The following is a 72089-nucleotide window of genomic DNA, read 5'->3' as shown; positions in this document are numbered from 1 at the left end:
TCATCATTGTGAAAATAATAATAATCCAGGAATAATGAAGAAAGTCACGAAGATGTCCCTGTGACTCAGGAGCAGGAGACAGAGCCATGTCTTCAGAGAGCACCGCTTTCTCTCGTTAGGTTTAAATCCTACTATGTAGAACAAATGAAATTAAATGTCTCATCTTTGCTCCCACTGAACCCCCGATAATTGTGCTCTCTGCTCGTCATCATGGCTCCAAACATGTCAGAGTCCATAGTTGTTCCTACTGCGGTCCAGTTATAGCACATAATCCGATCATTGACCCAGAACCACAAACCCAGGGTGCGGGAGTAGCGCAGGCCCAGCCAGACGTAAGGCGTCGAAGCGTAGTTTGCTAAGGAGATGACGCTGGTCTTTACTTCAGCGCTGGTGATGGAAACCAGGTCAGTGTGATTCACTCTGCAGTAAGTTAAGGCGTCCTTCCAGGTCTTGTTCTCTTTGATCAGGATCATACCTGCCATTAACAGACACTGAAGTTAAACTCAAGTGTTTTAAAAAGCAGTACTAACTAGCAGTAGTACTTCTTGCACAGTTTTGGCCTTTTAAAGGCATGTGGTCCTAAACTTTTGATCAGCTATAAAACAGCCTGTTTCAGTTCAAATGTTGTTTTCAATAAACTGCTCAAAAAGAAAAAGTTTTCTTTGACGCCTGTTTCTTCTTGTTGCATGTTGAAGCTCTGCTTAGAACTTTGTTATGATCCACCAACCCGTTCTCACTCCCAAAGCGTAACATTTTACGCTAGGTGACAAATCGTCACCATATTACGTTTTCGGCTACCCACCACGTTCCTAAATGACGACCTCGGAAAAAGAGGAAATATGAGAACCGTCTGGACTGAACCTACACATGTTCGCTCTTTTTCTTCAAATCGCTTAGAAACACGCTATTTAACATCATTAAAGTCCTGGTTAAGGTCAGGAATAAGGTTATGGTCAGGGCTAGGGATAAGGTTAGGTTTAGGGCTGGAATACAGGGCTGGAACGTCTACTACCGCGGGAGCGTCATTGCACTGGATTCCAGCCATAACCCGCCGCGTACCATAAGAACGCCGAAGGTCTCCTTTCGCGTTCCTCAGGAACGCCGCGGGACGTGACAAAACGTCGACATGTTACGCCTCGGGAGTGAGAACGCTCTGGATCCACACATAGAAAATATGACTTTTTAACATTTTTCAAGTGGTCTTAAACTTTTGATCTGGACTGTATTAACAGGCATTTGCTTCAACACTAAAAGGGAAAATTCAATTTATTCACAATTTCGGTACCATAGAGTAGTGGTCCCTGGCCCCCGGGCCACGGACTTGTACTGGCCGGTCAGAGTTGAGGCTCGGGTGTGAAATTTATGGTTTTCAGGGTTTTAATAGTTTTTTAATCATTATTTTTTTATTGTTTTATCATTAACTAAATATCTCAGGGTCTTTTCTCCCGTGTTTTATGAATAAATCTTTGTTTTTTGGTAACGGTTGTTATTTTTATCTAAGACACTTTAAAGGCCGGTCTGTGAAAATATTGTCGGACATAAACCGGTAAGTGGCACAAAAAAGGTTGGGGACGGCTGCCATAGAGGAATGTTTGTATATTACCATTTACAGGCACTTTTTTTCATTGTAATTCATTAAATATGCTTCTTTACATCCTTAAATACACATTTCAGTAAAATTACAACCCAATTAGCCATTTCAAAAATTCTTACATTTAAACTTTTTAAATTAATCAGTGGTTAGTAGAGAACAATGCTGCATATTACAACATATTACTATCACAAGATAGACACTGAAGATTGGGACACATTCAGTGTCTGAATGTGTGTGTAAATGGGTGGATGACTGAATGTAGTGTAAAGGGCTTTGGGGTCGATAGTGACTAAGTAAAGCGCTATACAAATACAGGCCATTTACCATTTTACAATCACTTTTCTACCCCTTATTGCACTCCTGATTGCACAGTATTATACGCTTTTTTCCCAAAATTCCTATATGCCAGTTATAATGATAAAGTCTTATTGTTGATGATTGACAAAAGTGTGCAGAATAAAAGTCAATTTCTCAAAGGGACTCCTGCAATGAGACATTTGTTGACATAAAATGGTAAATGGCCTGTATTTATATAGCACTTTACTAGTCCCTAAGGACCCCAAAGCGCTTTACATATCCAGTCATCCACCCATTCACACAAAAGAACACATATAAATTTTATTCACATAAAAGAACTCACCTGCAGCTGAGGTTGGATTTGTTTGGCCTGACAGCGGGTCAGCAGATCCTGGATAAACGTGAATCCAACATTATTTTATGGGACTGGACCATAATTGTTGTAAAAAATAAAAAAACAACTTAAACAAAATAAATCAAAACTGTTTTCTACATGTTTCTACAGTCCCCTGTCAGTCACATGCCCCAAGAATGTTCATCACTTTTCTACCACTTATTGCACTCCAGATTGCACAGTATTATGCGCTTTTTCAAAAAAATCTTGTTTATGTCGGTTCTAATGATAAAGTCTTATAATTGATAATTGACAAAAGTGTGCAGAATAAAAGTCAATTTCTTAAAGGGACTCCTGCAATGAGACATTTGTTGACATAAAAGAACTCACCTGCATCTTTAGACGTCATTCGGGACGATTCAGTTTCAGGAGTGGATGTATGAGGGGTTGAAAGTATGACAGTTGTTGACTCTGAGGCTGAGGTTGGATTTGTTTGGCCTGACAGCGGGTCAGCAGATCCTGGATAAACGTGAATCCAACATTATTTTATGGGACTGGACCATGATTGTTGTAAAAAAACATCAAACGAAAACAATCAAAAGCTCTCTCTACAGTTTTCGATGTGCTAAGCAGTTGACAACCAAATTTATTTATCTATCAAGTCAGATAACATACACCAATTATTTAAACTGCAGGAATGCCTTAACATTTTTAGAACCTGGATGACGTTTAACTTTTTGCCTGTAAATTCAGATAAAGCTGAAGTTATTTTACTTGGACATAAAAGTCTTAGAAATGTGGTCTCTAACCACATATTTAAACTGGATGGCATTTCTGTGGACTCCAGCAACACTATGAGGAATGTAAGAGTCATTTTTGACCAGGATATGTCCTTCAGTGCACATACTAAACAAAATGTGGAACTGCTTTCTACCATCCATCTATCCATCCATCTATCATCCATCCATCCATCCATCCATCTTCTTCCGCTGATCAGGGGTAGGTCGCAAGGGGAAGCAGCCTAAGAAGAGAAGCCAAGTCCTCCCTTTCCTCAGCCACCCATCCAGCTTGTCTGGGGAAACGCCAAGGCGTTCCCAGGCTAGTCCAGAGATATAATCTCTCCAGCGTGTCCTGTGTCTGCCCCGCGGTCTCCTCCCGGTGGGACTGCCTGGAGCACCTCACCTAGGAGTCATCCTTGTCAGATGCCCGAACCACTAGGGCTGAACGATTATGGAAAATAATCTAATTGCGATTTTTTGCCCCAATATTGCGATTGCGATGCGATATGCGATTATTTTTTAAGGTCTTTGTCTTCTGTATTATTAAACAAAGACAAGCAATACATCATATAGTATGGCCAATACTATATTACATTAATTTTAAACTGTTCTTTCCTGGAAGACAGACCTCTGTTATGATGACATGAGGTGATGCATGAATTGATGACTGACATTTTTATTTAACTTCTTCAATCACAACAGTATATTTGAACATACACAATAGTTTATTTTTAGCTTACAAACATCTGAGCATAAAGTGCTGACAAGGAACCCTGGTGTAAACATTAAAATGAAAGTCAGTACAATGTGCAGATTGCAGAAATATACATAAAAAAAATCAGTGGCTTTACCACACTCAGTTTTTCGACATCTGTGAACTACTAGACAGTCATTCAATTAAAAAATAATATTAAATAAATAAAACTAATAAATAAAAAATACACACATCTTACTGATCTCTGCAGTCAGTAACATTACACATAAAGTGCAAACATAATAGCAATTGTATAAACACACACACAAACACGCCTTTAAAGTTTAAAGGCGTGAAATTGGACGGTCTAGTTCTGATTAGCGTCACCGCTGTCTCGGTGGAGTTTAATAAACTCGGCCGTCTGCTTCTTGCTATCTAAAATATAACCAGACACTGGTGTAAATTCTCGACTGTCTCATACTTCTGTTTAATAAGTTTTCTGTTTGACGTTTAGTCAGCTGTGTGAAAACCAAGGAGGAACCCACACGGGGGATTAATAAAGTTTTATTTTATCTAATCTAATAACTTTAATCTCAGCCAAACCGATTTACTCACGAACAAACAAAACACTGAAAAAAGCCCAACAATAACATTTTTAGGTTGTCTAAGTGACTTATATATCACGTTTAACCCGACCAGCGAAACTCCGCGGTGATCTGAAAATGATGTGCCGGGAGTTGTGCCGTTCTCGGCCGCATCAGTAACCCTCGAGCTCCCGGCTAGCTGTCGAGCTGGTGGGTAGCAGACGCCTCTGAAAACGTCGAAGCACTTTTGCAAATATGGGATATCTTGATAAACGAGCAGATATTTGATGTTTACACAACTACTTTCTCGCCTGAAAATATGTTAAAAGTTTATTTTGTGACCCAGAAAGATTAGTATGAGTAATTTTAAAACTTAGTAGCGGCCGCCATTGCTGGAAACTGGAGTTTGGCTGGGCCGCGCTATGAATTCTGGGATATGGTAGTAATTTGGACAGCCTTCGGCGCGTCGCTGTGACGTAATCGGTCTACAAATGCGGCCTCAGGAGGATGCAGCCCATGAATTTGGACATGTCCAGAGTATAATCGCAGCCTTTGCGGTTAGAAAATTGCACTTGATCATGTCGCGATATTATCGCAAATGCGATATATCGTTCAGCCCTACGAACCACCTCAACTGGCCCCTTTCGACATTGAGGAGCAGCGGCTCTAATCTCAGCCCCTCCCGGATGGCTGTACTTCCTACCACATCTCCAAGGGAGAGACCAGCCACCCCTTGGAGGAAGGTTGCTTGTATCCGCGATCTCGTTCATTTGGTCACTACTCACAGCTCGTGACCATAGGTGAGGGTAGGGACGTAGATCGAATGGCAAATTGAGAGCTTCGCCTTTAAACTCAGCTCTCTCTTTACCACGACGGATCGGTATAACGTCTGCATCATTGCAGCTGCAGAACCAATCTGTCTGTTGATATCCCGCTGCCTTCCCCAGTCACTTGGGAATAAGATACCTGAGATTGTTAAACTCCTCCACTTAGGGCAGGAACTAATCCCTGAACCAGGACAGAAACCGCATTGTTGTTCTTGTATCCGAGGTTTGACTAACAGACAGACTCTCCTTTCCAGCATCTTGGCATAGACTTTCCCGGGAGCCTGAAGAGTGTGATCCCCCTATAGCTGGAACACACCCTTCGATCCTCTTTCTTAAAGATGGGAACCACCACCCCATTCTGCCAATCCAAAGCTCCCGCCCCTGATCTCCACACAACATTGTAGAGGTGTGGCAACCAGAACAGGCCCCTAAAAATCCAAAGCCTTCAGGAACTCAGGGCAGACCTCATCCCCCCCGGAGGCTCTGCCACTAAGGAGTTGTTTAAAGACCTCCTTGACCTCGTCCCTGGAGATTTGTGGGTCATCCCCCTCGTCCCCAGACTCTGCTTCCTTCACGGAAGACGTGCCAGTGGGATTAAGGAGGTCCTTGAAGTATTCCTTCCACTGTCCGACAATTTACTCAGTCAAAGTAAGCCGTGCTCCACCCACACCATACACAGTGCAGGTAGAGCACCGCTTTCCCCTCCTGATTTCCCTGACGGTTTGCCAGAATCTCTTCGAGGTAGTGCGAAAGTCTTTTTCCATGGCCTTTAAAAGGGAGTTTTTCCTTCCCACTGTCGCCAAAGTGTTTGCTCGTAGGGGGTCATATGATTGTTGGGTTTTCTCAGTATGTATATTGTAGGGTCTACCCTACAATATAAAGCGCTCCGAGGCGATTGTTGTTGTGATTTGGCGTTGTATAAATAAAACTGAATGGAACTGAATTGATAACAAAACCAATCACCAACCTGCGTCCTAGCGCGTCCCTGTGCCACCTGCAACTATGGAGGATCTTATGTTCAAACATGGCGTTCGTTATTGCCAAACTGTGGTTTGCACAGAAGTCCAACAAGAAAACACTGCTCGGGTTCAGATCGGGGAGGCCGTTCCTCCCAATCACGACCCTCAAGGTCTCACTGCCGTTGCCCACATGAGCATTGGAGTCTCCCAGAAAGACAACAGAGTCCCCAGGCAGAGCATCGTCCAGCACCCTACACCAGGGACTCCAAGAAGGCTGGGTACTCTGAACCACCACTCGGCGCATAAGTGCAGACAAAAGTCAGAATCCGTTCCCCGACCCAAAGACGCAGGGAACAAATCCTCTGGTCCACTGGGAGAAACCCCAACATACAGGCAGCAGCCGAGGGGATGCTAGGATACCCACATCAACTGTCGTTGTGATTTGTTGCTCTATATGTAAAATTGAATTGAATTGAATTGAATTGAACTGAATTGAATTGAAAAGAACTCACCTGCAGCTTTAGACGTCATTCGGGATGATTCAGTGTCAGGAGTGGAGGTATGAGGGGTTGAAAGTGTCACAGTTGTTGACTCTGAGGCTGAGGTTGGATTTGTTTGACCTGACAGCAGGTCAGCAGATCCTGGAAAAAGTGAATCCAACATTATTTTATGGGACTGGACCATGATTGTTGTAAAAAATAAAAAAAATAAATCAAAACTGTTTTCTACATGTTTCTACAGTCCCCTGTCAGTCACATGCCCCAAGAATGTTCATCACTTTTCTACCACTTATTGCACTCCAGATTGCACAGTATTATGCGCTTTTTCCAAAAATCTTGTTTATGTCGGTTATAATGATAAAGTCTTATGATTGATAATTGACAAAAGTGTGCAGAATAAAAGTCAATTTCTTAAAGGGACTCCTGCAATGAGACATTTTTTGACATAAAAGAACTCACCTGCATCTTTAGACGTCATTCGGGACGATTCAGTGTCAGGAGTGGATGTATGAGGGGTTGAAAGTGTGACAGTTGTTGACTCTGAGGCTGGGGTTGGATTTGTTTGGCCTGACAGTGGGTCAGCACATCCTGGATAAACGTGAATCCAACATTATTTTATGGGACTGGACCATGATTGTTGTAAAAAAACATCAAACGAAAACAATCAAAAGCTCTCTCTACAGTTTTCAATGTGCTAAGCAGTTGACAACCAAATTTATTTATCTATCAAGTCAGATAACATACACCAATTATTTAAACTGCAGGAATGCCTTAACATTTTTAGAACCTGGATGACGTTTAACTTTTTGCCTGTAAATTCAGATAAAGCTGAAGTTATTTTACTTGGACATAAAAGTCTTAGAAATGTGGTCTCTAACCACATATTTAAACTGGATGGCATTTCTGTGGACTCAAGCAACACTATGAGGAATGTAAGAGTCATTTTTGACCAGGATATGTCCTTCAGTGCACATATTAAACAAAATGTGGAACTGCTTTCTACCATCCATCCATCCATCCATCCATCCATCTTCTTCCGCTGATCAGGGGTAGGTCGCAAGGGGCAGCAGCCTAAGAAGAGAAGCCAAGTCCTCCCTTTCCTCAGCCACCCATCCAGCTTGTCTGGGGAAACGCCAAGGCGTTCCCAGGCTAGTCGAGAGATATAATCTCTCCAGCGTGTCCTGGGTCTGCCCCGGGGTCTCCTCCCGGTGGGACTGCCTGGAGCACCTCACCTAGGAGTCATCCTTGTCAGATGCCCGAACCACCTCAACTGGCCCCTTTCGACATTGAGGAGCAGCGGCTCTAATCTCAGCCCCTCCCGGATGGCTGTACTTCCTACCACATCTCCAAGGGAGAGACCAGCCACCCCTTGGAGGAAGGTTGCTTGTATCCGCGATCTCGTTCATTTGGTCACTACTCACAGCTCGTGACCATAGGTGAGGGTAGGGACGTAGATCGAATGGCAAATTGAGAGCTTCGCCTTTAAACTCAGCTCTCTCTTTACCACGACGGATCGGTATAACGTCTGCATCATTGCAGCTGCAGAACCAATCTGTCTGTTGATATCCCGCTGCCTTCCCCAGTCACTTGGGAATAAGATACCTGAGATTGTTAAACTCCTCCACTTAGGGCAGGAACTAATCCCTGAACCAGGACAGAAACCGCATTGTTGTTCTTGTATCCGAGGTTTGACTAACAGACAGACTCTCCTTTCCAGCATCTTGGCATAGACTTTCCCGGGAGCCTGAGGAGTGTGATCCCCCTATAGCTGGAACACACCCTTCGATCCCCTTTCTTAAAGATGGGAACCACCACCCCATTCTGCCAATCCAAAGCTCCCGCCCCTGATCTCCACACAACATTGTAGAGGTGTGGCAACCAGAACAGGCCCCTAAAAATCCAAAGCCTTCAGGAACTCAGGGCAGACCTCATCCCCCCCGGAGGCTCTGCCACTAAGGAGTTGTTTAAAGACCTCCTTGACCTCATCCCTGGAGATTTGTGGGTCATCCCCCTCGTCCCCAGACTCTGCTTCCTTCATGGAAGACGTGCCAGTGGGATTAAGGAGGTCCTTGAAGTATTCCTTCCACTGTCCGACAATTTACTCAGTCAAAGTAAGCCGTGCTCCACCCACACCATACACAGTGCAGGTAGAGCACCGCTTTCCCCTCCTGATTTCCCTGACGGTTTGCCAGAATCTCTTCGAGGTAGTGCGAAAGTCTTTTTCCATGGCCTTTAAAAGGGAGTTTTTCCTTCCCACTGTCGCCAAAGTGTTTGCTCGTAGGGGGTCATATGATTGTTGGGTTTTCTCAGTATGTATATTGTAGGGTCTACCCTACAATATAAAGCGCTCCGAGGCGATTGTTGTTGTGATTTGGCGTTGTATAAATAAAACTGAATGGAACTGAATTGATAACAAAACCAATCACCAACCTGCGTCCTAGCGCGTCCCTGTGCCACCTGCAACTATGGAGGATCTTATGTTCAAACATGGCGTTCGTTATTGCCAAACTGTGGTTTGCACAGAAGTCCAACAAGAAAACACTGCTCGGGTTCAGATCGGGGAGGCCGTTCCTCCCAATCACGACCCTCAAGGTCTCACTGCCGTTGCCCACATGAGCATTGGAGTCTCCCAGAAAGACAACAGAGTCCCCAGGCAGAGCATCGTCCAGCACCCTACACCAGGGACTCCAAGAAGGCTGGGTACTCTGAACCACCACTCGGCGCATAAGTGCAGACAAAAGTCAGAATCCGTTCCCCGACCCAAAGACGCAGGGAACAAATCCTCTGGTCCACTGGGAGAAACCCCAACATACAGGCAGCAGCCGAGGGGATGCTAGGATACCCACATCAACTGTCGTTGTGATTTGTTGCTCTATATGTAAAATTGAATTGAATTGAATTGAACTGAATTGAAAAGAACTCACCTGCAGCTTTAGACGTCATTCGGGATGATTCAGTGTCAGGAGTGGAGGTATGAGGGGTTGAAAGTGTCACAGTTGTTGACTCTGAGGCTGAGGTTGGATTTGTTTGGCCTGACAGCAGGTCAGCAGATCCTGGAAAAAGTAAATCCAACATTATTTTACAGGACTGGACCATGATTGTTGTAAAAAATAAACAAAATAAATCAAAACTGTTTTCTACATGTTTCTACAGTCCCCTGTCAGTCACATGCCCCAAGAATGTTCATCACTTTTCTACCACTTATTGCACTCCAGATTGCACAGTATTATGCGCTTTTTCCAAAAATCTTGTTTATGTCGGTTTTAATGATAAAGTCTTATGATTGATAATTGACAAAAGTGTGCAGAATAAAAGTCAATTTCTTAAAGGGACTCCTGCAATGAGACATTTTTTGACATAAAAGAACTCACCTGCATCTTTAGACGTCATTCGGGACGATTCAGTGTCAGGAGTGGATGTATGAGGGGTTGAAAGTGTGACAGTTGTTGACTCTGAGGCTGGGGTTGGATTTGTTTGGCCTGACAGTGGGTCAGCACATCCTGGATAAACGTGAATCCAACATTATTTTATGGGACTGGACCATGATTGTTGTAAAAAAACATCAAACGAAAACAATCAAAAGCTCTCTCTACAGTTTTCGATGTGCTAAGCAGTTGACAACCAAATTTATTTATCTATCAAGTCAGATAACATACACCAATTATTTAAACTGCAGGAATGCCTTAACATTTTTAGAACCTGGATGACGTTTAACTTTTTGCCTGTAAATTCAGATAAAGCTGAAGTTATTTTACTTGGACATAAAAGTCTTAGAAATGTGGTCTCTAACCACATATTTAAACTGGATGGCATTTCTGTGGACTCCAGCAACACTATGAGGAATGTAAGAGTCATTTTTGACCAGGATATGTCCTTCAGTGCACATACTAAACAAAATGTGGAACTGCTTTCTACCATCCATCCATCCATCCATCCATCCATCCATCCATCCATCCATCCATCCATCCATCCATCTATCATCCATCCATCCATCCATCCATCTTCTTCCGCTGATCAGGGGTAGGTCGCAAGGGGCAGCAGCCTAAGAAGAGAAGCCAAGTCCTCCCTTTCCTCAGCCACCCATCCAGCTTGTCTGGGGAAACGCCAAGGCGTTCCCAGGCTAGTCGAGAGATATAATCTCTCCAGCGTGTCCTGGGTCTGCCCCGGGGTCTCCTCCCGGTGGGACTGCCTGGAGCACCTCACCTAGGAGTCATCCTTGTCAGATGCCCGAACCACCTCAACTGGCCCCTTTCGACATTGAGGAGCAGCGGCTCTAATCTCAGCCCCTCCCGGATGGCTGTACTTCCTACCACATCTCCAAGGGAGAGACCAGCCACCCCTTGGAGGAAGGTTGCTTGTATCCGCGATCTCGTTCATTTGGTCACTACTCACAGCTCGTGACCATAGGTGAGGGTAGGGACGTAGATCGAATGGCAAATTGAGAGCTTCGCCTTTAAACTCAGCTCTCTCTTTACCACGACGGATCGGTATAACGTCTGCATCATTGCAGCTGCAGAACCAATCTGTCTGTTGATATCCCGCTGCCTTCCCCAGTCACTTGGGAATAAGATACCTGAGATTGTTAAACTCCTCCACTTAGGGCAGGAACTAATCCCTGAACCAGGACAGAAACCGCATTGTTGTTCTTGTATCCGAGGTTTGACTAACAGACAGACTCTCCTTTCCAGCATCTTGGCATAGACTTTCCCGGGAGCCTGAAGAGTGTGATCCCCCTATAGCTGGAACACACCCTTCGATCCTCTTTCTTAAAGATGGGAACCACCACCCCATTCTGCCAATCCAAAGCTCCCGCCCCTGATCTCCACACAACATTGTAGAGGTGTGGCAACCAGAACAGGCCCCTAAAAATCCAAAGCCTTCAGGAACTCAGGGCAGACCTCATCCCCCCCGGAGGCTCTGCCACTAAGGAGTTGTTTAAAGACCTCCTTGACCTCGTCCCTGGAGATTTGTGGGTCATCCCCCTCGTCCCCAGACTCTGCTTCCTTCACGGAAGACGTGCCAGTGGGATTAAGGAGGTCCTTGAAGTATTCCTTCCACTGTCCGACAATTTACTCAGTCAAAGTAAGCCGTGCTCCACCCACACCATACACAGTGCAGGTAGAGCACCGCTTTCCCCTCCTGATTTCCCTGACGGTTTGCCAGAATCTCTTCGAGGTAGTGCGAAAGTCTTTTTCCATGGCCTTTAAAAGGGAGTTTTTCCTTCCCACTGTCGCCAAAGTGTTTGCTCGTAGGGGGTCATATGATTGTTGGGTTTTCTCAGTATGTATATTGTAGGGTCTACCCTACAATATAAAGCGCTCCGAGGCGATTGTTGTTGTGATTTGGCGTTGTATAAATAAAACTGAATGGAACTGAATTGATAACAAAACCAATCACCAACCTGCGTCCTAGCGCGTCCCTGTGCCACCTGCAACTATGGAGGATCTTATGTTCAAACATGGCGTTCGTTATTGCCAAACTGTGGTTTGCACAGAAGTCCAACAAGAAAACACTGCTCGGGTTCAGATCGGGGAGGCCGTTCCTCCCAATCACGACCCTCAAGGTCTCACTGCCGTTGCCCACATGAGCATTGGAGTCTCCCAGAAAGACAACAGAGTCCCCAGGCAGAGCATCGTCCAGCACCCTACACCAGGGACTCCAAGAAGGCTGGGTACTCTGAACCACCACTCGGCGCATAAGTGCAGACAAAAGTCAGAATCCGTTCCCCGACCCAAAGACGCAGGGAACAAATCCTCTGGTCCACTGGGAGAAACCCCAACATACAGGCAGCAGCCGAGGGGATGCTAGGATACCCACATCAACTGTCGGTTTTGATTTGTTGCTCTATATGTAAAATTGAATTGAATTGAATTGAATTGAACTGAATTGAATTGAAAAGAACTCACCTGCAGCTTTAGACGTCATTCGGGATGATTCAGTGTCAGGAGTGGAGGTATGAGGGGTTGAAAGTGTCACAGTTGTTGACTCTGAGGCTGAGGTTGGATTTGTTTGACCTGACAGCAGGTCAGCAGATCCTGGAAAAAGTGAATCCAACATTATTTTATGGGACTGGACCATGATTGTTGTAAAAAATAAAAAAAATAAATCAAAACTGTTTTCTACATGTTTCTACAGTCCCCTGTCAGTCACATGCCCCAAGAATGTTCATCACTTTTCTACCACTTATTGCACTCCAGATTGCACAGTATTATGCGCTTTTTCAAAAAATCTTGTTTATGTCGGTTATAATGATAAAGTCTTATGATTGATAATTGACAAAAGTGTGCAGAATAAAAGTCAATTTCTTAAAGGGACTCCTGCAATGAGACATTTTTTGACATAAAAGAACTCACCTGCATCTTTAGACGTCATTCGGGACGATTCAGTGTCAGGAGTGGATGTATGAGGGGTTGAAAGTGTGACAGTTGTTGACTCTGAGGCTGGGGTTGGATTTGTTTGGCCTGACAGTGGGTCAGCACATCCTGGATAAACGTGAATCCAACATTATTTTATGGGACTGGACCATGATTGTTGTAAAAAAACATCAAACGAAAACAATCAAAAGCTCTCTCTACAGTTTTCGATGTGCTAAGCAGTTGACAACCAAATTTATTTATCTATCAAGTCAGATAACATACACCAATTATTTAAACTGCAGGAATGCCTTAACATTTTTAGAACCTGGATGACGTTTAACTTTTTGCCTGTAAATTCAGATAAAGCTGAAGTTATTTTACTTGGACATAAAAGTCTTAGAAATGTGGTCTCTAACCACATATTTAAACTGGATGGCATTTCTGTGGACTCAAGCAACACTATGAGGAATGTAAGAGTCATTTTTGACCAGGATATGTCCTTCAGTGCACATACTAAACAAAATGTGGAACTGCTTTCTACCATCCATCCATCCATCCATCCATCCATCTTCTTCCGCTGATCAGGGGTAGGTCGCAAGGGGCAGCAGCCTAAGAAGAGAAGCCAAGTCCTCCCTTTCCTCAGCCACCCATCCAGCTTGTCTGGGGAAACGCCAAGGCGTTCCCAGGCTAGTCGAGAGATATAATCTCTCCAGCGTGTCCTGGGTCTGCCCCGGGGTCTCCTCCCGGTGGGACTGCCTGGAGCACCTCACCTAGGAGTCATCCTTGTCAGATGCCCGAACCACCTCAACTGGCCCCTTTCGACATTGAGGAGCAGCGGCTCTAATCTCAGCCCCTCCCGGATGGCTGTACTTCCTACCACATCTCCAAGGGAGAGACCAGCCACCCCTTGGAGGAAGGTTGCTTGTATCCGCGATCTCGTTCATTTGGTCACTACTCACAGCTCGTGACCATAGGTGAGGGTAGGGACGTAGATCGAATGGCAAATTGAGAGCTTCGCCTTTAAACTCAGCTCTCTCTTTACCACGACGGATCGGTATAACGTCTGCATCATTGCAGCTGCAGAACCAATCTGTCTGTTGATATCCCGCTGCCTTCCCCAGTCACTTGGGAATAAGATACCTGAGATTGTTAAACTCCTCCACTTAGGGCAGGAACTAATCCCTGAACCAGGACAGAAACCGCATTGTTGTTCTTGTATCCGAGGTTTGACTAACAGACAGACTCTCCTTTCCAGCATCTTGGCATAGACTTTCCCGGGAGCCTGAGGAGTGTGATCCCCCTATAGCTGGAACACACCCTTCGATCCCCTTTCTTAAAGATGGGAACCACCACCCCATTCTGCCAATCCAAAGCTCCCGCCCCTGATCTCCACACAACATTGTAGAGGTGTGGCAACCAGAACAGGCCCCTAAAAATCCAAAGCCTTCAGGAACTCAGGGCAGACCTCATCCCCCCCGGAGGCTCTGCCACTAAGGAGTTGTTTAAAGACCTCCTTGACCTCGTCCCTGGAGATTTGTGGGTCATCCCCCTCGTCCCCAGACTCTGCTTCCTTCATGGAAGACGTGCCAGTGGGATTAAGGAGGTCCTTGAAGTATTCCTTCCACTGTCCGACAATTTACTCAGTCAAAGTAAGCCGTGCTCCACCCACACCATACACAGTGCAGGTAGAGCACCGCTTTCCCCTCCTGATTTCCCTGACGGTTTGCCAGAATCTCTTCGAGGTAGTGCGAAAGTCTTTTTCCATGGCCTTTAAAAGGGAGTTTTTCCTTCCCACTGTCGCCAAAGTGTTTGCTCGTAGGGGGTCATATGATTGTTGGGTTTTCTCAGTATGTATATTGTAGGGTCTACCCTACAATATAAAGCGCTCCGAGGCGATTGTTGTTGTGATTTGGCGTTGTATAAATAAAACTGAATGGAACTGAATTGATAACAAAACCAATCACCAACCTGCGTCCTAGCGCGTCCCTGTGCCACCTGCAACTATGGAGGATCTTATGTTCAAACATGGCGTTCGTTATTGCCAAACTGTGGTTTGCACAGAAGTCCAACAAGAAAACACTGCTCGGGTTCAGATCGGGGAGGCCGTTCCTCCCAATCACGACCCTCAAGGTCTCACTGCCGTTGCCCACATGAGCATTGGAGTCTCCCAGAAAGACAACAGAGTCCCCAGGCAGAGCATCGTCCAGCACCCTACACCAGGGACTCCAAGAAGGCTGGGTACTCTGAACCACCACTCGGCGCATAAGTGCAGACAAAAGTCAGAATCCGTTCCCCGACCCAAAGACGCAGGGAACAAATCCTCTGGTCCACTGGGAGAAACCCCAACATACAGGCAGCAGCCGAGGGGATGCTAGGATACCCACATCAACTGTCGTTGTGATTTGTTGCTCTATATGTAAAATTGAATTGAATTGAATTGAACTGAATTGAAAAGAACTCACCTGCAGCTTTAGACGTCATTCGGGATGATTCAGTGTCAGGAGTGGAGGTATGAGGGGTTGAAAGTGTCACAGTTGTTGACTCTGAGGCTGAGGTTGGATTTGTTTGGCCTGACAGCAGGTCAGCAGATCCTGGAAAAAGTAAATCCAACATTATTTTACAGGACTGGACCATGATTGTTGTAAAAAATAAACAAAATAAATCAAAACTGTTTTCTACATGTTTCTACAGTCCCCTGTCAGTCACATGCCCCAAGAATGTTCATCACTTTTCTACCACTTATTGCACTCCAGATTGCACAGTATTATGCGCTTTTTCCAAAAATCTTGTTTATGTCGGTTTTAATGATAAAGTCTTATGATTGATAATTGACAAAAGTGTGCAGAATAAAAGTCAATTTCTTAAAGGGACTCCTGCAATGAGACATTTTTTGACATAAAAGAACTCACCTGCATCTTTAGACGTCATTCGGGACGATTCAGTGTCAGGAGTGGATGTATGAGGGGTTGAAAGTGTGACAGTTGTTGACTCTGAGGCTGGGGTTGGATTTGTTTGGCCTGACAGTGGGTCAGCACATCCTGGATAAACGTGAATCCAACATTATTTTATGGGACTGGACCATGATTGTTGTAAAAAAACATCAAACGAAAACAATCAAAAGCTCTCTCTACAGTTTTCGATGTGCTAAGCAGTTGACAACCAAATTTATTTATCTATCAAGTCAGATAACATACACCAATTATTTAAACTGCAGGAATGCCTTAACATTTTTAGAACCTGGATGACGTTTAACTTTTTGCCTGTAAATTCAGATAAAGCTGAAGTTATTTTACTTGGACATAAAAGTCTTAGAAATGTGGTCTCTAACCACATATTTAAACTGGATGGCATTTCTGTGGACTCCAGCAACACTATGAGGAATGTAAGAGTCATTTTTGACCAGGATATGTCCTTCAGTGCACATACTAAACAAAATGTGGAACTGCTTTCTACCATCCATCCATCCATCCATCCATCCATCCATCCATCCATCCATCTATCATCCATCCATCCATCCATCCATCTTCTTCCGCTGATCAGGGGTAGGTCGCAAGGGGCAGCAGCCTAAGAAGAGAAGCCAAGTCCTCCCTTTCCTCAGCCACCCATCCAGCTTGTCTGGGGAAACGCCAAGGCGTTCCCAGGCTAGTCGAGAGATATAATCTCTCCAGCGTGTCCTGGGTCTGCCCCGGGGTCTCCTCCCGGTGGGACTGCCTGGAGCACCTCACCTAGGAGTCATCCTTGTCAGATGCCCGAACCACCTCAACTGGCCCCTTTCGACATTGAGGAGCAGCGGCTCTAATCTCAGCCCCTCCCGGATGGCTGTACTTCCTACCACATCTCCAAGGGAGAGACCAGCCACCCCTTGGAGGAAGGTTGCTTGTATCCGCGATCTCGTTCATTTGGTCACTACTCACAGCTCGTGACCATAGGTGAGGGTAGGGACGTAGATCGAATGGCAAATTGAGAGCTTCGCCTTTAAACTCAGCTCTCTCTTTACCACGACGGATCGGTATAACGTCTGCATCATTGCAGCTGCAGAACCAATCTGTCTGTTGATATCCCGCTGCCTTCCCCAGTCACTTGGGAATAAGATACCTGAGATTGTTAAACTCCTCCACTTAGGGCAGGAACTAATCCCTGAACCAGGACAGAAACCGCATTGTTGTTCTTGTATCCGAGGTTTGACTAACAGACAGACTCTCCTTTCCAGCATCTTGGCATAGACTTTCCCGGGAGCCTGAGGAGTGTGATCCCCCTATAGCTGGAACACACCCTTCGATCCCCTTTCTTAAAGATGGGAACCACCACCCCATTCTGCCAATCCAAAGCTCCCGCCCCTGATCTCCACACAACATTGTAGAGGTGTGGCAACCAGAACAGGCCCCTAAAAATCCAAAGCCTTCAGGAACTCAGGGCAGACCTCATCCCCCCCGGAGGCTCTGCCACTAAGGAGTTGTTTAAAGACCTCCTTGACCTCGTCCCTGGAGATTTGTGGGTCATCCCCCTCGTCCCCAGACTCTGCTTCCTTCACGGAAGACGTGCCAGTGGGATTAAGGAGGTCCTTGAAGTATTCCTTCCACTGTCCGACAATTTACTCAGTCAAAGTAAGCCGTGCTCCACCCACACCATACACAGTGCAGGTAGAGCACCGCTTTCCCCTCCTGATTTCCCTGACGGTTTGCCAGAATCTCTTCGAGGTAGTGCGAAAGTCTTTTTCCATGGCCTTTAAAAGGGAGTTTTTCCTTCCCACTGTCGCCAAAGTGTTTGCTCGTAGGGGGTCATATGATTGTTGGGTTTTCTCAGTATGTATATTGTAGGGTCTACCCTACAATATAAAGCGCTCCGAGGCGATTGTTGTTGTGATTTGGCGTTGTATAAATAAAACTGAATGGAACTGAATTGATAACAAAACCAATCACCAACCTGCGTCCTAGCGCGTCCCTGTGCCACCTGCAACTATGGAGGATCTTATGTTCAAACATGGCGTTCGTTATTGCCAAACTGTGGTTTGCACAGAAGTCCAACAAGAAAACACTGCTCGGGTTCAGATCGGGGAGGCCGTTCCTCCCAATCACGACCCTCAAGGTCTCACTGCCGTTGCCCACATGAGCATTGGAGTCTCCCAGAAAGACAACAGAGTCCCCAGGCAGAGCATCGTCCAGCACCCTACACCAGGGACTCCAAGAAGGCTGGGTACTCTGAACCACCACTCGGCGCATAAGTGCAGACAAAAGTCAGAATCCGTTCCCCGACCCAAAGACGCAGGGAACAAATCCTCTGGTCCACTGGGAGAAACCCCAACATACAGGCAGCAGCCGAGGGGATGCTAGGATACCCACATCAACTGTCGTTGTGATTTGTTGCTCTATATGTAAAATTGAATTGAATTGAATTGAACTGAATTGAAAAGAACTCACCTGCAGCTTTAGACGTCATTCGGGATGATTCAGTGTCAGGAGTGGAGGTATGAGGGGTTGAAAGTGTCACAGTTGTTGACTCTGAGGCTGAGGTTGGATTTGTTTGACCTGACAGCAGGTCAGCAGATCCTGGAAAAAGTGAATCCAACATTATTTTATGGGACTGGACCATGATTGTTGTAAAAAATAAAAAAAATAAATCAAAACTGTTTTCTACATGTTTCTACAGTCCCCTGTCAGTCACATGCCCCAAGAATGTTCATCACTTTTCTACCACTTATTGCACTCCAGATTGCACAGTATTATGCGCTTTTTCAAAAAATCTTGTTTATGTCGGTTTTAATGATAAAGTCTTATGATTGATAATTGACAAAAGTGTGCAGAATAAAAGTCAATTTCTTAAAGGGACTCCTGCAATGAGACATTTTTTGACATAAAAGAACTCACCTGCATCTTTAGACGTCATTCGGGACGATTCAGTGTCAGGAGTGGATGTATGAGGGGTTGAAAGTATGACAGTTGTTGACTCTGAGGCTGGGGTTGGATTTGTTTGGCCTGACAGCGGGTCAGCACATCCTGGATAAACGTGAATCCAACATTATTTTATGGGACTGGACCATGATTGTTGTAAAAAAACATCAAACGAAAACAATCAAAAGCTCTCTCTACAGTTTTCGATGTGCTAAGCAGTTGACAACCAAATTTATTTATCTATCAAGTCAGATAACATACACCAATTATTTAAACTGCAGGAATGCCTTAACATTTTTAGAACCTGGATGACGTTTAACGTTTTGCCTGTAAATTCAGATAAAGCTGAAGTTATTTTACTTGGACATAAAAGTCTTAGAAATGTGGTCTCTAACCACATATTTAAACTGGATGGCATTTCTGTGGACTCCAGCAACACTATGAGGAATGTAAGAGTCATTTTTGACCAGGATATGTCCTTCAGTGCACATATTAAACAAATATGTCAGACTGCGTTCTTCCATTTGTGCAACATCTCTAAAGTTAGAAATATCCTGTCTCAGAGTGACGCTGAAAAACTAGTTCATGCATTTATTACTTCCAGGCTGGACGACTGTAATTCATTATTATCAGGATGTCCTAAAAACTCCCTGAAAAGCCTTCAGCTGATCCAAAATGCTGCAGCAAGAGTCCTGACAGGGACTAGAAAGAGAGCAGATTTCTCCTGTTTTGGCTTCCTGTTAAATCCAGAATTCAAAATCCTGCTCCTCACATACAAGGTCTTAAATAATCAGGCCCCATCTTATCTTAATGACCTTGTAGTACCATATCACCCTATTAGAGCACTTCTTCCTTCCCACTGTCGCCAAATCGTTTGCTCATAGGGGGTCATATGATTGTTGTGGTTTTCACTGTTGTTTCTATCTTTCAATTAAATTCAATACAACACAATACTAAAATCTTACATACAGTTTTTGTGATTTGTTGCCCTATTGAACTGAATTGAAAAGAACTCACCTGCTTGTTTAGACGTCATTCGGGATGATTCAGTATCAGGAGTGGAGGCATGAGGGGTTGAAAGTTTGACAGTTGAATCTGAGGTTTGATTTGTTTTGCATGACAGCAGGTCAGCAGATGTAGGAAAAAGTGAATCCAACATTATTTTATGGGATTGGACCATAATTGTTGCAAAAAACATAAAACAAGAGTTAAAATCAACACTGCTCTCTAGAATTTTCTATTGCTGATTTTAGACACCCTGACAGCTTTTCTTCCACTTCTGCATGCAGATTGATACACACGTATTCCAGTCTTCTGTTTATGTGGGTTACAATTATAATGCATCATCGTTAATTCAAAGTTTGTAGACCAAAAGTAAATTTCTCAAAGGGATCCATGCGTTCAGAAAGATTTTGTTTGACATGAAGAGCTCACCTGCTTCTGTAGATGTCATATGGGATGGTTCGGGGTCAGGAGTGGAGGTATTAGGAGATGGAAGTGTGACAACTGGATCTGAAACTGAGATTTGATTTGTGTGGCCTGCCAGGAGGTCAGAAGATGCAGGAAAAAGTGAATCAAGCATTATTTCAGATGGCTGGATAGTAGTATCTCAAAAAAAAAAAGAATACAAAACCACAACAACTAATAACTATCATGTCAGTCTCTGGTCAAATTGGTCCTCGGTGAAGGACCAGAGAAACAGCGATTCAGATGATCCAAGCAGCAGAAATGAGCTTCCTCCAAAGGGTGGCTGGTGTCTCTCTTGGAGATGGGGTGAGAAGTTCTGTCATCCAGGAGTGGCTCAAAGTAGAGCCACTACTGGTCCACTTTGAAAGGAACCAGTTGACGTGGACTTCTCTGCTTAGGCTGCTGCCGCCACAGCCTGGCCCTGGATAAGTGGAAGAAAAATGGATGGATGGATGCAAGGCCTCTCTCTTTTAAGTTCCTGTTAGTAATAGTAATAATGGGGTGGCTTTAGCTCAGGTGGCAGAGCAGGTCAGCCACTAATCAGAAGGTCGGTGGTTCGATCCCAGGCTGCCTCCTGGCTGCCAAATATCCTTGGGCAAGATACTAACCCCGTGTTTGCCTACTGGTGGTGGTCAGAGGGCCCGGTAGCGCCAGTGTCCGCCTCGCCTCTGTCAGTGCGCCCCAGGGTGGCTGTGGCTACAATGTAGCTGCCATCACCAGTGTGTGAATGGGTGGATGACTGAATGTAGTGTAAAGCGCTTTGGGGTCCTATGGACTAGAAAAGCGCTATACAAATGCAGGCCATTTACTATTAATAGATGCCGTGTTGAGGCTGTCATCTTTAGCATCTACATGGGTGTTAAGATCACCCACAACAATTATTTTATTTGAGATGAGCATTATATCTGATAAAAGCCTGAGAATTAAAAAAAATTGTGAAAGGCCCAGGTGGACGATAAATTCTAACAAATAAAACTGTTTTCTGTGTTTTATTTGTGATTTTTTTGTTTAAGTTGGGTTTTTTAGTATGTTTCTTTTGGTTTGTTGTCTGGGAGCAGATAAAGTCTCTAAGGGGGTGGGTTTTAGGGGGATAAAACAGGGAGGACTGCAACTCTTCTTTTTCGTCCCAACTCTGGATAGTAAGATTTTGGGGGATTTAATACATTTGGTCAGATTTCTATGGGATTAATGCCATCTCTCCTAACAAGACCAGGTTTACCCCAGAAGGCTACCCAATTATTCACAAAGCCCAGAGGCTGGAAGTAGAATTTCATGGTATCTGTACTTTAGGAAGAGAAAGAGGTAATATATAGAGGTAACAACTGCTCAGTGGGATTTGATAAACTGGAAATGTAAAACTTATTATCCATCCATCCATCTTCTTCCCCTTATCTGGGGCCAGGTCGCGGGGGCAGCAGCCTAAGCAGAGAAACCCAGAAATCCCTCTCCCCAGCCACCTCCTCCAGCTTATCCCAGGCCAGCAGAGAGATATAATCTCGCCAGTGTGTCCTGGGTCTGCCCCGGGGCCTCCTCCTGGTGGGACATGCCCGGAACACCTCACCCAGGAGGCATCCTTGTCAGATGCCTGAACCACCTCACCTGGCTCCTTTCGATGTGGAGGAGCAGCTCTACTCTGAGCCCCTCCTGGATGGCCGAACTTCTCACCCTATCTCTAAGGGAGAGGCCAGCCACCCCTTGGAGGAAGCTCATTTCCACCACTAAAGCTTATTATGTTTTGTCATATTGTGAAACATGCTGTACAACAAACTGAGGCAGACTAACTTTTATATTTAAAGGCTGCGTGAGAATCATCTGCGGGTAAGTGCAGGATAAACAGGTTAGTTTGCTGCACTGTGATGGATTTAAAGTAAAGAACAGTGTGTGACTGGTGCACAGTGGCTGTGGTTAGATGGTCAGAGTTATGTTACATCATAGCAGAGATTAATCTGAAGTTTAGCTGATGATGCTGAAATTCATTGGCTGAATTCCACCTTCCCATCAGCTGCATACTGTCTAGTATACAGACAGCATAAACAGTGTGCTGTCAGAGTAGATGATATAAATCAGAGACGACACATCATACCAGCTCTTATTTTCTCTGATAAAGTGGTACTCATACAGCTGACATGTGAACAAGTGACTCTGACCTAAAAACATTAGAAATGTGAGAAATTGTGCTGACAGAGGCAAGACGGGGACAAATGTACACTCTGGTTCATCTTGAATATACTTGAAATGTGCAATTCACTTGTATTTTTATTTTTATTCCTATTTATTCTATTTATCCCCTTCGTATATTTTATTTATATTTGTCTCTGTATTTATATATGTGTGTGTGTGTGTGTGTGTGTGTGTGTGTGTGTATATATATATATATAATATTCTGTAACTGTAACTTCTGTCGGTGCTGTGCTTTTTGGAAATCGAATTTCCCAGAGGAACCCACCCGAGGGATTAATAAAGTTCTATCTTATCTCTTATCTTATCTTATCTACAGCTGCTGATTGAGCCACAAGTGATTTCACACACAGTGTCTGTTGTATGCAGACAGTGTCCAGGTTAAGTGGAGAGATCGTAGATAGAGCTGATCAACTAAAGAGAAAGAGAAGAACTGCAATAACGGTGGTGAAATGATCCACTTACCAACCAGAATGAACAGAAACAGACTCCACTGCATGCTGTGTCAGATGAAATGTTTCACTGTGCAGTGAAACAGATTATTAGCAGCTCTTCTGTACTGCACATGCCAGAGGAAGATGGACATAGGATCAGTGAAATGTGCAAACCATCGTCAAACAATGCACATCTGTTCCCATTAGAAATGTATTATAAAGGTGATACAGACGCAACAGGCAAGACTTAACGTGATGTGAAAGGAGTCAACACGAGCGATGATGTTACAGCAGTTATTACAGTGTTGTTATGCCATCAGAGAAGTGACAGAGCTCAAATTTAACCTGTTTTCAAGATAACATTCATCCAAGATCAACACAGTGGATACATTTCTGTCCCAGCAACATATTGATTGATACAATGTAATACTGATACCAGGTAACCCTAGAAAACAACAAACATTTGTACATATACATACACATATAATATCAGAGAAATGAATTATTTTGTTCTTGCTGCTGACAGTCCTACACAGGGTTAGCTGTCTCTGAGTTGAGAACAGTTCAGATATTAAAACATGCAGTGAAACAAAAGTAGTGAGAAATTCCACCTCTGCAGCTCCACCAACATGAAATCTCATAACTGAACTCACACTCACGTCCTTTCCCGTCAATGCGTTCCCTCGATGTGTTCAGAAAGACTGCCGTGAAGATGAACACAGATAACTTAATTTGCACCAGCCAGGATTTGAATATTAAAATTAAAGTGATATCTGTCTCTGATGGAACAATAAGTTCTGTGGGAACTTTGTGCAACTGACAGACACAATAATGCAGCAGGAACAAGGAAAGAAAACATGGAAATATATCTCCGTTAGGAGCATTTTGTAGTTCGACTGGAGCTGCAAATTAATAATTTATTGCTGCCACCTTAAAGGCCTGAGGTACGTAGCCCATTAATAGAGACATATTGAGTACTGGTAGGACTTGTTTAAGCAGTGTTGTAAATCACAAAAGTGCCCCTTGGAGAGTTATTGGACACTGCACATCTGCATTAACGCTTCACATTAACAGGTTCTGGGGTTGTACCTGTTAGTCAGCTGAGGTCATGTGACATATGTTTGCGCTCCTGCAGTATTTCCATCCCAGTTATTCCACATTTGAACTTCTAATTGTTATCACTATGTTCCACAGATGCTGCCGCTGTACATATCTCTGTCCACGGACCAATCACAGGCACAGCTGTGTGAGCTAATGAGTCAGGTGAACGAAAAGATGGATACAGACCAGTATATCATCGTCGGGGGCCTTTCTTCATGGAGTCCTTCGTTTCTTTAAAAGACTTGATCAGTTGCTGTATTGCAGAGAGAGTTTTCATCAAAGGGCAGGACTTTGATGTGCTGCCAAACACAAGTTCAACTGCAGATTTAAAATGTGCAGATGTGCAGGGGTCGCATCATCATTGCTTACAGCTTTGATTTTTAAGTGCTCACAAACACCTACTTGTGTGCATTTGACCCCTGACCTCACCATCTATAAAACTGTATCCAGACTACTGCCCACAGCTCACAGTGGGCAGTGGGCCTTTCGGCCTCAGATCCTTCTGAGACTGCAGGGATGCACTTGGAGGCACAGAAATAAGAAAAAACTCATAATCAGCCCAAAGCAATTCACAAATCTTCAGCTTCGTCGCCTTCTGTGTGACGGTCTAACTCATTAGTAAACTTCACGACTTTTAGAAATACTATGAAATCCTGATAAAAAGCAACAGAACACAGTGAGCTTCGGCCAGTAAAAGTCAAAGAATCGTCTCTGCAGAGAGAAAGTGTCACATGACCTGAGAGAAACTGGAGCGATGAGCGAGAAACATCCGGGCGACCACATGTAAGCAGGAGAAAAGACATCATCTGTGAGCTGCTCAGCAACAGTTTGACATGCCAAAGAAAGCTACTGGGTCAACCCGCTCGCTGGAAAGGACCGACAGAAGGTGAGAGTCCAAGCAACAAGACAAACATGCATTTATGTAACGTGTTGGCAGTTTTGTAGCTGCTGTCATTCACACAGAAGCTCCTGCTGCTCTGTCTCCTCTCTCTGTGTTCGCACTGCTCAGAGGGCAGCTCATTTTATTACCTTTGTTTTAGAAGATCAAATCTCGTTTAGAGGAGAGACCTGACTGAAGTGGCAGTCATACTAACAATACATGAAAATGCAACAGAAAAAGAAGCACATTCAACGGGACAGACAAATGTTTTTGTTTTAAAAAAGCTTCATCGTCCTTCATCGTCACGTTCTGCGCGATGCCTTTAAATTCAGATGTTAACACATTCAAGCTGAGATCTCTCTGGGAACTATAAACAGGTAACGTTAACGAGCTCCTTCACCTCGTCTGTTCATCACGACCAGCCAAGTTTAGGTCAAGCTAAGTGAATCAGAAACGTTAAATATTACTGTTAATAAGATTAAAATCAAAAGAGAAACACACACATGGCTGGATATTACTGATAAATCTAGTCTTCTTATCTTTTATCCTGTCTTCCTTCTCTCACCCCAACCAATCACAGCAGATGGCCCCGCCCCTCCCTGAGCCTGGTTCTGCTGGAGGTTTCTTCCTGTTAAAAGGGAGTTTTTCCTTCCCACTGTTGCCAAAGTGCTGCTCACAGGGGGTCATATGATTGTTGGGTTTCTCTCTGTGTATTATTGTAGGGTCGACCTTACAGCATAAAGCACCTTGAGGTGACTGTTGTTGTGATTTTGCGCTGTGTAAATAAAACTGAATTGAATGCACTCTCAGCTATTAGCAGTGATTAAAACTACAGATGCTTTGAATTAGAGCTCCTTTACTGTCTCTTAGTTCCACACATTACTTCATAAGTTTGAGGAAACACATTCAAACCAAGGCAAACATGCTCCAGGAGGAAGCTGTGACAACTGTATCTGTACGTTATTAACAAATAAAAATATAAAGACATGTATAAAAATATGTTTTAAGGTATGGCAGTGATGATGCTGTACACAGATTGTTGTCTTTGGTGTCTCAGGGCTGAGGAGATGCTGGTGTTACTTTCACTCTGGGGTCAGACTTGGGCAGTAAAAAGTGTTTGGTAGGTTCAAACACAACACTGACCAAAGAGCTTCATGTGCTGCAGACAGCAGGGTTCACACCTGAGACACTGCAGCATCTTCAGAGGAGCATCAGCACTTTGGACTGAAGCAGACTGGAGGAAATGTTACGCTTGTGCAAACTAAAGCTGCTGCATTTATTTCAGCCTGCAGAGCCACAATGAGATGAGCTGAACCTTTAATGAAGTTCCACTTTACACTGTTTCTCTAGTGCACGTCAAAGTGTCAGCAGCTAAAATACGAATGCTACAAAGATTTTTGTCTTTTTTAAACACATTAATGTTGTAAAGAGTGAGAAAAACAAACCAGATCAATATGAGACTCTCTCCTCGGCACACCCGTACTCTGTTTTTCACACCGCTGACAGGTTGGTGTTCAAAGCGTCGTGGGCAGAGGAAGGCAGGCAGTCTGAGGAAGAGTCAGAGTGTCAGGGATAGAGGTGGTGTCAGCCGGCTGCTCTGACATGTCGGCCGAGCTGCCTGCTGAGAAAAGAAAGCAGCAGCACAAAGATAGAAACCTGCAGCACAGTGGACGCCTTTCTCTGCCACAGCGATCAAATCCACAATTCACAATGACTTTCTAAAAGTCCACTTCATCCCTTCAGATTTATGAGCTGGTCACGAAGCACTCGGACCCGACCCTGAGTGATCGGTTTAGTTGGGTTGGACTAAAACGAGGGCCAATTTCTAATCATCTGAAGTGAAAAACATAAAGAATTAAACTAAAACCTACTCTTCCCTGGATTCCCACCATCTCCTGTCCTCGTTTGAATCACAGCTGCAACTCTGAAAGCAAACTACAGAAACTGTTTTATAATTCAGATTATTTTTGAAGAGCAGCACAGCGTGTTTGAAAATGACCTTCTAGGTTTTCGCTCTCTCTCTCAGACGTGGATGCACAGCTCGGAGACTCAGATGTAACATCTATTCTAACAGATCAAGTCGTGTTCAGGATTTATTTCTCCTGGGACGCTTTGTGGCTCATTTAGAAACTGTGAGCCGGCTGCTGCTCTCAGGTATGTTTGCAGCAAAGCTTGTCTACATGGAAAAGGGTTTACAGTATGGACTGGTTCTTATATAGCACTTTCTGCTCTGACTGAGCACTCAAAGCACTTTATACAACTAATTCATTCACCCAGTCACTTCTTCTAAGCTTTTAAGTGCTCTGTGTAACATTCACGATGCATCGGAGAGCAACATGGGGTTAGTATCTTGGATATTTGGCATGCAGACTGGAATCAAACCACCGACCTTCTGGTTAGTGGCTGACCTGCTCTGCCACCTGAGCTACCGCCACCCCATAACATTACAGTAGATTACATTAAAAGCAGAAATGAGGAAACCTAAGATTTTGTTAGCTGAATTCTCGTGGCTGAAATGTTGTTATTTGATCTCACACTCAGGTTCTTTTTCTTGTGTTCTCTGTTGAAGCTGCTACCTGACGCTCAGTGTTTGGGTCTCACTGTATAACACGACCCACGAATAGGGCGCAAGTAGCCTGTACGTGTAATTTTGTGTATCAAGTCAGGTTTTTGCAGTAAATAATGAAACAAGTACCCTGTACTCACTGTTGGGAAGGTTACTTTTAAAATGTATTCCACTACAGATTACAGATTACATGCCCCAAAATGTATTGTGTAACGTATTCCCTTATGTGACTTAATGACAGTAACGTATTCTGAATACTTTGGATTACTTATTATATTATCATGCGTTTTAAAACTACATGAATGTCCTATTGCTGTGTGATTTATTACTATTACTGAAGGTTACTCACCACCAAGCTAACATTGCTAGCTGGCATTAGCAGAGGTTAGTTCATTAACTCTAGACTGTTAGACTTGATGGATAGCATTAACAACCGGCTAGCTAGAAATAATCTTGTGAAAGTAATACCAACTAGATTTTTTAATTACTTAAATACTTAAATATTACTGATACAGAAATAGTTTCTATACAAGGTCGCTGCAGAAAGTGCAGCCTTACCTAATGTCCACCTACTGTTACTCATTTATATTAAGATTTAAACATCTGGTTGGTGTTGGTGTGGAGAGTAACCTTCAGTAATAGTGATAAATCACAGGCATTAGAGCCTCTTAATGCGTGTTTTGGTATCCACCGGCGTGGAAACCAAAAATATGGAGTTCATAACCGTATGAAACAGTGTAATCATTTATTTCAACAAAGTAACTGTATTCTGAATAACACCTTTTTAAACAGTAACTGTAACGGAATAACTTATATTTTGTATTTTAAATTCGTAACAGCAGTACATGTGTTCCTTTACTCTCCAACACAGCCTGTACTGTCTGGCATCGTGTTGTGGAGTGACTGATGTGTAGTATCCTGTACTTACATGCAATTTGTGGGCAACACGTCAGGTTTTTGCAGGAAACAATGAAACAAATTCAAATTCAAATTCAAATCAAATTCAAATTTTATTTGTCACACACACACAACCATACACAGTATGACATGGGGGTGAAATGCTTGTAGCTGTACAATGCCCGACCATTAAATGACAGAAGAAAGTTTTACAATATTTACAGTTTACTACAAAAATTTACAAATTAACTTAGGAATTTAGAGTAAAGAATGTGCAAATAGCAGAAGAGATTATAAAGATTATAAATTATAGGAATTATAGGATTATAGGAAATGTGTGGTGACGTGTGTGAGAGTCCAGTCTTATAGTGACGTGTTTGGGAGAGTCCAGTCCTACACCTGGTTCAGGCCCCGAATAGCCTGGGGGAAGAAGCTCCTCCTCATTCTCTCTGTTTTGGCCTTTGACAAGTACCCAGTATATGTTATATAGTGAATAATGTTCAAAGACCCCGTACTTACATGCAATTTGCAGGAAGGTAAAGGCTACATAAGATATAAGATGTGGAAATATTTTTGTTGTCCCAGAAATTTACTATGAAATAACTCAGTACTTAAAATTACTTAATTTAATTTTATGTTATTATTTTGTTGTTACCTGTACAAAACTTGTTACATGAAATTAAAGGATACTTGTGGGTCATGTTCTAAAGTGTTACCAGTGTTTGTATTAAGGTACAATAAGCAGGTTCTCCACTAACTGCAGCGTTTCGGCTTTGATTCTGGCTGCGTCTGAGCCCAAGGACACTTTGAAAGGACACTGAACAAACATGTGGGAACAATTAAGATAAATCTATAACAATCAACACTTGAATAAGGTCTAAAATGGAGATTGTGGACAGGAATTCGATAACATCACATCTACATCCTTTTCTTAAGAAATTAAATGTGATAAGTTTCAATAATTATATCCCTGAGCACTCAGTCACCTCATGATTCAGCAGCACTCCCTCAGGAACGTGAAGTGTTGCTGAATCATGTCTCCTGTCTCTATTTGTGTAATCATAGTTTCCTTTGTAAAAGACACTCTGCTGGCATCAGTCCTGTCCTTGTTTCTGATTGGCCAAATGCTGCCAGCACCGCCCCTTCCATGTGAACCAGCTAAGAGCCCAGTCGGTAAACTCTGGGTTCACTTATGAGGTTGATAAGCAGCTTCATGTGACTGCTGATGTTAGGATAAGATGAGCCGGACCAGGCAAAGATGTCCTGGATAAGCTGCGCTTGTTTCAGAGTGCAGGGCGGCGCCCTCCGGTCAGTGTGTTTGTTTCTGCACAAAATTAAATGAATTAAAGATTAAAAAGTTCAGACATTCAGGATTAGATTTTTTTATGTGTGTGGTTGTTTTTTGTCCCACACCTCTTTCCCTCTTTCCGTTGTTTTTCCAAATGTCTTTTTGTTCAGTTTCTGAATCTTTAATTGTGTTTTGCTTCTAGTTGTTTGAAGCATATTTCAGTTTTGTTGTTCATGTTCAAGCTTTTTAGTTTTAGTTTTATTCAATGCTTCAGTTTGTTTTGCATTTTTCAGAAGCTTAGTTTTGATTCCCAGTGCGGCTTTTATAAGTGTGTGTCATGTGTTTTTGTCAGTTTCCACTTGTGACGTGATCCAACATCCGGACTTGATCCAGCATTGCCCAGCTGTGGGTCTGTGTCCTTTTCCACTCTGTGCTGGTAAACGAGCAGGGCTGATGCTTAACGAGGTTCACGTCAGAGAGCTGAACTACTCTCTGTGACTGCACCCTCTGTTTCACTGAGCTGCTTCAGCTCTCACATCCATAACCATGTGTGTAAATGTGTAAGTATCCAAACAGCGTCCCACTCTGTCCTTTGTGTGATGCGTACTGCGCACGCCTGTGTGTGCAGAGGAGAGTATCTGTGACTGAGGGTCAGGTCCCCAAAGACGAGCTAATCTTACCCGTGTTATTGTAAAGTCTTTACTTCCAGTACAAACCTGTAGGCGCTCTCCATTTACTGTACTGGAAGCTATCGAGAAACAGAGGGGCTCGTTTTTTAACTCTACTTCCCTCTGTGATGCTAATGCAGCCGTCTGATTGGATCGTTACCACAGGTTGACTTCTGTGCTCGCTGTGAGTGGGTCAGACCTTCATTCCCACGCTCGATTCTGGTGACTTTTCCCAGAATTCCTGCAGTGACTCCTGTGTTTGTGACAGAGACTAAAGGAAACACACAAACAGCAGTAACGGCGGGCTGCACGCAGACTGGACAACATCATTTCACACATGAGCACACTCTGTGTCTTCCTGTTTGCTTCCTCAGCCGAGTGGGGAACATGACTCCCAGCAGGGCGCCGGGTCGAGCTCCTCGGCTCGTTGTAAGTGTGGGGTTTGACATTCACAGCAGAGACGCTCCCTCATTAAGATCTGTGTGATCTGACAGCAGGCCTGTGACTGCAGAGGAGAGCTGATTGTGCTGATTGTGAGGAGCAGCAGCACATATGAATCTCCAGCTACTTTACACACACACACACACACACACACACACACACACACACACACACACACACTGCAGGGGTGTCTGATTAGATCTGGTCTGCAGAAGGCTTCGATCAGTTTGCAGCTCCTCACAGCAGCGCCCCATGCTGCTCCTTCTTATGTTGCTACATTTTAATAGGGCAGAGATTTGAGGCGCTCGGCTCGGGCATCAGAATTACAAAGCGCCGGGGCGATTGATTATGCATCGCCTCTCCAATCCTCCCAAGAAAACTGCTAAACCAGTTTTGCCACATGCTGAACTGCACCACATCACTTGTGACCGTCTAACTGTCGGTGATATGCATTTAAATTGGCTGCCATCTCTACAAGTGGCCGGCGAGGAAGACGGCGAGGAAGGAGTTTCCACGGGAAGAAATCCCGCCGTCCATTCTGCTTCCTCAAATCAGGTCTTTTATTATCCATTTGTCACCTCTGAGACAGAGTAATTCTGCCCGAGCACCGAGAGGTCCTGGAGATGAGCTGAGGAAAGGTTTCACTGAATGGTTCCAGGAAATAGTCTGTGGCCGTGCGCGCTCAGAGATCTGCAGCTCAGGCAAATAACAATCATAAAAACTTTATTAGTGTAGCTCCTGCCAAGACTCAATGATTTAAATAAGAACACAAGATAACACTAAGAATTGTTAAGCTTCTCATCCCCATTCAGTATATATACATCCAGCAGCCACATTATTTGGTACAATGTCTTTGCTGATGTCACAGAAGAATAAACAGACTCAAACCGACGGCTTTCAGACGATAGGAAGGCAACAGAAACTCAGATGATCAGATGGCTGTCAGGGGAACCTGGTGTGTTCTTGTTGTTTACCTGTCTCTGTTTACTGTACAGTTTTATGTGACCTGCACACGTCATTTAGCAGCTTTACTATAACCTGGCATGTTTAGGTCTTATATTTTTGATGGACGGTTCCCCGTTAACACATGTTGTACCTGTAAAAAAAAACACAGTTGGAAACTGAAGCTCACACCCTGGTCCAATCAGTCAGGATCATGAAAGCACGGATCTATCGAGTATCAGCATTCAGGCTCCTGGTGGCGTGATGATGTGGGGGAGATTCTCTTGGCGAGCTCTGAGCACCGTGTAACCCCCACAGCCTACAGCTGCTGTTGACCCTGCCCATCCATTTGTGACTACAGTGTCCCATCTTCTGATGTTGCTTCCAGCAGGAAAACAATCCTCGTCACAAAGCTCATTTTTGTTGATATTTTACACAAAAACACGATAGCAGGATACAGGCAAACACAGCTGTAATAAGTAACAAACTATTTATTGATACTATTATAAACTCACAACATTGTAACAAGTCGACAACTTGAAATAATAGAGTGCATTTTGGTGACACTCTGAGATACAAACGACTGATTGTTGATACTCTCAATATCTCAATATCATCAATATGTAGGAGGCTGTCCACCAACATTTAGCATTTGGGACAAAGTCTCTGGTTTCTCAATATTCAGAAATTTTATTTGGAATAATAAAAGATCGAGGCTCAGACTCTCCTTACTCTACCTTCCATATGAAAGAGGGGGTTTACAACTTCCAGATTTAATGTGGTACTTTTGGGCCCAAATCAGAGCGGCAGCGTTTTGCTTTGTGAATGAGCAGACTCCCACGTGGGTTTCTGTCCACAGAAATTAAATTCCCTCTAACGTCTATCTTTATTCAGCTGACAGGAAGACAGTAATTAAACAAACCAAGAACCCCTTTCTGAAAAACACTTTGATGATCTGCTTTGAAACACTTGGGAATGGAAGAGCCCGCATGTGAAAGTCTTTTGGGAAAAGATGATAAATCTTGATCCCAAAACATGTATTTTAAATATGTACCCGAACAATTTAGTACCTGCTGCAAACATCAGAGCTCTGTTAAGGATCGGACTTTTGGAAGCCAAGCGATGTTTTGCTAAGTGTTGGAAAGATAAAAAAATATGTGGACTTTCTCAGTGGCTTAATGGACTGACGTCTATATGAACTCTGGAGAAAATACCTTAAGAAACAAGCCGGACAAGTTTTGGGCCATATGGTCAAAATTCTACAACTTTTTGGAGAACTGCAACGTAACTCTGGATTTGACGGCATGAAGTGCTAATGTCATGCCTGTCTGCCCCCCCTCTGTCATGGTTTGCTTTATTTTTGTTTCTATCATTATGTGTTTTGTCATTATTTTATCTTCTGTTCACGGCGTAATATGTAAAACTTGTTAAAACCAACAAAGAATTGTGTAAATTTTTTAAAAAAGGATTCAGTTGGTAATCCCCTTCACTGAAGTACAACATCGTCTGCATACTAACAAACAGGGTTCAGACGAGAGATTTCAGTGGCTGCGCTGAACAGAAACAAATACATGAATATATTAAAAAATATCAAATAAATGAATATTTTCAAACCAAACCACAGATTCAGTCTGAGAAAGTTTGTTTCCACTTTTAAATAAGCAGTCAAATGCTCAGCAGCAAGGACGTTGGTGTGAAATTATCCCGGGTCTGAGGAGGTTTTCTCAGCAGGAGTTCAGCGATCACATTCTTAAAATAAGCAGAGACAGAAACGGGTGACATCGTAATTACAGAGAGGATATTTGTCCTGACAGTTAGTTACTGTTAGAAATGTGGAGAGCTTCATTTTATTAATCACTACGCAGAGTGTCACAGAGCTTTAAAGAAACAGCTGTGTCCACTGCACCTGGACATGTTTGGCATTCACTGATAATCACGGAGGACTTGGTGAAATGTCAGAAACACAGAACAATGATTCAAACGCAGAAATGCTGCAACAATTTTAATAAAATGTACCAAAAAAGAATTTAAAAAGCCAGAAAAACAGCTGAATAATAATGTGTTAAAATTCCAAATACATGTTTATAAAGTATCTAACAAATATTTAATAATATTTTTAAATGTGTTACAAATAAGACGGCTTTGCTTTCACGCTGCTTCCTGCTCCTCTGTGTCTCTAACATGAACATCATGTCTGAGAGCAGAAACTCATCAGGACGCTGAGCTGATCCTCCTCAGCTTTAATTTCACTGGCTTCATGTTTCAGCGCTGAAACCTCTGAGACGTCTGTTTCTGATGCTCGCTCTGTGACTGCAGCGAGCTGTGCGCGCTCTGCCTCTTTGTTGCCTTTCCCCAACATCTTTCCTGCATCACCGCGCTGCTTTGCTGAGTCCACGCTGTCTCGCGTCTGAAAGATGAATCGCCTCTGTATTCCTCAGGCGTGTCCTGCGGTGCCTCAATAAGGTCGACAGTCTTAAATCAATGGACTGTGCTTGAAACTCGTCGGAGGGCAGCTTTGATTCATTCTTATATACAGGACCGAGATAAAGTGGAGGCCCGCAGATGCAATCAGGAGCCCCCCCCACACCGAGCGTGATGAGTGTGTTTTTGAAGCGAGAGTCTCGTGTTCACATTACAGGTGGAAAATCGCTCCGACTTCAGTCGCTTTGTTCGCCGTTAGTAAAGGACGCTGCAATTGACTTGAATCATTCAGCTGTGATTCATGATTCAGGACAAAAGCAGCTCTGCAGCGCTCTCATGTACGGGAGAGTTATCGCCTTATGATGCTCTCTGTGACTTTACTGATCCATTCATGTGCTTTTAACAAGGACGTAACCTGCTGTGAGTCACAGCTCAGCTCTGATGCTGCTGAGTGCAGCTGGATTACATCTGAGTCAAAGTAACTCAATAAACTCTGCTGAGCAGCAAATACAAATAAACTCAGGTAACTTAATGAGGAGTGGCACTAACCTGAGCGCGAGGCTGAATGGAAACACAGACTCTACATTTAGTGGAACATTCAGAGTCAGCACTCGTCTTCATCATCTTTATTATCCTCGTTTCTGCCTCTGCATCAGTAACGCGCCTGCAGGAGACTAACTGCAGGACAGGAGGGGATTCTGCTTTGTGTCTTATGTCAGTTTTGGGAAATACGTCATGAAGCGACGCAGCACGAGTGAGTCTCGTAAAGGCTCACACATGTTAGAACGCCGTGGCTAAAAAAGAGGCGGCTGTGATTCCACGGACATGATGATGACCAGACAGAACAGCAGCTGAATCAGAGCTACGAGCAGGTTTAAGAATCTCAGAGTTCAGCCTCCATTTAATCTGCTTAGTGTGCTCAAAGCGTTCAACACAGAAGATACAGACATGAAACCCTGTGTATGTTTGTGGAACCTGAACACAAACAAGCAAAACAAACAAACAAAAACATGCATATTTACTGCAGGCCTGAGTCAGTTGTTTTATAAGCCCCTTTCCCATCAGTACCCACTCACCTCGTCTCAGATCGACTGGTTTTCCATTACAATTGAGCACCACCTAATGTGCATGGCTGTCGTCATAGCAATGCTGCCAAGCATCCTGTGAGGTAATTAGTATAACAGAGGCGAGGCTGCCGGACACTGGCGCCACCGGGCCCTCTGACCACCACCAGTAGGCGACGGGTGAAGTGTCTCGCCCAAGGACACAACGTCCGAGACTGTCCGACCCGGGGCTCGAACCGGCAACCTTCCGATTACAAGACGAACTGCTTCTTGAGCCACGATCGCCCCATGTCATGGGATGCTTGGCTGTGTTGCTATGACGACAGGCACACACATTAAGTGGTACTCGATTGTAATGAAAAACCGGTCGAACCGAGTCGTGGCGAGTCGATCCGAGTAGGCACTAATGGAGAAGGGGCTGTCGTTTCAGTGTGAATAGTTTCAGTCTGTTGTTGAACGTAGGTACAGATGTAACTGATCTCAGGTCAGCAGGCAGCTGAGGACCATAGTCACTGACAGGGCCTTCAACAGACTGAGATCTGATTCTGGGAGCAGTTCAAAGACCTGTCTGACTGGACTGGAAAGAAAACATTTTCTAACCTTTCATATATTTTTTAAGTGACAGAAAGCAGTTCTTCGTTGTTAAAGGCAAATAATCATTTCAGACTGTCTGTTCCACACAAACACTTCAGGTTATGAACAGTAACTCCCGCTGTGTCTGCTCATCTTCATCTTTTTTTGCTTCTTATAGCTGGATATGCATCCACTCAGCAACATTTCTCCGAACCTTTAGACAACGTGTCCGAGTTTCTGCCAGGGTGGTGATCGCTGCCACGAAGAAAATCAAGGAAGACCGTCACAAAACGCACGAGCACCTCCTCCTCCTGTGCAGCGAGTGTAGAATCGTGACTCCCACCACGTCTCCGTCAAAGGGCAGGGACACCTCCGGGACTCGCAGCCCCAGCTAACCGCTGCATCCACCCCGCCGGCACCACTCAGACACCGCAGCCACTTAGATAGTAACTGAGCTCATTTTCCAAGAACAAGCTAGTCAATTATGAACTCTATTTGCTGCCAATCCCGACGGGAAGAAAGGAAAACACAGAGTCAATCAAGTGAACGATCGCCTCCCTCAAGGAAACCCGAGACGATGGTGGAGGGACACACTTATCTCACTAATGTTTCCCAGTCAGCAAATCAAATCCCTGCTGACCGCTGGAGATAAAGAGGACACAGAGGCTCCACTCTGGGAGAAGGTAAATCAGTCTGAGGTCTGGTGGCGCTCAGCGAACAGAAACAAGACTGACTTTCCCCCCAAAAAGTAACTTTAGAGGAACATTTTGTCTGGGTGTGCTAATGAGTGTCTGCAGGGTGCTCTGTTTCAGGAGGAGGACAGATAAACCGCCGCTCGCCGCCTGCAGCGGGCTGACTCGGAGAGACGCTGAGCGATGATCCGCGGGTGGCGCCGAGGTCAGGATCAGGCTCTGAGAGTCTGCCGGGCTGATGTTCATCTGCACTCCTCCGTCCTTTTCATCCTCTCCACGGTCACGTGGTCGTGCCCTCGCCCCGAGAGCGTCACAGCTGTGAGTGCGCTCCCTTTGAAGTGCCACGCTCACACTTCCAAGCTGCTGGCAGGTGTTTGTGCTTGTTAGAAGTTATCTCTCATCCCTCCCACGTCTGAGGATGAGATGGAAGAAGCAGGAGCAGATGACAGTCGAAGGTCCTGCACCGTGCTCGTAGGAGGAAACCCATGTAGAACGTGCAGGGTCACGCCTTCCTCTGGTTATGAGTCCCTTCATGGTTGCATTTGTTTTAAAAAGGCACCAGAACAGCTTTCAGTGGTCAGCAGGGCTAAAGGGGACGTGTTTCCCCTCATACAGCTCCTTGTTAGTGGTCAGTGCATTCAAACCAGCTTTCTCTTCACCTGACTGAGGAGCATCTCTAAACTAGAGAGTTAAAATATGAAATCTTTTTGCACTCACTGCAGCAGCACGAAGAATAAGTGACATCCTCGGTGTGTGCGTGCAGCGCAGGCTTCTCTGGGATAATACCTGTGCGAGTGGATCAAAAGCTTTCATCCAGCATGCCCACCGTTTTCCTGAAAATAGACCCACGTGTGGTGATTTCAGCGTCTTTGTGAGCTGGACGGATACGCTGATGCTCCGTACAGGTTTGATGGCTTACATGTGATGCTTCATGTGAGCAGCTGTTGCACTGTTTCTCTTGGCTTTCGTGCATTCGTCATGCTGCAGGTTGTGGAGTGTTTTCAGGAGGTTGAATAAGTTATTTGTGTAGCTTTGTGGTGCTGACACAAACACGCAGCACTCGTGATTTCTGCTTCCAAATCTGAGGCAACGAGCGAGGAAAAGCTCTTCACCCTCTGCTGGGCTTTTGGGTTTTGTTGTATAATCAGCGTTTGAATGAGGTGTTACTCATCCAGAGTAAATCCAGGAACTCGGTGCTGGTACATCATCAGGTGGTGATTAAGGGAGCGCTTAATTCGTTTTTGCTTTGTCCTGTATTGGTGGAATATTTCAGCAGTTTCAGTATCACTCCGTCTCTTTATTTAATTGCGGGAAGCTGAAAAAACAATCGAGATTAAAATTGGGTTAATGATACAGCTCTACCTTAAACCACGATTGTTATGATTTTCACTCCACATCTGGCCAAAGTGCTGAAGCTGAGCCAGATGCATCGATGCAGCCGACAGCCCACGAAGCCCAAAGGCAGGAATGTTTATGGAAATGAGCTGCTCCATGTTCTGTCCTGATCAGCTGGTTCCTGCTGTGTTTCTTTGTTTTTCTGCAGCAGATAGTGAATATTTATTTATGATCGATGCAGGAGCCAAGAAGCTCACACAGTGTTCACATGAATAGTGTGACGTGTAATATGTGAGTTCTGGTCAGTCTGTGTTTTAAAGGCAGCCTGAGGTAGTCGGAGGTTCGGCTGAAGTCAGAGGGTGAAGCTGACCGAACACTGATTCGTTTCACTGCAGCATGTGGCAGCAAGCCGACAGCTGAGAAATAATCCCAAATGAAATCGAGCCGATGCCACCGGTGCGTCCTCAGCATCGCTTACACGTCCCCGTCAGAGTTTTTAGTGAGAAAGTTTCTGCTGCAGAATCATTTTCTACATTTTTTTATTAGGATAAAAAGAATCAATCGATAGAAAGAGAAGAAAAAAGCGCCTGGAGCGTTATTCAACACAACACAAATACACAACACAGCAAATATAACACACAATAAAACCAGTTCCATCATACTGATGATCCGGGAAATCATTCAGAGAAAGAAAGAAAAATACAACCAGTAAAAATGAACGATGCGATTACTGGAAGGCTTCAGTTTGAATACTGATGCAGAAAAAGGTGCCAGTCAGCCAAACGCCCTGTTCCATGTTTGTCCTTCTCTGATTGGTTAACACCTGTGGCTCCCATTCATGCTGCTGATTGGTTCCCACTGACTTGTGATTGTCCCAGGTCCTGAACAAAAGCTCCCTGCAGAGCTCGCTGCTCTGGTTTTCAGCAAACTGGGTAAAGAATAAAAGGTTCATCTTGGAACCGCCACCAGTGTTTTAATCTGTGCCAGGCGACCTTCATGTGTTTCTTCTCAGGTGACTGCACCTGAACAAGTTTACCTGAACCTCTCTGGCCTCAACTCTTGTGTGTTAAAACAATCCTTTGACTTTCAGGATCCTTTTCCTTTGTTGGGGTTCCTCAGATAGTTCTTGTCAGGAACGTTTGACCTGATCAGTCACATTTAGCTTTTGTTTTTTTTCGGGGTTTTTTTTCACTTTGACTCACTGGTTCTGTTTAGACACTAAAAGCTACTCAGGTTTAGGAAATACACCTCGAAAACAGAACGTCAGCACCCCTGTGAAATGATGCTCGCCCAGTTTAAACACCACTCTCCTAATATGTGACAGTCCCGCCTGACGAGGAGTAAAGCTTAAGTTCCAGGACACTGCCACCGTCTTGCACTGCTAAGCCAGGCTTGGTGTGGAGACTCCGACTTTCCAAGTGGGGGGCTGAAAATTCCAACGGGGAATTTCCATCCTGAGATCAGAAACATCTTTGTAACCAGAGATGGGCAGTAACACGTTACTTGTAATGTGTTACTGTAATCTGATTACTTTTTTCAGGTAACGAGTAAAGTAAGGGATTACTATTGCAAAAACGGTAATTAGATTACCGTTACTTTCCCGTAGGAACGCTGCGTTACTGCGTTACTAAAACCGTGATTGTTTTGCGAGAATGTCTCACGACAGTGACGTAAGCGAGTGCGACGTTAGGGGGCGATCGTGGCTCAAGAGTTGGGAGTTCGCCTTGTAATCGGAAGGTTGCCGGTTCGACTGCCCCGGCTTGGGCAGTCTCGGTCGTTGTGTCCTCGGGCGAGACACTTCACCCGTTGCCTACTGGTGGTGGTCAGAGGGCCCGGTGGCGCCAGTGTCCGGCAGCCTCGCCTCTGTCAGTGCGCCCCAGGGTGGCTGTGGCTACACTGTAGCTGCCATCACCAGTGTGTGAATGTGTGGATGACTGGATATGTAAAGCGCTTTGGGGTCCTTAGGGACAAGTAAAGCGCTATATAAATACAGGCCATTTACCATTTACAACAGCTGTGTGCAGATCAACAATGGATCATATATCGAGTGCAGAGAGAGTATGAGCGTGCAGCGTTTAAAGCGTGGAAGTACTGACCTTACTTTGAGTTTGATTCCATAAAAAGTGACAAAAACATTAGTGTCCGCTGTGCGTGGGAAGAAAACTTCTTTTTACAGCGAAAAAAACCCCTAAACTTCCAACAAGCACCGAGTAGCTACGACGTGATGGGAAACTCACAGAGAAACTCGCGGATTCTTCCACTGACCGCGGCACACCTGCACCAGGGTAAACCTCCGCCTACCCCACTCCTGCTTTACAGGTGAAAATAGAGCAACAGGACCGCTGAGTCTTTGACTTTATTTATTTTCTGCTGTGTTTTACTTGCATCTGTTTGAAAGACTGAGTGTAAACACAAAAAATATTTTATTTTATGAGCTGGAATGTGCAGAAAATAGGTTTAAATGTTAAACTAATTTCTTCCAGTCAGAGAATGTTGCATATAATTAAATTAGCACGGTGGCACGGTGGTTAGCACTGTTGCCGCACAGCAAGAAGGTCCTGAGTTCAATTCCACCATCAGGCCGGGGTCTTTCTGTGTGGAGTTTGCATGTTCTCCCCGTGTTTGCGTGGGTTCTCTCCGGGTACTCTGGCTTCCTCCCACCGTCCAAAGACATGCAGCTTCTGGGGATAGGTTAATTGGATAATCCAAATTGTCACTAGCTGTGAATGTGTGAATGGCTGTCTGTCCCTGTGTGTTGGCCCTGCGGCAGACTGGTGACCTGTCCAGGGTGTACCCCGCCTCTCGCCCTATGACAGCTGGGATAGGCGACCCTGAAAAGGATAAGCGGAAGCGAATGGATGAATGGATTAAGATAAGATAAGATAAGATAACCTTTATTAGTCCCACACGTGGGAAATTTGTTTTGTCACAGCAGGAAGTGGACAGTGCAAAAGTTATGACGCAAAAATTAGAATACAATAAGAATAAATACAGTACACAGCTGTACAGAATAGAATAAAATAAAATACTATATACAGTAGAATAAAATAAAATAAATATACAATAAGATAAAAATAGAATACAAATACAAATACTATATACAACTGAGTAAAAATACAACGATGACAGAAAGGATTATTGCACTTAGTGTTATTGCATATGTGTGGATGTGTGTGCTTGATCAGTTAAAGTCTTTATTATGGAGTCTGACAGCAGTGGGGAGGAAAGACCTGCGAAATCTCTCCGTCCCACACCGTGGGTGCCGCAGTCTCCCACTGAAGGAGCTGCTCAGTGCTGTCACAGTCTGCTGCATGGGGTGGGAGATGTTGTCCAACAGGGATGACAGCTTAGCCGCCGTTCTCCTGTCACTCACCACCTCCACTGGGTCCAGAGGGCATCCTAGAACAGAGCTGGCCCTTCGGATCACCCTGTTCAGTCTCTTCCTGTCCCCAGCAGAGATGCTGCCGCCCCAGCAGACCACGCCATAAAAGATAGCAGAAGCCACCACAGAGTCATAGAAGGTCTTCAGGAGTGGGCCCTCCACCCCAAACGACCTGAGTCTCCGCAGCAGGTACAGCCTGCTCTGCCCTTTCCTGTAGAGGGCGTCTGAGTTATGAGTCCAGTCCAGTCTATTGTTCAGATGAACACCAAGGTACCTGTAGCTGTCCACAGCCTCAATGTCCATACCTTGGATGTTCAGTGGTTGCAGTGGAGAATGCTTGTGCCTGCGGAAGTCTACCACCAGTTCCTTGGTTTTACTGGCGTTGATCTGGAGGTAGTTCAGCTGGCACCAGTCCACAAAGTCTTGGGTCAGACCTCTGTACTCCTTGTCGTCCCCATCAGTGATGAGGCCGACTATTGCAGAGTCATCAGAGAACTTCTGCAGGAAGCACTGGGTGGAATTGTGGGAGAAGTCTGCAGTGTAGATGGTGAAGAGGAACGGAGCCAGAACCGTTCCCTGTGGGGCCCCCGTACTGCAGACGACCCTGTCCGACACACAGCCCTGAGTCCTCACATACTGTGGTCGGTCGGTGAGGTAGTCCAGGATCCAGGTAGTGAGGTGATGGTCCACTCCAGAGTTCACCAGCTTGTCCTTCAGAACCGAGGGAAGAATAGTGTTGAAGGCACTGGAGAAATCAAAGAACATGATTCTCACAGTGCTTCCAGCGGTCTCCAGGTGAGCGAGGGAACGATGTAGGAGGTGAATGACGGCATCATCCGCTCCAATGCCAGGCTGGTAGGCAAACTGAAGTGGGTCCAGTGATGAGCTTATTAGGCGCCGAAGCTGAGCCAGGACCAACCGCTCCAGGGTCTTCATCAGGTGGGATGTCAGAGCCACCGGCCTGTAGCTGTTGAGGTCCTTGGGGCGTGAAGTCTTTGGCACTGGTACAACACAGGAGGTTTTCCAGAGCTGTGGGACTCTTCCCAACCTCAGGCTCAGGTTATGCAGAAAAAGTAGAATTTGGCTGAAAGATCTATCACTTTATCACCTATTCAGGTTGTAAAACGTGTTTTTAAAAAGTAACTAAGTAATTAATTACTTTTGAAAATAAGTAATCAGTAAAGTAACTGGATTACTTTTTGGGGGGAGTAATCAGTAATTAGTTACTGATTACTTTTTTCAAGTAACTTGACCAACACCTGAACCCTGTTTCAGAGGACAGCTCTCTTCACTTATAAAATATCATAATAATAAAGACCAACGGTGAAGAAACAAACTGATATCAACCAATTTTAGACCCCAAGTGACGAAAATAAGAAAGAAACACACGAGAGAAAACGTCTGCGTGCTCGTTTTGTGCATCTGTCAGTTTGCCTGCTGTCTCTTAATCCTTAATGTTTGGACGTGCTCAAACAATTTGAAGCTCCCAGATGGATAACTGTCAGAGTAACGGTCAGAATGAACCCATCATGCAGATGAAAGATGTGACGGATGCAGGAAGAAGTGACATTTTCTAAGAGGACTTCTCCTGCAGGGAGGAGCAGGAGAGTGCAGCACATTTGCGTGCAGCATGTTGTAGCGAGCTGAGGATAATGTGAAAATAATGGCCGCATCTGTGGACACAGGTGTTGGTTGTGGAGTTTGACTGCGGAGCAGTGATACAGCAGAAAGTGCTGCCTCATGACTTCCTGCTCTCCTTGTGAGAGGCTTAGAGGAAAAACTAATCTCCCCATTCTTCATGCTTTCCCTGCACATTTGAATCGGTGGAGGGTGTAACCCGCTCAGGCTGGATGGCATCACGCATTGTGCAATATCCCATTTCTACCTCTGTCGTGTTTGTTTTGCTGTGTTCATGCATCGCATCATCATCCCAACTCGGCAGCTTAATCCTGATCCTGCACGCACCCTTCTGCTCGCTCAGTCAGGAGCACTTACAGCAGCACATCTCACAACACTGAGGCTCCTCGAGGGTTAAACCCGTCTGAGATGAATGGGCGGTAACCAGGCTAATGAGCATGACAAAAGTCGACTTTGATTGCCAGTCTTTGTCGGTGGGAGGGAGAGCAATTAGCATCGCTCCGACAGTCCATCAGAGCCTCTGAAATTGGATTTTGGTGCAGACCGGTGCTCATTACAGCCTCACTGACACAGCGTTATTGCTTATTTGGTAAAGACGGGGATCAGAAAGCTGTACCTCGCCTGCCTTATGGTATACGCACAAGCATGACTTGCTTACGGCAATCAGAAAATAAAGAGTTCATCCCTTAAATTTCACAGCAGACAGACAAAAACAGCAGCTCGCTGACAGACTGAGCTGAGAGCTGAGAGAGCAGACGGACGGAGGAGCTGCAGCTCCATCTAGTGGCGCCCAGCGTCACTGGAACTCAGTCTCCACCTTTAAAGTCAGTTGATAGTGCTTCAGCCTCACGAGGCCTTCAAAAAGTAAACCAATCAAAAATTAGAAGGGTGCCTTTGTATCACCGCTCCTCTACAGAGATGCTTTTTAAGTCCATCTCAGTGAAATGTTTGGACCTACTGTACAGTTCAAGCTAGACGCTGGTTCTGCTTGTGTTGCAGGTCAGGAGCACAATAACGAAATGAAGACACATCTGTGCGAGCGGCCTGTACTCACCTCGCTGCAGGGGTTTCCAAACGATGTGCTGAAGCACGTGCAGGTGTGCCCGATGTTATTGTTGCATTATGCAGCTGCACAAAGTTTGGATGTTAATGTATTTTACAGTTTCAGTACTCGAGTTCATCACCTGCTGTGAGAACATGGCGGAAAGTTCCAAATGTAGATTTAATCTTTTCAAACACACAAGTTCTGTTTCATCAACCGTTGAAAACGAGGTGTGTGTGTACCTGGCCAGGTGTGGCCTCATCCTCCCAGCAGTGACACCGACTCTGGTCAAATGCAGACTAGTTACAAACAGCGAGAAAGATGAGGAGGGCATGACGATGTCAGTGTCTCCACCTGAAACACCATTCCTGCTTTGGGGGTTGTCTCCTTGTTTTACAGTTTAGCCCTGAAAGAATGCTCCGCCTCCTCTGTGTGCAAAGTTTAGCTCCGCCCCTCATTACAGCATGACGCTTGATTGTGAACGCATGCTCTTTGGAGAATAACAATAAGCTCGTAATGCTTGAAATGCAGTGAAACAGTGATGAGGTGTTTGGTGTCACCTGAAACGTGCTGCTGTGTGTTTGTGGGGAAGTAAACGAGACGGCAGCTGTTTCCTGTTTCCCTGACGGCCTCGACGCCGCAGAGCAAAGAAAGCATCAGATTCTTAAACAGCAGCTCCTGTTTGTTGAACACCATCCTGATTCTGCACGAAGCTCAAATCACACCTGGGAGGTTAAACTGGGAGGTGTTCATGTAGTGTGTGTGTGTGCGCGCGTGTGTGTGCGCGCGCGCGTGTGACGTGTGTGTGTGTGTGTGTGTGTGTGTGTGTGTGTGTGTGTGTGTGTGTGTGTGTGTGTGCGCGCGTGTGTGTGAGAGACAGACAGATGTTGTGGTTTTTCTGGCTGTTTTTATGTAATCTGTGTTAGAGATGGACCGACCCGACATTACGTATCGGTATCAGTCAGATACTGACCTAAATGACTGGATCTGATATCGGAGAGGAATAAAAAATGTAATCGATCCATTAAATATGACAAAAGCACCTCCCAGTATGCGTCTCGTGATAGAGCGGCTGTGGCGTGCGAGAGCTGTCGGCGGTCTGGCTGAGCATTTACAGCAGCTACGTGCTTCCAAAAACTGATTCCCAATGTTTCCGTGTATTTTTTATGTGTAATATCTTTACGTATGTTGGTAAATAGACTTCGGTGAACAGCGTTTACAGAGAGGTTATATATAGAATTAACAAATTATCTGTTTTTCAAGTATCTTTGCAACTCTGTGTTACTTACATTATAACCACTCCGGTCCTTTGTCCCCACTTAAAATATTTTACAGAACTATTGTAATATTTGCTGCTGTGCTCTTGGCCAACTTACTCTGACAAAAGACATTTTAATGTTAATTAGATTTTTTTAACTGCATAAATAAAGGTTATATAAAAGTCACTGCCATAAACTGATTGTGGCTTCCACCGTGTTACACGAATGTTGTTTGTGGCTCCAGATGACTTTATGTCGTCCATGAGGGAAGCATTTGACATGTGTTTCACATATTATAGCCCAACAAGTTACTTTTAAATACCAGCAATCAGTTTTTGGCAGACAGTCACTTTCATCCCAGAGAAGTAAAGCAACAGCAGCATCTTTAAGCTTGAAAAGCTGTTAGAATGTATCTAATATTACTTTCTACACCAGGATCCTTTTCTACGGAGCTGACGTAACTGTGCAGGGGGGCAGGTAGGGCATGAAAGGGGGCACAGATAATTACTTTTCATTCTAATTTTCATGTCGAGCTTTTAATAAATAATTATCTGAATCTTAAAACGGAAGTTTTCATCTGATGTAAAATGTATAGAAGTCCATCACTGTATATAGTAACTGTTAAGTCTAATATACCCCAGTAAGCTGTAGTACTTTTTCCTTTGGGAACCGTCTGTGCAGTCTGCAGTTCTGCTGAAGGAAGATGTTGAATCTATTTAATTACTGTAGAAAAATAATTGATTTCTGTGCATTTTTTTTAACATGTGCATTAAATTAAGGTTGATTACGTCGATTAAGCATCACGAGGTGGGGGGTGGGGGGTGGTTCCCTATTTATTTTTTTTGCTCAGAGTGTGCAACCCTGTTAGTTAGGTTGCTTAATATTTCCACTAAGTAAAACACCAGAATAGGGAGGATGCTGCAGGTTTACGTTTGTTAGATTGATCAGTTTTGCTGATCTGTGACATATTTTGGCTGCAGTGTATTTCTTGCATACAGGTTTAACAGAATAGCTTTAGTTTAGTTTTTTAAACTTGAGTATGAACTTATACAAAATGCAGCAAGATATAAAAAAACTGTTTTATTGATTATAAAATGCTCTATATCGGATTCATATCAGTATCGGCAGATATCCAAATTCATGATATCGGTATCGGACATAAAAAAGAGGTATCGTGCCATCTCCAATCTGTGTACATAATTGTGTGTCTGATGCAGAGTTGTGCGTGTGTGTAAACAGAAAAGCAGGATCACTTCAGCTCCTGTATGTGCGTCACACACTTTGCCTTGTTTGTCATCTCCTCCTCACGGTGAGTGTTCAGCAGGAGGCTCCTAATGAGGTTGCCTGCCACATCGATCAGGCCTGGCTTCAATCCCCGAAAAGATCTAGCTGTCAAATTATCTTCCAGCAGCATGGCCTCACCTCGCAGCTACAGTAACACAGTACATGTAAGTATGTGGAAATGAAAGCATCAATCCAGGCGGGACGCCTCTGTTCCTGAGGGGTGACCTTCCTGGAGCTCTGAATGACGCTGAGACGGCGAGGAGGCAGACCGTAAAGTCTGAACGGACCAGGACGAAGAAAGAGGCAATAAAAAAGAGGCTTTTTTCTATTTGCATTAATTTTAATAACAGTCTGCTTTTTTGTCATGTGGGAGGAAGTTAATATCACCTTCAGCTCAGTCATACTGCAGTAAAAATAGGACGGTGAAATGTGTTTGCTCTGAATTTCTGCCACTGCAGAAACCAGCGGGTGTCCAGAGGTTGCTGGTGCAACACCCTCCACCTCACAAGCAAGCACCTAAAAGACATCAGCTGTTCACTGACAGAGTTTGGAGGTTGGAAACCTGCAGACAGCTGAGACTGAAGAAGACACCTGGAGGATGAAACGTTTCTCCCTCTGAGAACGACCAGATACACAGAATCAACTTCCACGTGTACGCAAACACAGAATTAGGTTCAGACTCTTTCTTTGCTGTCACTTAACACAACAGGCAGACAATACCAACAGGTACGGCACATTTATCTTTATGTCTGTACTGATGCAGAGAAATAACAACATCATCACAAATGTTGGATTCTGACAGAAAAAGAAAGACTGAGCTCTGATCCAGAATCTTCTGATGATTTTGGGGTTTTGCTCCTGTTGTGATTTCATGTTTCTAATGTTCACACGATCATTGTGTCTCCAGCTTTCCCTTGTCTGGTTTCCGCTTTGTGTTATTTTGCTAAATATTTCTCCAAGTGCGTTTCCTGTCTTTGTCTTTTCTCCAATTACCTGAAAGCTTTCCACCTGTGTCTCATTCAGTTAGCATTTATGCAAAGAAAGTAGCCGTTGGTGTGCTGACAGTGTCCTTCCTAAACCCCCTCCTCTCTAACCTGGAGCTGCATGCATCTGTAGAGTCGTTGCATCGAATTCTTCACGGAAGCATCCTTGAAACTTAAAGTTAAACCTTGATTCATGCAGCTTCACCCTTTGACTCATTTTCTGTTTCCAGCAACGTTTGCATCAGTAAAGAGCTCTTTATGATTCCTGCTGCAGAAACTCTCCTCTCTCACTGACACCTGCTGTTTGATTCTTTTACCTGCTCGAGCTTTGTGACGATTCTGTGTGTTTGATTTATTTCTGCCGGCTTTTCTGGTTTTGGACTGTTTTGATTGTGTCATTGAGCCATATCGTGTCGCATTGGGCCAAGACCAAGCTTGATTCTTGTTAGCTAATCAGGATGTGCCCATCTCTATCTATTTCCATTCTTGAGCAGCTTTGGATGATGTATAGTTGGAAATAATCCTTCTTTGTCTGATCCTGGGCCTCAGCTTGGCTCCTCAGTCCGCCCTCTCTCTGAAACAAGCGGTTTTCCGGTGTTTTGGTGTAATAGAGGTGTAATTGGACACTAATCATAGATCAGCGTAGTTTGGTGTCGTGTTTCCTCTTGCAGTGTTTGTTGCGTCACTGTTTCCCTCAGTCTGGCCTGTGACACACATGTATGACACATTTCACGGCTCCATCAGCCACGTTTGCTGCTCGTCGTGCAGGAATGTGCTCTCCGGGAGTTTGCTGTCTCTCCCCTCTTACATGATGCATGATTTGATTGTTCTGTTTCCACCCTGCAGCTTGAAAATGTGTTTTTTTTCCCTGCTTGTTCTGCTTGGGGACGCTGGATGGCTTGTTTGCACAAATAACCCCATTTAGTGTTAAATTAATACAGCGTCAGAATCAGAGAGCACATTTGGAGGCGTCTGAGCAGCTGCACTTAGTCACCGCTGCACATAAATAAAGGAGATGCAAATGGTCTCGTCAGATGTGACGGAGCCATAAAGCTCTGAATAATCGCACCCAGCACTTGGTGACGTTTCTGTGCTCTCAGGAATCCAAACCTGTCCACGTTCTGTCTTCACCACGTCCAGCAGCTGCGTGCTTGGCGTACCTCGTGGATGATGTGCATCGCTCCATCCTGAAGGCGACTGAACAGGAACACAGCGAAACTTTCCAGAGGGCCCGTGATTTGCTCTCGGGCGACTTGGGCTGAACTTGAACTTTGATGGGACACAGGCAGAGTTTTCAAAGAGTACTTTTTATTCCTGCTGAAATGGTGCTCGGGTTATTTGTGCAGTGAAATTAGCCTCCACAGGAACGTGACTGCTAATCACAACGAGGTCCTTCACCTGACGGGCTAATCCGGGTTTTTGGATTTGGTCCGTCACCATAAATCCAGATGTTTGACATCCACCTGCAGTGTGCTTCCACCCACCACACCAGGTCTCGCTACCATCTCGTAAACCTTCCCTTTCACTCTTGTTACAAATCCTCCCTCGTCTCCACCCACTCCGCCCTGCCTGCACTCTCTTATTCACCTCTCTTGTGTTGCTTTGGACGGTTGATTCCAGGTATTTAAGCTCATCCACCTTCGCTAGCTTTACCCCCATCCTGAACCCACCTGCCACTCCTGCTGCACACCCCACCACTGTCTCTCTGTCCTCATACACCTGCACCACCCTCACATACTCCTCTGCTCCTCATGCACCGTTTCTCTCGTGGCCATCATTGTGAACCCAACTGATCTGGTATGGAAATCTCATTCTGGATGATCTGCCTGTTGAATCTGGCAAACTCTCCCCATTTATCTGGGATTCTGCTGCACATGAGCTGATGGCATTATTCTATTATTGCCACCAGTCTGAGAAAGTTTAAATTGAGTTTTTCCCCATTAAGTGTTGGCTGCCCTGCAGATTGACTGGCATATTAATCTGAAAGCTATTTGTATTCCTATTTGCTCAAAAAGAAAAACAAATGAATTAAAGGAAAAAGTCTTCAGCAGCAAAGAGAACGAATCAGCTCTGACGCAAATCACACACCCTCCAAACAAAACCAATCGTCTGTGTTCCAATTAGGAGAAGAAACGATTTGCCGCGCGGCCCCAGAGGAAAGCAACATGATTACGTTCATCATTTTAATTATGCATCATTTAGCCTCAGCAACAAGCTGCGTTACCCTAAGTGCTCTGGGAACAAACATGTGTATTATTGCTGTATCTGAACCAGAGATCTCTGGTTGTTCTTTGAAATGTCAGCGTAAAGGTCAGCGCTCATACGTTCTCCTCGTGTTTCTCCACAGGGCACGAAGAGGCTGAGTCTGAGGGGAAAATCAAATAACACGTTATTAATACGAGGCTTGTGCAGCTTTAAGTGGAGCAAACACTGAAGCGCTTTGCAAACTTTTTTTCCTGCTTTGTTTTAAAGTCTTTTTTTACACGATCTGTTTGTAATCGGAGCCTCTGATTCGTGGATAATCTGCCCCTTTTTTCCATTTTAGTAACATAGTTTGTAGTGATGGTTAAAGTTATTAAGATTTCATGTCTCAGAGGCAGCAAAATATCCTACGTGAGGGACACACGGGGGTACAATTAAAATGGCATGCACAGTTCCGCCTCTGTCAGTGCGCCCCAGGGCGGCTGTGACTACAACGTAGCTGCCATCATCAGTGTGTGAATGTGTGTGTGGATGTGTGGATGACTGGATGTGTAAAGCGCTTTGAGGTCCTTTGGGACGAGTAAAGCGCTATATAAATACAGGCCATTTAAATGCAAATAATTAAATACGTTTGTTTGAACCAGTTAAAGCACCACTGAGACTCCAGTCTGCTGTTGGGTCCGACGCTCACTTTGAGTCAGACTGAGCTAAAAAAGAGTCCAATTTTCTTTCAGCTCCAATAAAATGATTCATGTTCTCCAGGTGCTGCAGTAAACTTTCATGCCCAGCATCTGTGGAAAAGAGGACTTCTGAGGTCCAGCAGTGAGATGCTGGCAGTGTTTGTCCTGGTTTGTCCTCAAACAGAAACAAACCTGCTGACGGGAGTAAAGTCGCGACGCCGAGGAGCTTCCACCGAACTTTATCACGAAGGAGAACGCGCGAACATGCGTTACACCATCTCACTCTGAACTTCTCACAGACTTTCAGAGCTGAAGCATCTAGTCAGCAGGCAGAGGTACACCTACAGGCTCCACCCACACTAACCAGCAGGCTCGTTTGGCAGCACCGCTGTGACATAAATGATGATGGAAAACGATGTTTGCTGTTGTAAGATCAGGCTTCAGCGCTGCAGCTGCGTTTTCCTCCTGAGCTGTGTTTCAGTTTCACACCAGAGTCTGTCTGATGTCCAACAGCAGCTCTCGTGTTTTTCAGTTTTCCTGACATCATGATTTTACTGCCTCTGAGCTCAGAGCAGCATCTTTACTGTCTTTTAAAAGTCTTTGAACCTTTTTGATGGGCAGCAGTGTTAGTTTGACTCGTATCAATGCTGCCTTTTCTTTCTGTGGAGCACTTTGACTTCGTTTGGTATTATTATAAATATTATTGGCTAAACTTCACCGCTCGCTCTGATCCTTACTCGACTGTTTCCTGGTTTGTTGTTGTCCTCGTTCAGAGATGTGCACACAGTGTGAGGTTTGTGTGTGTTTGTCCCTCAAGCTTTTATAATCCAAATGTTGAACTGCAATAAATAAAACTCAGCAGGAGCTCAGCGGGGCGCAGAACTGCCCCCTTTCCTCCCAGAAGATACGACGTGTGCGCCTTTAATCAAGTGCACTTTTCCTCTGATAGGACTCACCACTTATTCCACACACACACATGCACACGCACGCACACACGCACACGTCTGCTTTACTTACACATTCTTACATCATCTTTGGCTCCGTCTGCTCTGGTTTACAGAACAGCTTCAGTTTTGTATCCAGTGGTGAAAGGAGGACAAACAGTTACCTCATGTGTCCTCATGTTTTATGATGACATCAGATGCAAAAGACAAAAAGTGAAACAAACATAAAAACAGTTATTTTCTGCCTGTTCTCCATCATTTCATACGCTGTAAAATCTAATTAGTTCACAGAACTCAAACAAACTAAGTAAAGCAAACTTAAGACGACTGTTAGGACAACTTACACAAGTCTGCAGTATGAAGAATAACTTGATATTTCTGACTGTACAACACTAATTGTTTACCTACTTACTTCCACAGCATGTCTTGTAGAATTAACTGGAGTCACAGCAACAGCATCGTGCAGTCATATCTTAAGTCTAATAACAGAAGACAGGAAAAGATCAGTGAAGAAACAACTTCCCCAAACCAAAGCACAAATAAAACAATAAGTAAAACAGGCTGATCTAAAGTATGATTAAAGTTCAGCCTGATTAATATAAATGTCACTGACAGTTGCTAATATATTGGAAAACCAAGATACTTACTGATGTCTTTCTGTCCAGCAGCAGGAGTGCTGGTCCCTCAAAGACAGTAAGAAGCAAGCAGAGGGAGAAAAAACAGAAAAAACTGAAACCAGTTTGATCCTTAATGGCTGTGCAGTCATTGTAACTTACAACACAGAAGGTCCATGTAGACCCCACACAGCCAAATTAGACTAACATAGTATTAAAAACACCATCTACTGTGTCTGAAGATCTGCCCTCCCCCTGTGGCTCGGTCACTCTGGTATTTCTTCATTCTTCATCTTCCTCCTCCTCAGCATTCGCTCACAGCCTTTCACTTCCTCTCTCTCTGTCAGTGTTTGGTTTCTTTATCGTTATCGGCTCTGAAAAGTAGAGCCAATGATGGTGTGTCAAAAACCTGCGTTCTTTCTTGCGTCCAGCAGGGGGCGACTCCTCTGGGTGTGACTGTGCAGAAGCCTGTGAGGAGAGAACGAGCCTCCTGCTCAGTAAAACTCTTTCCTGGTGAGTTTTTGGTCTCAGGCTGTATTTTGAGTCTGACTGAAAAAAGCATAAAGTTCATTTTGTGAATTTCAGCCCATCAGAGACAGCAGGGAGGATTATTTGGGGGGATTTACTGTCTCTGCAAAGACACCCAGGAGCCTCCTCTAACACCTCACTCATTTGTTCCCAACGTTCAAACCACATCCGTCGACTGCCTCAGGCCTCCGTCACACTGAAGGCAGACAGCGGGCCTTTCTCCACTCCTCTGAATCCAGCCGTGGAGACCTCAGGTCCTCTGCTGCGTTCTTCTTCTTCCTGCTTTGTGTCTGTTGTAGTTTTCAAAATCCCCCTCAGTGAAAAACAAAACCCAACTATGACAAAGAGCAGGCTGCTGCAGCAAATTAAAACAAGAAGAAGAAAAAATCCCAGCGCTCATTGTCTTGGTTCCAGTCTGCACTGTTGGACAATCCCCCCGAGCCACTGTTGTTCTGCTAAAATAAGGCTGCCTTATTGTATAAAGCACCGCAGGGACTCCAGCCAGCAGCTGCTGCTAAACACAGTCTGTGATGTTCCTCCACAAACCTCCAAACTAATATTGTTTTGTAAGGCCTCAGTCATGCACAGCTAACACTGCAATATACGTTTTTATTGATTTGAGGCAACAAGATGTGAAAAACATGCAGACGTTTCTGAAAGCGTGAACTCGCAGGGCTGATTCAGTATCGCTAATAAAACCTCCAGTGGGTGATTTATGACTTCTGAAAAGTCCTTCCAGGTCTCACCAGTCAGGGAAAAACTCCAAAACTTTCTTTTGCCCCAAAGTCATTTTTCTCCTGACATCCCTGACTGACTTTTCTGTGCTTGGCTCTGGATGATGTCACAGAGAGGGGATATCTCTAACTGGGCCCCTCGGGCACAGAAGCTCCACCCACCTGCTGTTCATCTGACCTTCAATTAGAAAATTGGCTTTAAGGGGGCGGAGCTAAAACACTTTGTTTCAGATGATAATGAGGGGTTGTCGAGGATCAGATGAAGAAGGATTATTTTGAACTGTGAATCATGCAAAGCTGCTCATTGCCCAGCAGCGAGAAACGAGCCGACTCGATCACATCATGACGAGAAGCTGAAAACTTTAATGTTTCCTGATGTTTATACTGTCAGCGCCTTCCTCACTGAGTCAATGCTGGCAGTCTGCAGTCCTCCTCAGCTCTCTGAGTAAAATCGTCCTCACGGGGACTTCAGTAAGCAGCAGGTTTAACGCTTTCGTGGCAGCATTTTTAATTTCTCTTTGCTATTTGGGCTGATTGGGACCTGATTAATGTAAAAACAAAGAATGGCGTGATTTTTTTTAACCTGATTTTTGTGGCATTATATTGTCCTCATAAGTGGATTCAGGCCCTTGTAGCGCAAAATTTAGTATTTTGGTCTAAATAACCCAAAATGTGACGTCCACATATGTGGACGGGAAGTCCTGGGAGGTTAAGGAGCTCAGAAATGACGCTCTGCTGCCACCAAGTGTCCACAGTGGGCAGTTACACACAGAGTGCAGTCCTTTGCCATTCACGCAGCACGTCACAGCGTTCCCACGCTGTCATGCTCAGTTTTCTCATCATCGCTCTGGTCCAATCATCTTCCTGCCTGCCTTCTGTGAGCCAATCAGCTTCTGTTTCCTGTGCTTTGAGTCTTATCACTGTCAGGCTCCAAACACTCAAACAAATGAAATTTAAGGTCGAACAGGAAACAGTCATTCAATTCAATTCAATTAAATTTTATTTATATAGCGCCAAATCACAACATAAGTCGCCTCAAGGCGCTTCATAGATACAGAGAAAAACCCAACAATCATTTGACCCCCTATGAGCAGCACTTTGGCAACAGTGGGAAGGAAAAACTCCCTTTTAACAGGAAGAAACCTCCAGCAGAACCAGGCTCAGGGAGGGGCGGGGCCATCTGCTGTGATTGGTTGGGGTGAGAGAAGGAAGACAGGATAAAGACATGCTGTGGAAGAGAGACAGAGATTAATAACAGATATGATTCAATGCAGAGAGGTCTGTTAACACATAGTGAGTGAGAAAGGTGACTGGAAAGGAAAAACTCAATGCATCATGGGAATCCCCCGGCAGCCTACGTCTATTGCAGCATAACTAAGGGAGGATTCAGGGTCACCTGGTCCAGCACTAACTATATGCTTTAGCAAAAAGGAAAGTTTGAAGCCTAATCTTGAAAGTAGAGATAGTGTCTGTCTCCCGAGTCATGTGAGCTCAGAATGAAACGAAGGCCAAACAAACCTACTGGGCTGACTTCAACATTTTCTACCTGCGTTTATTCGTGTGAACATAAAAATGAAAGACCTCGCTTTTTATCTGCAGTGACTCATTTCTATTGTCATTCTCATTTCAACAGGTTCGATGATCTTTCTCCAGCTCAGTGGAACCATCAACACGTTACAGAACTACAGAAAGAACCAAAAATGTTCTTCAGCTGACATCATCACTGTGAGTGTGAGTCCAGCACAGTGTGGAGCGTTTTAAATGTAAAGAAGAGTTGAGGTTGAAGATGAAATCACACGCAAACACAGGAGACGATGTGTTACTTTATTTTTTTATTAGTGAATGAGTCTTTGATACAGGTACTTGAAGGACGCGCAGGTCTTCTCAGTTTAATAAATACACATTACAGCGAAGACTGAAACTCTGTGACAGCATCGCATCAGGACAGGAAATGACCTCAGCGTGACGAGCAGAGATGAGACGTCCTGTCTTTGTCAGCACTTTCTCTTCATGCTGTTACAGCACACACACACACACACACACACACACACACACACACACACACACACACACCAACTTCTTTATGTCAGGGAGAGCAGGCTGATATCGTAGCATCCATCCACCTGCAGCACAGAGAACCACCATCATCACTCTGCTCTCATTTCTAATGACACACACGTGATTACACACACACACGTGATTACACACACACACGCTCACACACACACACGCTCACGCGCACACATGCTCACACACACACACACGCTCACACGCACACATGCTCACACACACACACACACACACAGCACACGCACGCTCACACACGCACGCTCACACACACGCACGCACGCACGCACGCACGCGCTCACGCGCTCACGCGCTCACGCACACACACACACACACACACACACACACACACACACACACACACACACACACGTGCCTTCACAAAAATGTCATTTCAGATCATTTGATAAACTAAAATGTTCATCATCTCTGAGAACATGAAAAACGAGCTAACGGCCAAATGTTATTACATCACCTCCATCATGAACACACTCATTACAGGACAGATGAGGCTGACTGTGTGTTTCACTCACATCGAACCGTCCGATGGATGCTGTCGTCTGATTGGTCTGCATCACCTCAGTCAGAGCCCACATCTGCTGGATGCTGGAGGATACGGTCTGCGGGTCAGGGAGGCCCTGAGGGACACACGGGGACACAATCATGCTCCTTCCTGGATCATAGTTAACATTTGAAGCTGAAGCTCTGAATTAAATCAATTAATAGAAATCAGAACTCACGTACTCAGTCACATGACCAAACAAAAAAACCCCGACCACACGAGCATCTGAGACGCCAAAAGCCCATGTCATCAGGAAGTAAACGCACTCGCTGGCGTCTCTTTAACCTGCTGGTAATCAGACCGCGTCACTGATGAGCACCAAATGCTCTGCTACGGACGTCGGTGATGCGAATTCAATTCAGTTTGATTTATATAACACCAAATCACAGCTACAGCGGCCTCAGTGTGCTTTATATTGTACAGTAGACCTACAATAACACAGACAGAGAAACCCCAACAATCATATGACCTCCTATGAGCAAGCACTTTGGCGACAGTGGGAAGGAAAAACTCCCTTTGAACAGGAAGAAACCTCCGGCAGAACCAGGCTCAGGGAGGGGCGGGGCCATCTGTTAGACGTGTTTCTGCTGGTTAAGCTGAAGCCGCCAGACTGCGCTGACAGAGGCGGTGATGTTATTTTCCACAGTCACACGAGCGTCTGGGCTTGGAGATGAGGCGAGGAGTGAGGCAGAGCTGGTTCAGCAATCAGATCAGTATCCTCTGCCTCTGCTTGAAGGAGGCCGAGGACACAGTTTCATATCTCATCTGGCCCGGGAGCTGGAAACCATCGCCATGGGAAAGGACGGCTTATCTGCAGCCACCGTGACCTGACTCTGGATCAGCAGGAGCAGCTGGACCTGCCGGTTTACTGCTGCCTCCATCGGTTAGTTTGTTTCTTCAACAGCAATAAAAAGCTCTGCTCCTGACTCACAGTTAAAAACGTGTCACAGAGGTAACCTGTAAGTGAGCTTAGAGGCTATGAGAGCCTGAGGTCAGCCAGAACTCGTTGATCCTTCCTCCTGTTCCAACTAAACTAAACTCTTTGTTCAGCTGGATTTGCTTTTTGCCTTTTTAATAGTTTGTTTTTCCGGAGTCACAGACAAAAAGTAAGAAAAGCTTCTTTCATTTGGAAGCTTATCAAAAACAAATCAGAGCCCAGAGGAAGACGAGCTGCAGAATAATAAAACCCTCATTTGCGTTTCAGCCCTGAAGAAGCTGAAATTGAATTTAAGTATGAAAACTGAGAAATATGCAGCAAACTCCCATCAGGCTCTCAAAGCTCGGCGCCCTCGTGTAGACAGAAACACGGTGCGTACCTCCAGATCGGGGTGCTGGTCAGTGAGGGTCAGGTCAGACAGCCAATCAGAAACCTCCTTCTCTGGGTCCTGGAAGGAGGAAGAGCGTTTGTTAAACTCTGCAGTCGAGTTTCTGTTACTTTGTTGTTCAGTTGGATCTCTGCTTCAGTTCTCACTCTGGCTCCACCTGCTGGTGGTTCAACAGCAAACCCCAACACCCCCCCACCGATCCAACCCACAGCTGCAGGAACCACTGCGGTTTATTTCTGATTCTGACGTCAGTTCAATCCTCAGCACGTGGCCCGTGCAATACAGTGCATGACTTTTTCACCAGAATCACCACGGCAACTAACACATCACCTATGTTCAGGGTGCCGTTAAAATCAGCCGGATGCAATTATTTACAGCATGTTGGGTGGTTTTACCTGTGGAAGGTAAACCAGGTAAACTTTGCTAAACCCACAGAATGAAGCTCCAGCTCTGTGTGTTTAACCCGGGCTTTAGAAAACGTCTCAAAGTCGCTCTGCTTGATGCTGATCTGCTGCTGAGTCTCGTCACACTGCTGGAAACACGCAGCACACACCAAGAACACCTGATCAGCCAATCACATTCATTCACTGTGATCTGCACCTGTCCTTCCTGTGGGACCAGAAGCTTTAATGTTTAAATGGACCCAGTTTAAAGTGTCTCAGCTCTAATGTGCAGCCGTCACCTCAGAACCAAACAGCAGCACTGAGCGCGCTCAGAGACAAAATCATTCATTTACCGCTCTGTGCCAGAAATCACCAGATTAACCTGCATCTTCATCATTTGTCTGATGTACTGTTAGATTTTTATGTTCTTGATAGATTTTATCACCATTTATCATCTAATAACGTCTCTGACCGGAGCAGCTGACACTCGCAGGGATCATTTATTAGCATGTGAGCACCGTGTATAAGCTGTGAGGTGTTCCAGTTCAAATCACGATAGAAGGGCTGGCACCACTGCTCCACCTTCTCACACATTTCCTTCAATGTGGTCCACTGACTGCTGCGAATCAGTGGAGTTCAAACTGGTTTAAACCTTCTGGGAGAGCCAGAAAAAGGCCCTGTGAGCGCAGCTGCTCAGCAGACACAGTGTAAACACAGAGAAGCATTTAGCAGCTAAAGAGTGCCAGGCGGGGTCAACAAAACATCCTCCACCTCAACTTCAAATATCGCCCATCTGCCCGTGCTGTGAGGAGTTACTGAAACTTTGACTCTCCTCCCTCTCCTGCACAGTCATGGTGTTGTGATGCTGGGTTGGACTGGAAGAAGCACTGACGTTTCCCTTCAAAGTGACAGCGTGCTGATGTTACCTGAGGGCCTGAGTTATATGCTCTCTCACTGAGTCTGTGATTAATGTCACTTTACCTTCCTGCACTCCTGACTCCGCTGCACGTTAATGACAACATTAGACAAACTCACCGGCTCCGTGTGAGGAAATATTTTAATGTCTTCAAGGCTGAAGGTTAACCAGGCCAAGGACGGCTGCCTCAGGATCAGCCGCGCACACACCACGTGATCCGGCTCCACCTGCATCTGAGGCACGAACAACAGCAGAGGAAAACCGGCTCATCAGAATACATGATCCACTCATCCATCCACCCATCATCCATCCACCCACCCAAGGGTGTGGCCGCCTCCCATCCGTGGCCACTGGTATAACACAAAATACAAAAACATGGACCAAAGTTGTTGAAGAACCAGAAGCTGCTGTGATTCTGATCAGAACGTTTTCGCCAACATTTCTTCAAATCATTCGAGTCCTTTGAGTCCCGACGAGGTGCAAAAATCAGTGCAGCAACAGAACACAATGAATCTCCCTCAAGGCTAAATGTGACGAACACTAAACCCATAAGAAGTGACTGAACATAATTTATGCTATCACAGTTACCGTTTAAACTCATCAGCCTCGCAGTGCCGACTGAAGTAAACAAAAATGAAATCTCCATTCACCACCTGGCTCTATTTGCATGGAGATTTAACAGAGGAAATGAAGAATAAGTCACTGTGTGTTGTCTCCAAACTTACAAACTTATTGTGAGTTTCTCAGGGAGCCGGCTGGCTCGACGCCACCGCAGCTGAGAGGGAAAACAAACTGGAGCCGGCTGTGGTGGTTTTTATGCCCAGCGGGATGCATCGATCTACAGATCTGACGATTGCGGTTAATCCTCCTGTCATTAGCAGAGGCACAGCAGCTCGGTCTGGCAGCACAACAGGCGGCACGGTTTTCTCAACTTCTGCCATCAGAAGCGAGGAGGCAGAGCGGCTAACGAGACGCTGCTCTGCGGCCCGTTTCCTCTCGTTTCTTTACAGAGCTGCTCCCAAACTTTGACCTGCAGGGCCTTTCTAAACCTCTGGTGGGTTGTCACACTGCTTTGTGTAGGGCCACTACCTGTAATACTGCAGGTAACACCTGATCACACCTGGCGTGATTAGTTGGAGAAACATTTTTGCCCCTTTGGTCTCAAACACATCTGGTATAATTCAGACATGTGATATCAGCTTCTCATATATTTTGACTTCCTGTCCTGCAGCTGGCTGAAAGCTTCATTTCTGCTGGCTGAGTCATCACGGTCACTGATCTTTATATCAAAGGGTCAGCGTTAGTGTTTTGGCTAATGCCAAGCTGGTTTCTGGTACTAGATGAGACCATGTTTAGATGAGAGGGTAATATGTAGAGTCTAGGGAGACCGACTCTCGGCTGGAGCCTCTGCTGGACGGTAGAGGAACTGCAGGTTCAGTGATGATGTTTTTCCTGATGTGAGTTTTGTTATGAGCTGAGAATTGTCTTACGTCTAAAACTGTGGAGGACAATGATACATTTTAAACACACACCGTTATCATGTTTACATCCAGGGAGATGTTTGTTGCACAGAGAGCAGGAGAACCAGTCAGTGACGTCCATGTTTCAGAGGTGGAGTAAGAAACCATCCTTTGTCACTAAGAGCCTGACGCTGTTCATCACACTTCCTCACAACAACAGTATCTGAACCCAAACAACCATATTAACCCTGAACAGAGTGTGGAAGGTAGAGTAAAAAATCCTGCAGGAAAACGAAACAAGCGCATAGACAGAGATCAATATGAGCTGTGAGCCTCCAGCCTCCTGCACTGCAGAATTTCAGCTCGCTGAAAACAGACCTCAGCAGCAGATGTCTCAGTTTCTCCTGGTGTCATAAGTGCAGCAGTTTCTTTTAACTAATGGAGGTCATTCCTTAATTATTTAACAATGACCTTGGGATGAGTTTAAAAAAAGGTCTGATATAAAAGAAAACTACTTTTGATGTCAAGGTTCCTCCTCAGCACGCCTGCAGCGTTAAAGGTCATCACAACAGGTGTGGCTCTTTGATGCACCGACAGCGTGAGGACAGGTTACTCTGTTGTCAGTCATCATGTCCAAACTAAGCACAAACTGTCTAAAAACGAATGCAACATTATAAAAAACTAAAAACAAGTTGAATGAAAAATAGCACGTGACCTGCAGCGTTCCCTCACATCCTCATATACGACCTGCTGGGAAGGTTTGACTGAGAGATCAGATCAGTAGGAAACAACCGGTTTATGCATTTTAAGATAAAAAAGAAATGCCTTTTAAATTGTTTATGATGACATGATGCCAGAATGATTTCCAAGCTACATTCAGGTTTGAAATGAGTAACGTTTGAACTCAGAGGAAACGACGTGTTTCTGTACAACAAACTTATCAGATGCTAAACAGGAAACACTGATCATCAAGTGTTGTGAAAAGTTCAGGTTTTAATCTTCAGCAGTTTTGCGTTTCTGCAGTCGAATATGTTTATGGCTGCTTTGTCGTTAAACCGTAGCAGTGACTGAAAAGCCAGATTTAAGGTGAGAAGAGGTGAAGCCCACCTGCGTCCGGTGAATGGTGTAGTAGTCCTGGGAGCCCCCCTCAGTGTGGGGGTTGTCCATCAGGGGCAGGTCTCTCACGGCCGTGCACCACTTGGCGGGGGCCTCCTGCTCGGGGTTCCTCCTCAGCAGGCGCACCGTCACGTAGGCTGTGTAGTAGTTCTTAAAGGTGACCTCCTCGATCTGGAAGAAACGCAGTGATGCAGGAGAAACATCAGCTCCCAGCACAGCTCGGATATTTTAGATATTTAATTTCTATTTAAAAAAGACTGAAAACCAGAACTAATGACAGCAGATGTGTTGGATTCAGCACGAATATCAGAAAAAATCTGCAGAAATTTGACCTCCTCAGGGCTCGAGATCACTTTAATGGGAAATATTATTTAATAAGGGCTTCCTTTTAATCTGTGAGTGCATATATGTAAAAACCTTCCACACAGAGAGACGCTAAACTCCAGAAGCACTCCTCATTAAATACTCTCAACTTTTCCCTTCAGCCTCCGCGGCTCGCCTCAGCTTGTCCTTCAGGTCTTCTAGTCACAGTCACGAGAACAAAAGCTTTGGATGTTAGCTTTATCTGATGTTATAATCTGATTAAAAGAAACATTAAATTGTGACTTGATTTGTATTTTGCATTTCTGACTGGAACACAGGGCTGCTGACAGGAATAAAAGAAAGTTCCTTGGTGATGTGCTGGATGAAGTGAAACTTCATTAAACCACGCTGGGCCTGGAAGGGAAATGCCTCCCGTCCATTCTGGGTCTTAACCTATTATCTAAGAAACGCTGTATCTGCCAAATCTCTGCATTAAGGCCTAAACGGAGCGCACAGCTCGCTGCTGAAAACTCCTTTGTGCATTAGTGGCTCCAGGCAGACGCCTTTGAAGCTCGCAGCTTTGAGCTAATGAGGAGTCACTCTGCATTAAAGACGACTTTAAATTAGGACTAAATGCTGAAAAGTGGGTCAGCACCCAAAATGTTTGAAGTCGCTCCCAAGACAGGAGCACAGCTCTCTATTTAAACAAATGCTGTGAGTGCGTGCGCTGCTGCTGAGAGGCCCAGATGGAGGGATGTTCTGCTGCTTTCAGGTTTTTAACTTTGCTCTGGGGGCAAAAGACAACAAACAGAACTTTAGTGACGTCTTTCTCCAGCAGCAGAAAATTCACTTCCAATAACGAACACAAACAAAGTCAGGCTGCACGTAATAATTACTGTTACTGAATATCTTATTGTGAAATCGTGTCATTATTTTGTCTAAGACATGTGAACAAACAGTAAAAAGTATCTAAGAGTGTCTGGATGCATGTTCAGTAATGCAGGTGATGTGAGAAAGTCGATTGTGTCAGCCTGGACGCAGCGTTTTCTCAGGCCTTATAAACCATACAGCTGCGTAACAGCCGACACCAACACCACTGACTAACAGTGAGGCGAGATCTGCTTCATGACTGTTAATGTGCAAAACTGCAAATCACTCAACTGAGATTGATGGGGGACATTTTACAGTCAACGTGAACAATAAACAGCCACGGATCAGTATTTAAGGTGTGACTCATCATCCACTGGAGCACCAACGGAGAGAAAGACAACTGCTGCCTAAGCAAAAGCCCTTTAACAGGCATAACTTACAAAATAAAAGCCTTCTGTTGTGTGTTTTCATTATTTTTATAGATTGAATGGTAAATGGTAAATGGCCTGTATTTATATAGCGCTTTACTAGTCCCTAAGGACCCCAAAGCGCTTTACATATCCAGTCATCCACACATTCACCCACTGCTGATGGCAAGCTACATTGTAGCCACAGCCACCCTGGGGCGCACTGACAGAGGCGAGGCTGCCGGACACTGGCGCCACCGGGCCCTCTGACCACCACCAGTAGGCAACGGGTGAAGTGTCTCGCCCAAGGACACAACGACCGAGACTGTCCAAGCCGGGGCTCGAACCGGCAACCTTCCGATTACAAGGCGAACTCCCAACTCTTGAGCCACGATCACCCATAATTAATTAATTATTAGCTTCTCTGTCTGCAGCTTTTCTTTTACCTACAAAAACATCCTTCAGCTCCACTGTGTGTCAGCGCATCAACATCCTTCTTGTTCTGGCTGTTGATTGGTTCTTTGATTGGAGCCGGAGACAGACACCTACTATTATGATCATCATGACTCAATTCAATTTTATTTATATAGCGCCAAATCACAACAAAAGTCGCCTCAAGGCGCTTCATAGATACAGAGAAAAACCCAACAATCATATGACCCCCTATGAGCAGCACTTTGGCGACAGTGGGAAGGAAAAACTCCCTTTTAACAGGAAGAAACCTCCAGCAGAACCAGGCTCAGGGAGGGGCGGGGCCATCTGCTGTGATTGGTTGGGGTGAGAGAAGGAAGACAGGATAAAGACATGCTGTGGAAGAGAGACAGAGGTTAATAACAGATATGATTCAGTGCAGAGAGGTCTGTTAACACATAGTGAGTGAGAAAGGTGACTGGAAAGGAAAAACTCAATGCATCATGGGAATCCCCCGGCAGCCTACGTCTATTGCAGCATAACTAAGGGAGGATTCAGGGTCACCTGGTCCAGCCCTAACTATATGCTTTAGCAAAAAGGAAAGTTTGAAGCCTAATCTTGAAAGTAGAGATAGTGTCTGTCTCCTGAATCCAAACTGGAAGCTGGTTCCACAGAAGAGGGGCCTGAAAACTGAAGGCTCTGCCTCCCATTCTACTTTTAAATACTCTAGGAACAACAAGTAGGCCTGCAGAGCGAGAGCCAAGTGCTCTAATAGGGTGATATGGTACTACAAGGTCATTAAGATAAGATGGGGCCTGATTATTTAAGACCTTGTATGTGAGGAGCAGGATTTTGAATCCTGGATTTAACAGGAAGCCAAAACAGGAGAAATCTGCTCTCTCTTTCTAGTCCCTGTCAGGACTCTTGCTGCAGCATTTTGGATCAGCTGAAGGCTTTTCAGGGAGTTTTTAGGACATCCTGATAATAATGAATTACAGTCGTCCAGCCTGGAAGTAATAAATGCATGAACTAGTTTTTCAGCGTCACTCTGAGACAGGATGTTTCTAACTTTAGAGATGTTGCACAAATGGAAGAAAGCATAGAAGTTGATAAAGCCTCAGGAGGATGTCAGACAAAAAACATGGAGGATGCTGTAGGTAACTGATCATGTGAGGCACTCGGGGGCTCTCTGCGTTTGCTTACATTAACAGGCTTTCCAAACGGGAGGTTGACGTCGACGACACAGACACCGGAGTGAGCCGTGTCTGCTTTGGCATCTCCAATCTGCAGGTAGACCGGAGCTTTGACAGTGAAGTTCACAGGCTTGGTGTCGTCAGGGGTCCCGCTCATCGTCTGGAAGAACAAATGAGAGGTCTGAAGTGAGTGACCTGTCTGCCACACAAGGTGAGTTCCCGCTTCTGTTCTACAGCTGATCTGTGGTTTCTGAACGCTTCTTTACGCGCCGTACAGCTCGGACAAATAAAGCTAAACCTGGGCCTAGTCCTGCAGTCTAATGAAAGGATCAGGAGGACAGCTGTCAGTGCTGCAGCTGCAGATGTGCGCGCTCTGTCAGCACCACGGACAGCGACGGCACCGCCGCTGGATCCAGTTAGCACAGAGGCTAAAAGCTCCACAGCTAACCGACGGCCAAGCACTGTCGGTGATTTCAGGCTAAAACAAACCGAAGCGGAAAAGCTCCGCTGCTTCGGGGCTCACCTGTCCGTGTTTCAGAGGGCTCGCAGTCGGTGGAGGTCAGCAGAAAGATGAAGAAAAGGCCCAAATGAACCGCAGATGTCAACATGCTAAAGAGAATCAGTTTTGCTTCCTGGTTGTCACCATGGCGACCGGGGCAGTCTAAAAGGGCCAGCAGTATGTCAAAAAAATTGAAACCGTCCCGTCAATGGAGCTGAAACCAGAAAATATACGTTTTTGCTTGAAAAATTATGAAAACTTTTCATTACGTATCACAAAGGGTGGTGGGTGCCATGATATCAAACTTTCAAAGTAAAAGCTATTGGTTTCTTATAGAAAGACTCGTATACTTTAAAATATTTCATACTTTTCCAAATGTTAGTGACAAGAAGTCATCAGGACATTTCAAAAAGTGTCGTTCCTACCCCCCGCCCGCCATTACGCACTCCTCAACATAAAAGCCTTTGGTTAGTTAGTGTAACTTACAAAATAAAATCCTTCTGTTGACCGGAAGAGTCTTAAAGGGCCAGCAGCCCTCTGAGCCGCAGCAGTCTCCTCACAGATGGAGCCTGTTGTTCAGTTTATAATAATGTGCAGGGGCAGAACGAGTGTGGGCCCCTTAAAAAGTCCCCCCAATCATAAAGAAGTTTAACTGAGGTCCTCCCACTGTTTTCATGACAGCTTGGCAGATCACATCCAGCTTGCCTATGATCTCTTTTTATTAAATCAAATCATTCTACACCTAACACTTTAAAGAAGAGAAAAAAGAAAGAAATACAAAGAAACAAATAAGAAAACCATAAAAAAAAAAATTGAGTCTCCAGTTCTGGTCAGTCTGTGTGATTATAGCCCCGGTTTCCTGCTCTTCCTCTTCTGCTGAAGTTAAAAAAAAAAGAAAAGAAAGAGAAAAGAAAGAAAGAAGCTCATCTGCTTCAGGGATGAACTGAGCGCTTCTGCATTCTTTGGTCGTAAGAATGCAGAAGTTCCTGTTGTCTTTACATCACTAAAAGCAGTCTGTCCATCCTCCTCTGACCTCTGATGTCAACAAGACATTTCCTCCCAGAGAACTCCTGCACACTGGATAGACATGAGAGATGTTTGAGCTTCAGCAGGTCACCATGACCACACCTCCAAGTCTAAAACAGCTGACATGTTATTGGCTGATTATATAGTTGTTAAAATGAGCAGTTGAACATGTGTACCTAATAATGTTGCAGGTGTGTACATCATAATCCTGTATAGAAACATGCCTGTACTTATTTACAGACACCTACCACAGGGCCTGTCCTGTGCCACAGTCCAGTTTACAGCAGTGAAAATGTGCCACCGTTCTTTCCTTTCATCCTGTGTGAATGTGACGCAATATTTGGAAGAATTTTTGGTTGTTTGTTGATTGATTTTAATGTATTTTGAATGCATTTAGTTTGCATTGTTGGTCCCGAGACACTGCGCTGTGACTGCTGCAGCACTGATTTAGTAAAACTCGTGTTTCTTTATTTGATTTTGCTTTGCTAAGACGAGTGTTTATATATGCCGCCATGGGGATCAAATAATAATATTGACCTTAAATTCTTTTTTTTCCTAACAAACCAATGCTTTCCCAAATAATAGCTTTGTTCTAACATTTGTCTTTATTCTTTAAACATTTATCATGTTTTCTTCTGAATAAACAGCCACGGACACTAGTCAGTGAAACCTGGCACGGAGTCTTAGTTGCTTTTTGTTCATTTTTCTGTCCCTTGTCTCTTTTGCTTTATTTTGAAAGTCAGCTCTTGGTGTGCTCTTCTGTGTTTTTACTTCCCTCCTGTGTATTTCTTGTCCTGGTTAGAGGCTGTATCCCAATTCAGGGTCTGCAGCCTTAAAGTACGCAGCCTCAACGATCCTCAAGGGCCGCGTACTCAAAGACCGCTAAGGCCGGAAGTGCGAGGCTTGTGAAATGGACGGTCTAGCCTCCGTTGCGCTGCCCAGGTTGCCTAGCAACCATGATACTAACAGCTGGAAACGTGTCATACAGCTGTGTTTGACAGAAATGAAGGAGAAAATCTTTTGTTCATTTGTTTGTTTGTTCCTACATGAGCTTTGATCATTCTCTGTGAGATGAAGCTCAGCTATTGAACGGCGTATATTTTAAAGTAAAGGCTTTAAAACCAAGTTAGTACAAACGTCACTAATGTCACATGACTTTGCCGACATGTGACCAACAGTCATGTTTTAATGTTCTTCGTTATTAAACATTTGCACATAAATAAGTGACATAATATTCAGCACTTAGTTTACTAAGTTTACTCTTCGGGCGCCCCTCATCCGCCGTTTTTTTTTCGCCAAAATTATTCACACCCACCGCCGCGCTATTGTTAAGAGATATACTCTAAAGCACTTCTTCAGTAAAGACTCAGAGAAGAGAAACACACAGAACTTCTTGCTAGCAAGGGCAGCCTCCAAACTGAGACTCGCACTGAGGACTGCCCTGGTCTTTATTTATATGCTTCAGTGAGCGTTTGTTCCATAAATTGGAATGTGCAGGTGTGTGTGTGTGTGTGATCCTGCTGAAAAGCACAAGAGGAACATCCTTGGTCATGAAGAGGGTAGTCTCCCCCTCACCCTAGATGGTTCACTCTAGATAACACAGTGAAGAAGTCCAGCAGTTCATCTAAACAAAAGGCACTTAGACTAAGACAGACATAGCTACGTTAATCCTACCGTAAAACAATAAAACAAGGTACGACCTCTCCCATACTCCTAGGATGTGGGGGTGAAGCCAGAGTGTCACAGACCTCCTAGGATGAGACATTCTTTCAATATGCCACCAACTATGTACTTCTAAACACAAATGATTACATGCAGCATTCTACCATATGCAAACTTATATCACTGAAAGATTATACTGACTACTAAGTACAATTTTCCATTGACAGCTATGCATTCTGGGATACGTTGGGCCACAAAGTCTACACCGCCACGTCCTTAAAATTCAGGGAAATGAAGGACGCATTTGAGGGCCGCATTTCGAGCAGCCTTCAAATTGGGACAGCCTTCGTCGCGTCGCTGTGACGTAATTGGCCTTAAAATGCGGCCTTTAAGGCTGCAGACCCTGAATTGGGATACAGCCATAGTCTCAGCTCACCTGTTCTCGTTACCCTCCTCTCTGTGAGCTCAGTCTGTGTGTCTTTGTCAGGTTGTCTTCTTCTTATTCAGATCTGGGATCATTTGCTGCTTTTCCTACACTTTGGTCCAAGCTTCCTGTTTAACTCTGGGTTTAAATAAAGGATCTTTTAAAATAACTGCCAGCTACTGATCCCACGAGCTTCTTACTGAAACACACAGTGCATCCAAAACCAATCAAATCACTTGGAAACCACAGAGTCAGCTACCTGATACATGTTCACCTTCATCATTGATTAAAGAAACAGATACAAGTCTGGCAGCTAACTTAGATAATAATATGAATAAAACATGTTTAATAGTTATTTACTGTGCTGCTACACCAAGTGTAAGTCTCATTGTTAGAGACCATCTCGTGGTGAGACCATTAAGGGGTAAATATGTACCAGTTACATATTCCAGCCTGTTCTGTGAGCTCTCACCGACAGCAGATGGCATCCTTACTGCACGGATCTCACCTGCATCATTTTAACGGCCTCCATCTCCTCCTCCAAGAGTCATTGCTTCATTCCTTCTCCACCCTGCACAAAAAACATAAAAACAGACAATCTCTGGTCAAAATGAGATTTGGGTGTGCAGCAGCGGTATCAGGGTGAGGCAGCACACCTATGGCTTTATCAGCCGGCAGCAGGAATCAGCTGTTATTAGAGGCTGAGCGCTGAAGCTGTGGACACAGCTGCCACCTTTCTACCTTTCCTTTTACATCTTCCTCTTCTGCACACTGAGGCCGAGTGGTGAAGAGGACTGAAATTAGGCACTGACAAGGTCAAATATAAAACATTATACAGCACATTCATTTTTAAATCGTCACCAAAATTGGCAAAATCATCTTCAGCCCAGGCCTCACAGAATATATCACATATTATTACTGATTTCTGACATTGTTTGACTTTCATAGTCAAAGACAAAGTTTAGCTAACAAACAGGAAGGAGGGCAGGACAAAGACATGCTGTGGAAGAGAGCCAGAGATTCATAATAACGAATAAACATGACTGCAGTCTGACACAAAAACTCTTTTTGTTGTCTATAGATCATGTCCTATTTTAATTCCTGACTTTTAAGCCTTAATGTTTGCATGGTTGAGGGCGTGGCCTAATTTTCACCTGGTAAAGGCTGTTTGACCATTAAGAGGTATACACTATTTTTTCCTCATCAGTACTAGTTCATCATTAGATCTTTATCCACTAGTGACTCTGTGGCACGAGATCCAAATCCCAAACTGGTCTGATCCAATTGGATTTTCATGCTGTAGGCTCCTCTTGGCTGAACTAGTAGCTCTGACAGTCTTGCTAGTTAACTGTAAAACTGAAAAAAGGTTTAGCAGTTTAACGCTGATGCAGATCAGTGGTTGTATAGCTCACTACTGCAGGTGCAGATCTGCAGCATGGATCAGATGCAGGAGTGTCTGCAAGGAGCTCCTGCAGGCACAACATGAAAATCCTTTGAGGTAAAAGTACAAAAAAATCGGTACATATGAGATTAATGATGAAAAATCACATTTAGTTTAGCTAAACGTAACCGTAAACATATGACTTGAAATGCGACCGGGTGTCCAGACTAATAGATTTCATGTTGGCATCTCTGCTGTGAGCGGCTGCTCTGTCACTCAGTTTCTCACTCCGTGTTTTCCTCTAAGCCCCTCTATCCCTGTGCTGCTATCACTCCAGCTCTGAAACCAAACACTGTGCCCCCTGCCCCTCCGCCCGCCCGCCTCCGAGATACAGTACAATGGCATACATTCATCCATTCTGTTTATTGTGTTTGAAGCAGGGGGAGATGGGCTTTCCAAAGCCCTCAGATCAGTCGGTGTAGGAAGCTGGCACCGTGGTCCCTCGGCAAAAACAATCCCCTTTTTTCCCAGATGGTCTGCACAAGCGAGCATGGAGCTGCAGGAGCTTAGTGAGAGAGAGGAGAGGGGGGGAGAAGTCCATCATGTCCAAGGAGCAACATCCAGTTTTTATCTCAGAGACCCGGAGCCCTGGCATTCAGTCTGTCTGGCAGTTTATCTGTCTCCTTCCTTCTTTTATTTCCTTCTGCCTTTCTCTCTCTCTCTCTGTCTGTGTGCCAGTTGTCAGCACCATCTGTCTGGTTTCTCCACGATAAGAACTTGTTTTTTAAAGCAGACAAACGAGGACAGGCTGATGACTGTTTGTAATATTCCTCTCTGTCGCTTTTGAACCCGTCTCCCCTGCCGGGTGAAACACCTCTGAGACGGGAGAGAAAATTCACCGGGCCCGGTCGATGATATGTTTCTTACATAAGAGCGCCGCTGAGGTGTCACTCTTACGTAAGAAACATGCAGCTGACAAAGTGCCGCTGCCTTCCCCTTTCACAGGATAACCTTGAAAGAATGTAGGCAAAGGGAGGAGAGCTGCGGAGAGTATTTGTCATGGTAAAATAAGAAGAAGATGCCAAAACAATTTCAAACAGTTTCAAACTCTGGCTGTAAGCCATCCACGGATCCAATTAGTGCAGAAAATGTAGGTAGTCTGAGGATTTCTAGGCTGCTGTTGGAGGGAGAAAAACTTCCAAAGTTCAATGTAGTTCTTTAAAATTGTTTCAAATATTTCAAAGCACAGCTGTACCTGAGTAACAGAAGAACACACTGATGAAATCCAACCAAAAACAGAAGAAATTAAAATGATGTAATAAAAACAAATACAAACGTGAACTCTAACCTCTGATGTGACTCTAACGGTGGACGTGATTATTACAGATTTCGATGAAAGTTCAGCACATCACTTCAGATCTCAGTGCTCTGGCTTTTATACACGTCACACCCACAACTCCAAACTCATCTAGGGAAGCCAAACCAGGGTTTATTCAGTGGGACTCACAGGTACTTGTAGCTCTCCTCGATGTCTGCAGTGTTGCCTTACAAGAGTATAAACCTCAGTTCTGACTACCTTCCCTCTCTTTGTTACCCTCCGACTTTTTGATGTCTGGTCTCACGGTCTCGAGTAGCTGGGGTTCTGCTCCTCTGGTGTCTCTGACTGTTTCCTTTCATGTATGAAGCCACGTTCCTGTTCGTCGTAGCCGCTGTGATGCCTGACAGGAGCTTCCATGTGGTGCTGAGGCAGGTTATCAATCCTCCCTATCGCTGGATGGGAGCGGTCCCATCTGAGGGTCCTTGGGGATCAGGACTATCTGGCCTTCCGTTAGCCATTGTGGGTGTGTCTTGTCCATTAGCAGCTGGTTCGTTTGTGCTGCCAAACACTCATGGGGTGCAGTCAGCCTCTTCAGACAGGAGATGTGAATCATGTCAGGGCCTGGTGCCGTCCAACGCTTCATGCACGACACTCTGTGATGGTTATGGGATCCTGTTCAGGGAGGATGCTCAGATCCCACATGCTCTTCCAGTATTGCTCCGTCTCCAGCCTTGGTGGGGCTGTTCTCATATTGTTTCGCTGAATGCACACTTTGGATGGTTTTGTAGGGAATAGCTGGTTTATTCTTCAGGCAGTTAGCCAAGGCTGTGAGTCTTTGCTTGGCAGTTTCTGAGACCTCAGGTTTGAGCAGCTTGCTCTACTTCTTAGGGACCTTCTTCATCACACCTTTGTGCTGCTCCAGTGGTTGGCTAACTGCTCTCTTTGCTGACTTGATCTTGGCGACAGAAGGAACACTGGTTTGAACCAAGGACAACGCCCACCACACTCATTCCTCGCACGCTGACAGTGATGTCATCACACAGCCACAGCCAGTTAAAGAAGAGAGCAGAGGATAAGCTCGGAATCTCTTCCTTAACAAAGAGCAGAACTCGAGACGTTGGCGGACAAATGTCACCTTTTTGTTTTTATCATTTAAGGCGACTGGCAAGAGTAAAATCTTTTCTTTCGAGGCAGCACCTTGAAGCAGTGATCCATGCTTTCATTTCTTTCCGCCTGGACTGTAACTCACTTTATGTGGGGGTCAGTCAGTCGTTGCTCTCAGGTCGGCAGCTGGTTCAAAATGCGGCTTCACGACTCCTAACAGGAACTCGAAAAAGAGAGCATATAACCCCCGTGCCTTCACAGTCTTGCCCCGCCTTACCTCTCTGAGCTTCTTCATCCCCACACACCCCGTCGGTCTCTCAGGTCAGCTGACCAGCTGCTCCTGGAGGTACCGAGATCCAGGAGGAAGCTCAGAGGGGCGGGGCCTTCTCTATCGTGGCTCCAAAATTATGGAATAATTTGCCCATGCATGTTAGAGAGGCGCCTTCACTGTCCACTTTTAAATCACTTCTTAAAACCCACTTTTATTCCTTGGCTTTTAACCTCAGTGAGACTTAGTTTCTTTTTTAATGCAGTAGTTATTTAATTAACGATTTCACTCTTCTTTTATTTGGTTTTTATTTATATCTCATGTGATTTTATTTTACAGTTCCAA

The 72089-nt window shown here is 44.7% G+C and overlaps 1 protein-coding gene across 4 annotated transcripts; it reads right to left on the bottom strand.

Annotated features, from left to right (window-relative positions):
* Window positions 1-54455: 54455 nt before the first annotated feature.
* nicn1 (nicolin 1) lies at window positions 54456-65171 on the bottom strand. Of its 4 annotated transcripts, none has more exons than XM_086293756.1 (8): window positions 65048-65171; window positions 64586-64775; window positions 64073-64222; window positions 60870-61049; window positions 58422-58535; window positions 56995-57063; window positions 55650-55754; window positions 54456-55172 (listed from the first exon to the last, which is right to left on the bottom strand). In XM_086293756.1, exons 3-8 carry the CDS (start codon window positions 64217-64219, stop codon window positions 55131-55133), a joined length of 657 nt encoding a protein of 218 aa, XP_086149882.1. In that variant the 5' UTR covers window positions 64220-64222; window positions 64586-64775; window positions 65048-65171; the 3' UTR covers window positions 54456-55130. The 4 variants fall into 4 exon arrangements, with proteins under 4 accessions (XP_086149882.1, XP_086149879.1, XP_086149883.1 ...); XM_086293753.1 differs by having other exon boundaries at window positions 64929-65065; XM_086293757.1 differs by lacking the exon at window positions 65048-65171 and adding an exon at window positions 64929-64945 and having other exon boundaries at window positions 64586-64723.
* Window positions 65172-72089: the final 6918 nt, after the last annotated feature.

This window comes from Aulonocara sp. 'chitande type north' Nkhata Bay, linkage group LG5, assembly GCF_057382095.1.
Source record: "Aulonocara sp. 'chitande type north' Nkhata Bay isolate Kocher_YH1m ecotype deep benthic linkage group LG5, A_spYH_male_GT1.1, whole genome shotgun sequence".
Taxonomy (NCBI): domain Eukaryota; kingdom Metazoa; phylum Chordata; class Actinopteri; order Cichliformes; family Cichlidae; genus Aulonocara; species Aulonocara sp. 'chitande type north' Nkhata Bay.
The sequence above is the reverse complement of the archived record's forward strand: the minus strand, read 5'-3'. Positions and strand labels throughout refer to the sequence as shown.

What these genes read in the sequence shown, in the direction of transcription:
- nicn1 (XM_086293756.1), bottom strand. Translation starts at nt 64,219, where the DNA reads ATGAGCGGGACCCCTGACGACACCAAGCCTGTGAACTTCACTGTCAAA. An exon ending in CGTTTGGAAAGCCTGTTAAT is followed by an intron (nt 61,050 to 64,072) that starts GTAAGCAAACGC and finishes CGTTTCTTCCAG; the next exon opens with ATCGAGGAGGTCACCTTTAA. An exon ending in TATTTCCTCACACGGAGCCG is followed by an intron (nt 57,064 to 58,421) that starts GTGAGTTTGTCT and finishes TCCTCCTTCCAG; the next exon opens with GACCCAGAGAAGGAGGTTTC.